This window comes from Vicia villosa, linkage group LG2 (assembly GCF_029867415.1).
Source record: "Vicia villosa cultivar HV-30 ecotype Madison, WI linkage group LG2, Vvil1.0, whole genome shotgun sequence".
Classification (NCBI taxonomy): Eukaryota; Viridiplantae; Streptophyta; class Magnoliopsida; order Fabales; family Fabaceae; genus Vicia; species Vicia villosa.
Genome location: NC_081181.1, coordinates 177,462,428 through 177,534,516, shown reverse-complemented (window position 1 = coordinate 177,534,516; position 72,089 = coordinate 177,462,428). Strand labels below are relative to the sequence as shown.

Here is a 72,089-nt window from a genome sequence, read left to right as displayed (position 1 = left end):
ATTTAAATCGCTTAGAATTTTAAATTCTTTAAAAATTCACAATTACCTCATCTAAACACACTCTAAAATTCTAAAATTATATGCAGGATAATTTTGAAAGTCCTTAAAATGAAATATTTTTTGTGGGGACGAAAAATAAAATTAATATAGATTAAAAATGTATTTAACTATTAAATAAAACCGTACTCTCTTCATTTTGCAATTAAGGCTATGTACAATGGGGGTGTTGAAAAACAAATTCAATAGTTGAATCCTTGCAATGAGGGTGTTGAATAGAGTGTTTAAAGTCAGGTGTATTAATTGGTGTTGAAAGTTTTCAACATGTTGAATGTGGAAAGAGTGGGGTCCACAAAATACTTTGTAAAATTTTATTGGTTGTTTTGAATGTTTACAATTTTTAGTGTGTTGTGAATGGTGGTGGAATAGGATGTTGAATTTTATCAAACAAAATCGTTGTAGTGAGTATAAATTGAATGTGTGTTGAATTATTAGGTGGAAGAAAGAGAAGATGACGTGTAGTATAAAAAATAAAAAAGAAGAGTGTTGAATAATAAAACCATTGTACATAGTCTAATACCACTATAGAAAAAAAATATTTTAAAATAAATGTTATTTTCATTTTTAATATATAATTTATTATTATTATTTTAAGGTTAAATATGCTAGTGGTCCTCTAAAATATTTCAAAAATAATTTTTTGTCCTTCAAAAAAATTCTTCAAACAATCGTCCTCCTAATGTTTTTCATCCACACTTTTGGTTCCTTTTATTAACATTCGTTAACATAAGTTGATGTGACACGTCATGTGGAAGAGTTTTGGTAATTGGGTATACAATTGACAATACTTTCATGACAAAGATGATGGCATGACATGCCACGAGGTTAAGATCAACATCATACTTGAACCTGAAAATGGTAACAAATTTTTTGGAGCCAGAAGATCGGACGCACGCAACAGACGTAAGGGGTCATTCAAAACACCAACACCTCCAACAAACCTTGAGGGGGAATGAGCATTGATCAGCCTTGAAGAATTTAAAGGGCCCACTACATTCGAAGTTGGTTGGATTCCCAGTCATAGTTGACAGATTGCTTCCTCATATATCCTTGAATCTGTAACTAATAATTACTAGGTGTGAGAGCATTACGGATAACCTATGAAACGACATTTGAAGCATGGGATGCATTAAAGATGCAAATTCCCCAAAACCATAATATTTCCCCTTGATTTCCATGTAAGCTAAAGGAATTACTTATATGGATGAGGCGAATATGACATTCCCTCGCAATATCCACAAAGAGACGAAAACTCAAGGGACAACTATTCTGGGCCGACCATAACAGCCATTGACCAAGGTCCAAGAGAAATAATGATTCACTCAAAACGCTTATAGCACAAGGGAACTACCATAGGGAAGTGCATAGGAGATCTAGAGCCAAGATGCATCCAACACCTCTCTGAATCACACGCCTCTAGGATAACTGGTTGAATAACCGCCTCACTATATAAAGGGCACACACACTAATTTCAAGTAGAACATTTTAAATTCAAACTTCATTTACTCATCTCTTTCACATACTGACTTGAGAATTGAAGTGTTAACCTTGCATGTCAACCCCTCCACCACCGTAGCAGAACTTTAGGTCTACCATTGCTTATCGCAACCACCATTCTCCCATTAATTATGGTTCCTCAACAGAAATATATATATATATATATATATATATATATATATATATATTCCAAGGGTATAAGAAATTTCATATGGAGTGGGGATGTGAATAACATAGAATTGGTGACAAATGCATGGCATAAAGTTTGTAAACCTACGGATGAAAGGGGCCTTGGTATTAGGTCTATAGATAGTCTTAACAATGATTTAACCTGAAACTTTGTTAGGATATAATCAATTCAACAAAGGACCGGACTTTTCTTCTCAAAAGTAGAGTCATAAGAAATAGAAAAGTGTTATAAAACTAACTAAAACAATAGAGATCAAAGAAAGGTAGAGAAGAGAAAATCAATACTATATTATCTTCTTCAAATTAGATCCCTTCACATTGCAAAGTGGTCTCTATTTATAGGAGGACATTAGGAAGGTGGAAAATCATAACCTTACTATACCACTTAATAGGGAATATGAAGATGAAAGAAAAGAATATATATGGACATCCACAATAATATTTATTCATAACACTCCCCCTTGGATGTCCATTGAGGATATGCCTCGTTAAAACCTTACTAGAGAAAACCCAGTGGGAAAAAATCTAGTGAAGGAAAAAGAGTACAATATCCTTTAAGTGTGAACTGCCTCGTTAAAAACCTTACCAGAAAAACCCAGTGGGACAAAACCATGGTGAAGGAAAAAAGAGTGCAGAAAATATTTATTTCTCCCCCTCATACATACATTTATATGTGAGCCGATATTATTTGTAGTAGTTACTTAAAATGTCTTCTTCGAAGTGACTTCATGTAGTGCTAATAGTTATGTGAGACTTTATGAAGTTGTTGTCATGATTTGTTTCATAGATCTCCATGAAACGGTTGTACCATCACATGTAAACAAATAACCTCTTCCTGATCTACCATTGTGAGAATCTGACAAGTAACCTGCATCTCTAAGATAACGAAGTATATGTTTGACTGCTTTCCAATTTTTTCGTGTAGGTGAATATTTCTATCTTACTTATAGATTGACCGCAAATGATATATCATGATGTGTATAATTAGCAAGTTGCATTAGTACTCCAATTGCACTAAGATATGGTACTTCAGGACCAGGCAATTTTCATCCTTTTCTCGAGGCCTAAAAAGATCTTTCTCCACATCTAATGATCTAACAACCATATTGGAGTAGGCAACATGTGACATTTGTCCATATAGAATCATTTCAACACTTTTCTATATAACATTTTTGATGTGCAAATATTTTTTTGTCCACATGCTCAATTTTCAAACCTAGACATATTTTATCTTTTCTAGGTCCTTCATCTCAAACTCTTTATTTAAGCAATTATAGCTTTTGGAAGCTCTTCAGGAGTTTTAATAATACTTATGTCATCCACATAGACAACTATTATTGAAAATACTTTTCCACATCATTTTATGAAAATACAAGTACAAATTGAGTTATTTGTATATTCATCATTTAATAAATATTCACTGAGGCGATTATATCACATGCATCCATATTCTTTTCAGCTCATACAGAGACTTGTTCAATTTGATGTAGTAGTTTTATCGAGATCCACAATTACGTGTCTCTACTATATTGAACCCTTCAGGGAGTTTCATGTAAATGTCACTATTAAGTGAACCATATAAATAAGATGTCATTACATCCATCATGTTCAAATTAAGCCCTTCATGTGTTACAAGGCTAATTAATTATCAAAAATCGATTGAATCCACTACAGGTGAATATGTTTTATCAAAATCAATATTAGGTATTTATGAAAATCATTGAGCAATAAATCAAACTTTATATCATTCTTATTTTTCTTTTTCACAAAAACTCATTTATATCCAATTAGTTTCACACCTTGAGGTGGTCGGACTACAGGTCCAAAAGTGAGTCACTTGTAAAGTGAGTTTAATTCTTCTTCAATTGAATATATTTATTTTGGCCAATTTTCACTTAGTGTACAATTTTTAATAGACTTTGACTCATGATCCTTGTTATCATTGATCACTTTTAGCGCTATATTGTATACAAAGACATTGTCAATATTGACTTTATTTTGTTATCTCAATTTCGATTCCATTCTATTTCATCCATGACATAATTTATCGAGATCTCTTTATTTCATATTTCAAGTACTTGATTTGTTCTTCTGGAACTGAAAATTAAATTAGATCAAAGTGCTCTTAGCATTTTCATATCCTCACTTGGGTCATCTTTAGTTTCTTTTCTTAGTAGAGGACTTTTAACATTGGAATCGACTTTCATACAACGCTTCAGGCGCAGCAACAACTCATTTGCAATATTATATTATCCAATAGGAGAATCCACTTTGAGTGGAGTATTATCAGCTGATAATTTATTTCATAAACTTTGCAAATGAATAATATTTTAAACTTTTGGTTCATATTGATTTGTACGAGGATCAAGATAACAATTTATTTTAACTTGTTCATTTGAACTTCTTGTTCATGATTTCAGCTGTTTATTTCCCTCCCCCTAATATTGGGAAAATTAATTTATCAAGTGATAATCAGCCTACTGGGCTGCAAATAAGTATTTGATTATTTTCTCAAATTATATCCTCAAAATTGAGAGTCATATTAATTATATTTTTCCAATATTCTTTCATGACTCATCTTAATGTATTATATTCGAGCAATTGGAATATACACAACACATCCAAATGTTCACTAAGATGAGAAGTATTATAATAAATTAGGGAGGACTAAAATATAGTATCTTGTTGGCTTAATGCGAATAAATATCTTAATATCATACTTTGGGTGTTTCAAATATATAATTTAGAATTGATGATCTCATAAGTATCAACCATATAATTAACTTTAGACGTCTAAAGAGTGGATCTTCGGGTCCATTTTCTTTTTAGGAACATTTATTACATGATATTCAATGTCAATTTTAATAATATATGTGATACTTATACAGGAATTTCTAAAAAATCCAGAAAACAAGATCTTAGTCTAATTAGTTGAGAAAATAATTTCACAAACTTCTGGTTATGAGTAGAGACATATGCATGATATTTTAGTAGATGCAACAATTTATGTCATAAAAACGCAATTTCTCAAATTTTTATTTTCCTTTAGAAACACACAACAATTGACTGGATTGAAGAAACTTCTGGTTCTTCAATACAAATTATTCGCATCATATTATATCCGAGATGACCCAACCGGCTTTACCAACGACACATTTAAGTATAATTTGTAAACTACTTGTTTACAATGACATGTGCTTCAATTGTACTAATATAAGTGTAGCACGAGCCCGAGAAAAAAAACGGTAGCTTTTCTATTACACATTTTCTGTCCAAATTATGTTGTGTAATACAACAATATTCGATACCTCCAATATAATTCAAAACCAGTATAATAGTATCTCATGATTAAACACTTTAATCATACATATGCATATGAACATATTATCATATAATTATCAAAAAAAATTATCCCTTATAAAATTAAACATATTTAGTCATACAAAATCATATTACTAAAATTATATCGTCATATAATTAATTTATTTTACTATCCTTCAGGGATGATTGACAAGTTCTTCATGAACTATATAAATAATTTGTTTTGCTATCCTTCAGGGATGCTTGAAAAGTTCTTCAAGAACTATATTAATAATTTGTTTTGCTATCCTTCAGGGATGTTTGATAAATTCTTCAGGAACTATATAAATAATTTGTTATAAACAATGATCTAAAAAATATAATCATCCTTCTGGGATGCATTAAAATTATGTGTGTCATTCTTCCGGAATGACAATCTTTTAATGAGCATATTACAAGTTATAAAATTTTAGATCGATAAATGAAAAAAATATTTATGAAATCTTTTGAGATATTTTAGTATTCTTCCTGCAATCCTTCTAGGATGTATGGAAATTACAATTTATATTATGCTAATCAAATAACATATAATAGCTTGAAACTAAATCAAACAAAGAAAAACATACCTGAGAACTTCGTGCTGATAACGTGTTATAAAACTAACTAAAACAATAGAGATCAAAGAAAGGTAGAGAAGAGAAAATCAATACTATATTATCTTCTTCAAATTAGATCCCTTCACATTGCAAAGTGGTCTCTATTTATAGGAGGACATTAGGAAGGTGGAAAATCATAACCTTACTATACCACTTAATAGGAAATATGAAGATGAAAGATAAGAATATATATGGACATCCACAATAATATTTATTCATAACAAAAAACAATTAATTACCATATATTTTATTCTTTTTGGAGCAATGTTAAAGAGGATATTCTAGATATCTTAGAGCACTCGTCATGGATATTGATTAAGGGTGATGAAATTATCTTTTTTATAAACGAGTTATGTGGTCAACCTCTCACTCCGCTTCTGCTTATCCATGCATATCTTCACTCACACTTAACTACTAAAGTGGAGCAATTTGTTAGGAATAGCAACTGGATAATTCTTGATTATGAGCATCAACTGTTCCCAAACCTGTAACGACTTCTATCTCAAGTTACTATTCAAATGGAGCAAGTAAATGACCCAATACTTTGGAAAAACACTGACTCGGGTATGATTTCTTTCAAGGATCCATATGCATTTCACTCTCTTGCGTGACAAAAATTAGCTTTGGCTAAGTTAATTTGGTGCAAGGAGATTTCTCCAATAAGATCACTCCTATCTTGGAGATTAGTTCACGATAGATTACCAGCCGATGACAATCTTAGAGATAGAGGCCTATCCTACCCTCCATGTGCACCTTTTACTTTTCTCAGCAAGAAACAACTCAACATCTTTTCTTTGATTAATTGTATGTTTGCTCAAAAACTCTAGAAATGATTGTAAGATATTTTAACCTTCCAGATTCCCTTCAATGGAATTGATGTTAGAAACATTTGCAATAGAGGTTGGTCCCCCCAATGTTAGATAGGTGTCTTGGAAGCAATCATCAATATTATTGATTTTATTTGGTATGCTAGAAATCAAGGAAGATTTAACAACTCAAAAGTGTCTTGACAAACTGCTCTTTTATTGGCATCCTCCAAAATATCGCTATCTGATAACTTAACCAAGAAGGTAGCCTCTTCTTCTATGAGGGAATTTCAAAATTTAAAGTACTTCAAGATTAACGCTAATGTTCAAAGACATGTTTTGAATAGAGAAGTTCTTTAGAATACCCAATAACAAGTTGAATAAAGTATAACATTGAAGGCACAGGCAATTGAGGTTGCAAAATCCCCCGAGGAATTAATATGGGCTTGTTTGTTTCAGCTTTAAAAAAATGGATTTTTTCTTTGTATTTTTGAAAATAGATTTTCCAAAACTGTTTTTCAAAAAATTACAAGTTTTTTTATATTCGTTTTTTTAAAAATGAAACACTAATTTTGACATCTTAGAACATAAACATAGATTATTGAAGACCAAAATTTAGTCAAAATCGCAATTTTTTTTAAAAGTTGTATTTCAAAAATGATTTTTATGAAAATCTATTTGAAATAGCTTCAAAATTAAGTGATTTTTTTAAATTTTGATATCCAAATTTTTTCCCCATAAATAGATGAAATACCTAAAATCACATTTTAAGAATAACTATTCGAACAAAATTTTCATTTGAAGCTTCTATAAAAAGTTTCTTTGTAAAAATTTTTTTCACAAAATTTTGTAACACTATAAAAATCATTTTTAAAAAAAGCCAAAACAAACGGACTCTATATTAGGGTGTTGTAGCTTCTCGACACCCTAATTTATTAAAAAAAAAATGTCAATAGAGTTACTCCAATTCTTATACTTTTATTTTATTTTAATTTAATGGTCTTAATTAATCATTTATTTAATAACATCACTATTTTTACATATTCTATTCTCGTCAAATTTCCTTTATACTCCCTCTGGTCCTTAATATAAGAAAAAATTTACTTTTTAGGTTCATTGAAGAATTAATGTATTTGGACTATATGTAGTCTAGATACATTAATTCTTCAATGAACCTAAAAAGTAAATTTCTTCTTATATTAAGGACCAGAGGTAGTAAAATAGACTGCATAAAACATTTTAATTCTTTTATTTTTTATATAAAAATATTTTTCTATATTTTTCTTTATGATGTGTGTAACACTGGTTTTCAATTTAAGTTATATATTAAATTTGTTATCACAAACTTAATTTCATTTTAAACATCTTCTCTTACAATTTTTTTTTATTTGACTAAGTTTTGATTTTACAGTGTCTTGGAGATATTCCGCATTTTTACTTAAGTTCAATTTTTTTCTGACATATAATGTATTATATTATACCTTAAATTGAAATTTGTGTTACATATAATAAAGAAAAATCTAAAAAAAAAAACTTTTGATATAAAAAATATTAAATGAATTGAAATGTTTTGTAAAATCTATTTTAAGAAGAGAATCTAACATAAATAAATAAGAGAATAAATCAATGTTCTTGACTAAATAATTAATTAATATTGTTATATTAAATCAAAATTAAAAGATAAGATTACTCTTAGAAGATATATATATATATATATATATATATATATATATATATATATATATATATATATATATATATATATATATATATATATATATATATATATATATATATATATATATATATATATATATATATATATATATATACGAAGAGGGATATATTTACTTCAAGAGTAAGTTATCATAATTTATTCCACATCTTGACTATGTATTCTTTTCAATCTAATGGTTAAAAATAATAAGTAATTAAATATGGAGAGAGAAAACTATTACTTATTATTTTTAACCATTAGATTAAAAAGAATTAATGGTCAAGATGTGGAGTAGGTTATAACAACTTACTTTTTGAGTAAATATATCCCTCATATATATATATATATATATATATATATATATATATATATATATATATATATATATATATATATATATATATATTGTTGGTGCACAATGAATAAAGATGGTGACAAAGAGAATAATCGAATAATGGCGCAAAAGAGATGAGAGAATAAATGTTGTATTCTACTTGCGTTGTTAATAAATGATAGCTACTACAAGGCTATTTATAAAAAGGAATCTTGCCACATAAGCCCTAAAACAGTAAACTTAGTGAACAAGTCTAAGGTACAAACAGTACTGCAGAATACTAAAGTACCCTTACTACTAAACAGCTAAGCTAATGGGACCCAGACAGCATCTTCTGGTCAACGACATCTTCTGAGTAACCATCAGAAGATCAGCCCACATCACAACTTCTGAATATTGAATTACTCTTCAATACCATCCCTTAATTCATATTCTTCACTCAGAAGTTGATAACGCCAATTCCATCCCTCAAGAGCAGAAATTGATCCGTCTTGATTGCCTTCGTCAGAACATCAGCCATCTGCTTCTGGGTGCTACAGTGCACAACTTCTAATGTTCCATTCTGGACTTGGCTTCTCAAGAAATGATACTTAGTCTCAATATGCTTGCTTCTTCCGTGTAACACCGGATTCTTGGCAAGATTGATTGCAGACTTATTATCAATCATCAGCTTCAGAGGCTTCTTCACCCTAATCTTCAGGTCTTCTAATAGATTCAGAAGCCACACAGCTTGACATGCAGCTACAGCGCCTGCGATGTACTCAGCTTCACAGGTTGATAGAGCAACAACAGGTTGCTTCCTGGAACTCCAAGAGATAGGGCCTCCCAGAAACATGAACAAATATCCAGAAGTACTCCTTCTATCAACTCTGTCTCCACACCAATCAGAATCAGAATAACTCAATAACTCTGATTCTTCCTTTCTCCCAGAAGGAAACAATATGCCATATTTCAGAGTTCCCTTGACATATCTCAAGACTCTGACAGCAGCTTGGTAATGGGACCACTTAGGTTTACTCATGAACCTACTAACCAATCCAACTGCATAGCATATATCAGGCCTGGTATTACACAAATACCTTAGAGAACCAACCAGCTGTTTGAATACTGTAGCATCAACATCTTCACCATCAGAATCAGAGTCCAACTTCTGATTCACTTCTGACGGTGTAACAACAGCTTTGCAATTCTCCAACTTGAATTTCTTCAAAAGTTCTAACTCATACTTCAACTGATGCAGAATGATACCATCTTCTGAGTACAGAATTTCCATCCCTAGAAAATATGACATTTTCCCAAGGTCTGTAATCTCAAACTCATTCATCAGCACCTTCTTGAACTTCATCAGATCTTCTGGACAACTCCCCGTAAGCAATATGTCATCAACATACAGACACAACAGAATCATATTGCTTCCAGAATGTTGCTCATAAACTCCATATTCCATCTCACACTTCTGAAACCCTTGCTTCTTGAAAAATGAATCAATCTTCAAATTCCAAGCTCTGGGCGCTTGCTTCAATCCATACAGAGCTTTGTGTAATTTGTACACCATCCCTTCCTTATTCTTTTTCACAAAGCCAGGGGGTTGTGACACGTATACCTCCTCTTGTAATGGACCATTCAGAAATGCAGACTTTACATCCAGATGCATCAAGGACCAACCTCTGTTCGCAGCTAACGCAATCACCAGTCTGATTGTTTCATGTCTAGCTACAGGAGCAAACACCTCAAAGTAATCTAGTCCAGGTTTCTGAAGAAAACCTCTAGCCACTAGCCTTGCTTTGTGTTTACCAACTGATCCATCTGGTTTCAGCTTTACTTTGAAAACCCATCTGACGCTGATGGCTTTCTTCTTCTTTGGAAGTTCTGTCAGCTTCCACGTTTTGTTTCTTTCTATAGCCTCAAGTTCTTCTTTCATGGCATTCAACCAGACCTTCTTCTTGAGCGCTTCTTCTATACTCACTGGTTCAGAATCTACTAACATGGCGCACTGAATGACCTCTCCTTCTGAGTCAACTTCTGTGTCTTGCAACATGTCAAAATCTGCAAACCTTCTTGGTATAGTTCTGACTCTTTGTGGTCGCTGAGCTACTTCAGAGTCAGCTACTCCTGAGTCAGCTACTCCTGAGTCACCACCTTCATGATCATCTCCAGAAGCTTGTCCTCCAGACCCTATGTCTTCAGAGTTTTCCCTTCCAGAATTATGACTACCACCAGAATCTGGATCATCATCAGAATCTGGATCAGAATCAGATTCTCCTTCTGACTCATCTTCAGAAGATACTTCATCTTCTGACTCGTCTTCAGAAGATACTTCATCTTCTGACTCGTCTTCAGAAGATACTTCATCTTCTGACTCTAACTTTTCTTCAAAAGTTATCTCTACATCAGAAGTTGGTTGAGACTTTCTCCAATCCCAAACTTCTGATTCCTTCACAATGACGTCTCTGCTGACTTCAACTTTGTTAGTCTCTGGACAATAGAGCTTGTATGCACCTGTACTGTGGTACCCCACCAATAACATCACTTTGCTTCTATCATCCAGCTTCTTCCTTCTAGCTTCTGGAACGTGTTTGTAACACACAGAACCAAAAACCTTCAGATGACTAACACTTTGCTTCTCTTTAGTCCACTTCTCTAAAGGAACAATTTCCTTCAGCCTCTTCGTTGGACACCTGTTGAGCACATATGCTGCAGTAGCAACAGCTTCTCCCCGTAGATTATGAGGAAGCTTCTTCTCTTTAAGCATACTTCTCGTCATATCAAGCAAAGTACGGTTTCTACGTTCAGCAAGACCATTGTGTTGAGGAGTATAAGGAGCAGTAACTTCATGCTCAATTCCATTATCATCACAGAACTTCTGGAATTCTGTAGAGTTATACTCGCCTCCACCATCCGTTCTGAGAATCTTTATCTTCTGACCACTCTGCTTCTCAGCCTTCACCTTGAACTTCTGGAATTCTGTAAACACCTCATTCTTAAACTTAATGAGAGTTACCCACGTCATTCTTGTGAACTCATCCACAAAAGACACAAAATACCTATTTCCTCCAAGTGAAGGTTCTGGAAATGGTCCACACACATCAGAGTGCACTACACCCAGAGCATGCTTTGCTCTTGGAGCAACTTCTGATACAAATGGCAATCTGGGTTGTTTGCCTTTCATGCATACCTCACATGACTTCTCAGGCTTTACAATCTTAGGAATGCCACGTACGAGCTTCTTAGAACTTAGATGCCCCAGACTTCTATAGTTCAAGTGCCCCAACCTCTTGTGCCACAGCTTACTATCACCTTCTGAGCCTTCAGCACTCAGACACTCTGTTTCAGCTGTTTCTACATTCACCTTGAATGTTCTGTTGCTTCCCTGTTCAGATTGCATAATCAACTTCTGATTGGAATCATACAACTTCAAGAGGTTGTTCTTCATAACAACTGAGAAACCTTTCTCAATGAGCTGACCCACACTCATCAGATTACTTCTGATTCCAGGAACATACCAAACATCCTTGATCAGAACAGTCTTTCCATTCTTCACTTTGACTTTGACATTTCCCATACCTTCTGCATATAGGTACTTATCATCAGCACATCTGATCTTTGTCCTCCTTTCAGAGTCAAAATCTATCAGCCATTGTTTGTTTCCAGTCAAGTGATTTGAACACCCAGTGTCCATATACCACCATTCTGACGAACATCTTTTGTCCGACTCTGAAGCCATCAATAGCACAGGTTCATCATCTGATCCTCCTCTGGCTATATTTGCTTCTTCTGATCTCCTTCCTTTGTTTGTCAAACAGTCTCTAGCAAAATGGCCAAACTGTTTGCAACAGTAACATTGAACTTTCTTCTTATCCTTTACCTTCTGATATCTCTTCTCATCAGAAGTTGAGGCTTCCTTCTGGAATCTATCACCACGTCTATGCTTCTGGTCCTTCTTGACAAAAGAAGCCTTCAGAGCTTGCTCAACTTCTCTCTCAGAAGTTCTCTCAGTCAGACGCAACTCTTGTGCTTCTAAACTGCTTTGCAACTCTTCTATTCTCATGGTTTCCAGATCTTTAGAATGTTCAATGGATACAACAATATAATCAAATTGAGGAGTAAGTGACCTTAATATCTTCTCTATGATTACTTGTTCAGAAAGAGTTTCTCCACAAGCCTTCATCTCATTAGTGATCACAATCACTCTAGAGATATACTCAGAGACTTTCTCATTGTTCTTCATGTTGAGATTCTCATATTGCTTTCTCAGGGATTGAAGCTTCACCTTCTTCACTGATACGTCACCACCGTAACATCTGACCAGTATATCCCACGCCTCCTTTGACGTCATAGAATCAGCAATCTTCTCAAACACATTCACATCCACACACTGATGGATGAAGAACAACGCCTTTTGGTCTCTCTTCTTCGTCTCTCTCTGCGCTTCTCTTTGTTCTTCCGTTGCATCCGCTGCAACCGGAATATATCCTCCAGTGACAAGATCTAGAACATCTTGAGCACCAAATAATACACGCATTTGAATCATCCATCTATTCCAGTTTTTACCATCAAGAACTGGAAGTTTGGTATTCAAGTTGCTACCACTCATCTTTAAACTTGTGCAGACAAAAAACAGATTTCACTCACACTCACACAGTGTTTCCCAACCCACAAACAATCAAGAAAAATGTGATTCAACACAACTTTGTTTCCCAGAAACAAAATCAATCACACAAACTCACGTTCACTCGTGTTTCCCTGTGTTTGGAACCGGAGCTCTAGATACCAATTGTTGGTGCACAATGAATAAAGATGGTGACAAAGAGAATAATCGAATAATGGCGCAAAAGAGATGAGAGAATAAATGTTGTATTCTACTTGCGTTGTTAATAAATGATAGCTACTACAAGGCTATTTATAAAAAGGAATCTTGCCACATAAGCCCTAAAACAGTAAACTTAGTGAACAAGTCTAAGGTACAAACAGTACTGCAGAATACTAAAGTACCCTTACTACTAAACAGCTAAGCTAATGGGACCCAGACAGCATCTTCTGGTCAACGACATCTTCTGAGTAACCATCAGAAGATCAGCCCACATCACAACTTCTGAATATTGAATTACTCTTCAATATATATATGATATGCCATTCTTTATATTAGAATGTGAGAATGAATCTGAACCATTAGATTTTAAAATAAATGGTGGAGATTATGTGTGAATATTTTTTTATCTCTCTTCAATCTTTTATTTATATATATATATATATATATATATATATATATATATATATATATATATATATATATATATATATATATTGGTCTAACCATTTGAACTAGTATAGTCTATAATTGGTATATCCCCACAATCTTATCAGTGTCCTCTAATTTATTCTGAAAATAGTTATTGTGAAGTGACACTTTTCTAGTTCTATGTTATCATGAATTTATTTAATGTGTCTTAAAAAACAAATTAATTTCATGAAATCAATCCTCTAGTCTTAATGACTCAACTACTCCAACATCTTCCAAATTATATATAATTAAGTTGTTGTATTTTATCAGTCAGTGATCAAAATATTCTTGGAGATTTCAACATATATTGCATTGTTACCCTCTTGTCCTTTACACCAAAAGACTTACTAATAATATTATTAATTGTTCTTTTGTTTATTTTGATTTAACTCACCCTATTGGTGGATAATACTATATGATTGTTATTTTGGAAGTTACTAATAAGCAAATATATCCTTTATAATAAAGGAATGATAGTGCGATTAGTTGCTCCTTAAGTAAATGATCTAGTGGTGAGTGTGAAACATGTGACTATATAGTTTAATTTTTTTTAATTTTCAATTAAGAGTGAGATATTATTTGAAAAGTTGTTTACTTTGTTTCAACATTTTGTTCCAATCCCCAACATATTTTTGGTTTTTATATCTAAAGAGTTGCAATGTCTTTGTTGGTAAGAAATGTAGAAAAATAAGATTGAAGTAGGCCTAGAATGAATGTCAACCAGACAACCACTATGGTTTTAAGCAAATATTGGCTTTGATTAGTTAGGTGCAAACTTTCACCAATATTAAAAGCACATGACTTAATCTCACAAAACAAAGAATCATGTTGAATCTTGAGGTAAAGTTTGATGTACTTGTTACTGGTTCCTTTTAAGTACAATTTATGTATAGTTTTCTCTTCAAATTATGACTAGTTTTCAAATATAATATTGTCTACTTTTTATTTTAATTTTTAATGGACAAATTATTAGTAATATAATTGTTTATATTATTTCTTTCTTTCTTAAGGTAGGGTGTGTTTGTTTCAAGGTTAAAAAAAATTATTTTTTGGAATGATATTTTTAGGATTAGTATTCTTTGTAATAATATTCTAACTTATGTGTTTGGTAAGAATTTAATTTCTTAAGAATAATGATAAATTTTGTTTAATTTAAAATTATAAAAAAAAAATAGTAAATATGAATGATAGTGGAAAGTTAGAGTTGGATAAATTTATTTCTATAGAAATATTATATTCTCATCCTTTAAGTCTTGAAATAAGAATAGAAAAATCATGTGTAAATAAGAATCTTGAGAATAAAAAATACTTTGGAATAATTTTTTAAAATTTGAATCAAACATGTTGCATTCTCATAGCCATATTTATGAAAATATTTTTTATAATCTTTAAACAAACACATCCTAAAAAAAATGGCGCGTCCAAGAATTTTATTTTATTTTTATATGTAAGGTGAAATCGTTTTCATAAAAAATAATTTTTCTAATAATGAACATGACACAAAATCCATGAAAATTCTATAGTGAAAACTCAAAAGACTCTTTTCCTTATCTATCACTATGGAAACTCTCTTTAGATTATCTAAAATTTAAAAAAAAAAAGTCTTTTTATCTCAGCCTCTAAAAAAATAATATTTCTTAAATTGTCAAGACATTTTTTCTCAGCCTCTACAAAAATCCTTTTCAAATTGTCTAAAATTAAAAGACTAATGCTATTTACTATTTAGTACGAAGGAATTTGGAGAAGAAATACAAGAATGAACACATGTCACTATATTATAGGGAAATTTTTAATTTATTTTTAATTTAATTTCCTTTTTAATAGGAATTATGGGATGATGGTGATAATGAATGGTTGGGATTTATTCTTGCCTTTCTTGTTTTTATGTTTTCTTAACCATTAGCATTTTCCAAATTAAAAAAATTTGTATAATCATGGTCATGAGAACGGTATAAGATAACTCAAATTATCATATAAATTTTCATTTTAAAAAAAAGTAAAAATATCAAATTTTAAGTTTTAAGTTTTGACCATCCGATTTCAATCAAATGATCAAAATTGTTACGTGAATGCATTGAAAATATGACAACAAAACAAAAGGATAGTTTAATTGACTTGAAACAGTTGAATTAAGAGTTAAAAAGAATTAAAGATCTAGAATTCAAGTATATAATTATATACTAACAATTAATCACTAAAAAAAATGTCTTTAAGAAACTTTCCTTTTTCTCCATTTCTTTCAACATTTTTTTCACACTGGTCTGTCATTTTTCTAGCTTAAAGTCAACCAAAAGTAAAAAATCAAAATCCAAAAATATGATGGGAATTGAAATCCAAATATATGATGGGCATCGGTTAAGCCACTAGCTAGTTATATACCTTTACACGTATGTATATACCGACATGCCTCAAAATCCACTACATATATCATCATTGGTAGAGAAATATTGCACCTCCTCCACTATCTTATACAACAGTCAAGAAACTTTACTTACAATTTCACAATTTCAATTCTACTAAGATAACAAGAGACTCACAATTTCAATTGTACTAAGATAACAAGAGGCTAAGGACAAAAATGGAGACCACAAATTAAGAGCCTATCTATCTATGGAAGAAGAAAATTGTGCACCCATTTTTAAGAAACAAGTTAGTAATTTGGAGGAAGCACACCAACAAAAGGATAATCTCAAAAAAGGTATGATTTTATTTCTCTTTTTTTTCTTCATCATCATTGGTAATATATATAAATTAAATCATCTCTATTGTTTAATTTACATGTTTTAGAATATTTTCTCATTATTGAAAGTAACTAAGTGCTTGCATTTTTCACTAAATAATTTCTTCTTAGTGTTTCAATGTCTTATGTGGTGTTAAATATTATATTTAATTAGAGGTTCCTTTTTCAAATCTTTTATGATTTGAGTAGAGTCTAACTTAAATAGTTTAAATTAAAAAAATGTTAATTGTTGAAACACTGTTATAATAGGCTATGAATAATAGTAGTACATTCAGTTTTTTTTATAAAAAAAACTAATATTTTTAGAATAAAGTATCTATCATTTAGAATAAATATAAAACATTTAAACCACCGTCATTATAATTAAGCCACCCACGGCCAGAAAGAAGAAAATATATTAATGATAAGCCACCGCCATAATTAATTGGGATTAATCCATCACACACCAAACAAGGACTATACATAATTTGAATTAATTGCACCTCCTAGAAGTTGAGTCTTTATCAATTGTGGTCCTTAACAATGATGTCTTGTATACTATGTTTGTTATCAATCTTCTTTTATACTACCCTTTATTCTTCATTAAATATCATATTTAAAAAGTAAGAATTTAAGGAATTGATTAGTTAAATGAATTTTAATAATAACCAAGCTTTTTATGCACTTTTTTAGCCATGCATTTTTTAATTAAGATTTTGGAAGAATATTATCAATTGATTATTTTCCAAAGCATCCTTTTACAGAAAGGGAAAAGTAGAAAATAAAGTAGATTCTTAATAGACTGTAAAGGAACTATATACACATATCCTAAAAGATATTTATTTTTATTAAGTGTTTTTTTAACTAATCAAATGGCCTAAAGAGATTTTATATTGAAAAAGATATTTGTAATTTAATTAACATAAAGCTAATTAAGAATAAATTCCATTCATTTAAGTATAATTAAGCTTAAATTATTAAAATAGTTTTAATCAGTTTTATTTTCTTTTCATTTTGCATAGTTATTATCTGAAATTCTTATGATTTTTTATTTATTGATTAAATTTAATATATTAGTTTTTTTCTAATTTGTGTTCATAATATATATTTAGATATGACGCTATTTTTTAAACATATTAATTTATAAATATTAATAACTTATTTAGTTAAAACGTAAAAATAAATAAATATTAGTAGTAAATAGGCTACGATTTGTCCTCAATTCACAAAATTAATTTTCTTATTTTAAATTCAAACAATTTAAAATCTTCTCTGTCATTTTTTTCATAGAAAATCGAATAGATATTTATTTTTTAATTTATATTTTATATATAAAATTCTATAAAAATGTTTATATACGATAATTTCATTAAAAAGTTATTTAAAAAAAAAACATAATTAATTTTAAGTGTAAAAATATGAGAGAAAAATCAAAATTGTTTAAATTTAAAATAAAAGATCAGTTTCACGAATTAGTGAAAATTAGATAAAATATAAGGACTAAAATTAATATATATATATATATATATATATATATATATATATATATATATATATATATATATATTTATACATATTAATAAAAATAAAAATATAATACACACTTTCAATATAATTGGATAAATATAGAGGTGAAAAATATGTATATATATAATGTCAAAGCTTCTATTTGAAAGCATATTGTGTGACCATGCTTATGAGTTGTTTGCTTGTTTGTTAGCCACAAAATTGGGCCCATATCATGTGGTATACATTTTAATTCCCTCAAATAATCAACATAAGAATCTAAGGAATCTATGGTAAAATAATGTTTACATGTTAAATAGAGGCCACTAGACTAGATCTAGTATGAATATAAATTTTAATCCATGTCTCTATAGAACTATCAATTACTAAAAATCAGCGTTCGTGACAAATATTAGTGTAACATATAACATCACATGCATGCATTATTTGCCACCTAGTTATGATGTATGATTTGAATTCCAATTCATATGCTTTGTATTTCAAAAAAAAATAATACTAATAATAATAATAAGCATAGTGCTATGTTGGAAATTAATTATAAGTCACATTCATAATTCATTAGACATGAAGCATCACCGTATATAGACTTATTTTATATATATTATTGACCGACTTTAAATATACTATCTACGAGAAATTATCTATTTTATATGTAAACATTATTCTTTTATAATTTTTTCCAAAAAAAAAAAAAAACAAATTGTTAAATCAATAGAGTATGAACGTTATTATTTATAAATTACTATTATTGTTGTTTATCAAGAGAATTTTTTGGTATGCCAGAATAATTATCATCAAACTTTTTTGATATTATATATTGCTAATATGCACCATCAAGATATTAAATGTTATAAGAACCTAATATCTTTTTTAGTTAGACAAAATATTCAAAGTTTCTTTCTTAAATAAGACGTATGATTGTATAATGCATATTTAATTTAATTAATAGAAAAAACAAAACTCCAAACAATTTTTGTTTCATTTAGTTTTTTGTCAACAAATTATAGATGTTTCTAAGCTAAAGGCCAAAGGAGTCATCTACCTCCAACCAGCCTCTTCACTCAATTTTTTTTGTCTTTCCTCCCAACCAAGTCTTCCAACTAGGTCCCTGCTCATAATAGCTTATGGCTGTATATATAAAATCTAAATTTTAGAATAATATTTGAGATCATTTAAATTTTGGTATCACACTATTCAAGTCACATTTCAGATATTTTGTATATTTTGTTATGAATGTGAAAAACATATTAAAATTCTTACATTAAATATGATAAATTTAAAGATATAAAGCAATTTAGTAATTCTATGATGAAATCAAATTAAAACACCAATAAAATTTATTTTAAATTAATATATTAAACTTAATCATAAGAAATAAGAAAAAAATCAAGATAGTTTTGACATATATAAAATAAATCAACTACAAAATAAAAATCGAGAATAACTATTAAATATATTTTAAATTATCTCATCTAAAGTGAAATATAAATTAATAAAATATTTAAAAGTTAATGTATCTACTTAACTTTTTATTTCTGTATATGCTCATAATTTTGCTTTCTTCTACAATAAGCTTGTTTTTATTTTTGGAATTTTTTTATCAATTTGTCGTACACTCATAATTAATAAATAGTACTGAATTAAATTACATTAATAGTTTGATTTAATTTTTAATAATCACTTCAATGAAAATAGTTAATAGTTAAAAATGGTTTAAGTTCAGTTTAAAATTAGTTTGTACTATTTATAATTCTATTTATATTTTGAATTGTTTTAGATCTAATTTTAGAAATTAAATTTTTTCAAGAAAAACAATATTTAACTTCTTTTAAAAGAAATCCTTTTCATTTTCGGAAAATAAAAAAATTATTTTTTTTAAAGAAATATTTTTACACATTCCTAATATTAATTTTATGTAACTATTTTTTTTAGACAAAAATAAATAAATATAAGACTTGCAACTAACTTTCTCGTCTTTCATATTTTTCCTTTAAAATATTATTTCCTTAATTTAAGGTTTTTGCTTGTGACTGTGTTTCCACTTGACCTTTGTATACATTTAATTTTAACTAGCAAAGGACCCGTGCGTTCGCACGGGTCACGTAAAGTCGATATAAATATTAAATAAATATTATATTGTTATGGTTAAAAAATGTATACTAATTTATACGAAATAACATAAAAAAATTTCAATGTTATTCTCATACAAAGATTAGTTTATATACATATGTTTTGTAAATTGTAATTGTTATTAAACTAAATATATGGTGAAAAAACAGGACTGACTCGTCGGATATGCCTATAATTTTTATAATTGTTTATAATTTTAATTTTATAATTTCTATTAAAAATTATTATAAAATAAACATATTATACACCAAAAAAATATATTGGTTTAATAATTTGCTTAGATTTAATGATTTGAATAATATTATGTTTGTTAACTTTAAGTAGTAATTTAGAAGTTATATGCTATAGTAATTCAGAAGTACATATGATCTCTAATATCTGTTCAATTTAAGTAAGTATTTTGTCGGCCCGTCAGAAAAATAGGTTCGGATCGTCGGGCATGCTTATAATTTTTAAATGGCTCGGATCGTTGGGCATGCCCATCGGACATGCCTATAATTTTTAAATTCTTCTGTATTGTATAATGTCGAATCTTAGTATACATTATAATTATTTGATTTGAGAAACAATTAAATACGTATATTAATTTATACGAATTAACAGAAAAAAATTCAATGTCGATTGTCATACAAATATAATTTAATTTATGAAATTGTAGTAGTTGTCAGGATATACATAGATTTCATAATTGCTATTAAATCAAATATATGGAGTATATGATCTTTAAGACATGTGATAAGAAAATTGTGTAGTAATTTTGTGTAGTAATTTAAAAAATTATATGCTATAGTATATGTTAAATTTGTGTAGTAATTTAGAAATTATATACTATAGTATATGATCTTTAAGAAATGTGATAAGAAAATTGTAAAAAGTATCATATGAATATAAAATTCATATATTATGAATTTACATATGCAAAAATATAGTATGAATTTATCTTTCTTTTTTATAAATATTAAATAATAATAATAATATAAATTAAATAAAAAAATGACAAATTTGAGTTTTTCATAAGAAAATTGTATTTTCCATACATCATAATTTTCCAACTAATGAAATTATGATGCATGGAAAACACAGTTTTCTCGAGAATATTATGGATTTTTTAATTTAATAGCCATTTTTTTAAACTATAGTATTCATCTTTATTATCCATCCAAATTAATTGATCTTCAAACTCGTCTTGTATATAAGGATGCTATTTGACTCATTCCTAATGGGCACATGTAATCGGTACGTGTTATAATTGGTATGAATGAATAATTGGTAAAAAACCAAATATTTATATCATTAATTAAATCATAATTGACATTAATTTTCATTATTCACTCGAAATCAAATTTATTCATAATATCAATAATCAAATAATTTGTATTAATTTTTAAAAAATATGGATTATAATGCATTACATTTTCATTATATTGACTAATCTAATTTAATAATTATATAATTTAATGATTCAAACTTATTAATTATTTCACATCCTTTAATATAAGTTTTTACTAATATTGATCATATAAATTTAATGGAATTTTTATCCAGAATATATTTAATGTGATGAGTAGTAATAAATTGAATCATTGTAGAGACCTTACACCTTTTTAGGCAAATGATAATGAGAAGGAAGCATTGGAAGTAATGAAGTGACAAAATATTTTAATTCTTAATGTCGATTATATAAATTTAATAGAGTTTTTATGATAGAATAAGTTTAATGTGATGAGTAGTATAATAAATTGAATTGTAGAGACCTTACATTTTCCTAGGCAAATGATAATGAGAAGGAAGCATTGGAACTAATAAAGTTACAAAATTTTTTGATTCATGCTTGAATCATTGTAGGGAAAAAAACCAATGGTTCAATTATAATTAAATAAAATCTGAAAAAATTATGAGTATTATTTGCATTGGAGAAGTCAACAGCCATGACTTTAGGAAAATATAGAAAATTGTGTTTTTTATAAATGATAATTTTTCAATTTTTTTTGCTAAGTACCTATAAAGAGTTTTGAAAAAAAAAGTCTTAAATTAGAATAAATCATTTATACAAAAGAGGAAACAAACTCTTAACAAAAAAAATAGAATATTATAAATTTCATCTCATTTTCTACTTTAATATTTAATTTCATTTTCAATTATAATTCAACTTATTTAAATGCCAAAGATTAATATTAGTTATTTTCAAACATATATTAGAATTCGTTTAAATTTCTGTCAATAATATCAATATACTCATATAATTTATATAATATAAAATTTTGTGAAATCTATTTTTATTTTTATAAGTTATTTTCAAATTAAAGGGTAAAAAATAATACTAAAATCCTCTCATAAACAAAAAATATTAATAATTTTAATTAATAATTTTATAATAATAAATAAGTAAATTTTAATATATATATATATATATATATTAATTTGAATTCATTTTAATTTATTTCAATAATATCAATATACTCATATAATTTATTTAATATAAAAATTTGGGAAATCTATTTTTATTTTTTAGTATATGTAAATTATATAACTATGAAATTATTAAGTATTATTTTTTAGCGTCTTTTCATAAAAATTAAAAGATAAGAATAAAATTTAATTTTTAAAGTAAATTTCAAAATTTAAATTAACAGCATAATTATATGTCAAAGAATAATAAAAATAAATATTATTTTTGTTCCTGATTCAAAAAAAAATACTGAAACATAATAACAAAAAAGAATATCAATTTTAGGACAAATTGCTTAAAAACGTGTTTGATATAGAGATATTTAAAATTAAACGGAAGTTATATCGAATCAAAAATATAATAAAGGTATTTTTTAAAAGAATTAATGATGAGAAAGTACACTTTATTTATGTACAATGAAATCAAATCCTTCTATTTTTTCAATTTAATATAATAAATGTATTATTTAAAATAATTAATGATGATGATATATACTTTATTTTTGGTAGAATTGTACAATGAAATCAAATCCTTCCATTTTTTTAATAAATATAATAAAGGTATTATTTAAAATAATTAATGATGAGGATATATATTTTATTTTTGGTGGAAATTCTACGTTAGAAAATCCTCACCGGACACCTACTTTACGCTATTATGTTGATATTTAATTAAGGATTCAAATTTCAGCTAGTGACTAAATTAAATGACATTTATTTCAAAATCTTAGAATGCAGAGAGGTATACATTGGGTATATGTAAAGATGATATATATTCTATATATCTCAAATTTCTATGCTAAATGATAGTTAATCATTAAAATATTTAAAATTTCTATACTGAATGGTATTATTAAACGGTATTTTAAATTTTCAAGAATAAATACAAATTTTATTAGTGGTCAAAGTTAATGATAAAAGTTAAATATAATAGAAGTTAAATATTTTAAAAAGCTTAGGAAAAAAAAATTATTACTCTTTGTTTTCCTCTTATAAATGGAAATAATGAAACAGTGTATTAAAAGCACGTATTCTTTTCACATTCTCCAACCTATGAGTTAAATGTGGTAACCATTTTAACTCATATGTTATACTTAATAAAATATTATTAATACAATCTAACAATTTTGAACTATCTATTTTCTTAATTGCTTCTTTCGTTACATTCCTTATGCTTAATTCCATGTACTTATTTTATCTGCACCAAATCAAAACAAAAACTATTTTAACATTTTTCATTATAATTCAAATTTCCAAATCTAACAATTATTTTATCTGCACCAAATCAAAACAAAAACTATTTTAACATTTTTCACTATAATTCAAATTTTCAAATCTAACAATTAATACATGTAGATCATGAATTGCCAAATTACATGCAAAAGCAAAATTTAGCATCCCAAAATTTATATTCTCTTAAACATTACTGCTGCCAGAATGAATCTTCTGAGAACATTCATCATCTTCAAGTTGTAAGCATGTCAAACACATTGAAAACAAAAAAAAAAATTTAGATCCATCTAATAATTGTGACAAACAGAAATATAAATTATATCCTATATTGGAAAATAATATTTCATTTACCACAACCTTCATACTCCTCATTGTCTTCTTTATTTTGACACCAAAGCTCATAAGCAACCCATATAATTTTAAGAGTAACTTCTTACATCAATGAACTTTTTACTGTAAAATCACACCAATGAACCTGCCATAACAATTAACTCTAAAATCTTAAAAGCAATGAGTTTGGATTATGGACATATAAATCAGATAGAGCTTCTTACAAATGAGTTACAATGAATGTGTAATTTCTTAATTCCTTTTCAAAAGTGAACTTCTTCACCTACACATTAACTCATAACATAATTACTAACCTAACCTAAACTACTAAGCTAAAAATCACTTTTTATGGTAAGAAATTTCAAAAAAGCAGAAACCCAACTGAATTTTTAAGCTTTTAAATCTAAATCACAAAATTCATACACAAATAACAGTCTTAAGAAGAAAAATGAAAACTTCATAGTCCCAACAATTGTTAATACTTTTTTCTACCTTCAAGTCTGTTAAGATGACATTTGCCTCCAATAATTTCAGAAAACTCTTTGAAATAATAATTCATAGAAGGAATATTTTGAACATCCATATGTTTCAAGGTCGTACCACCAAGAAACACAATTTTTTTCGAAAGGTCACACAGCTTCCACTGAAAATCGTTATCGAACACAGTACCGTTGTTGATTATGCAAGTCATATTTTCTTGAATTCTTGATTTCCACTTATCTGTATGATCAGCCCGAATCAAAACTTGAATTCGATCACCCTAACAACAAAAGTAAAACATGGTTAATACCCAATAAATTATTTTTAATAATGAAAAATCAAAGATTAAAGAAAAATGAAAAATATATATCGCAACATCCATGATAACCATCTCCAGATGTTCAAGCTCCATGAATCAATAATTCGAACAACCAATCTCCATGTTTCCTTCTTGTCGCTAATGTCTTTTATACACTCAAATTTTCGACTCATATTCTGCAGAAGATGAAAAAAAGAAAACTTAAAACAACAGTCGTTTAAAAGAAAATACAATGAAACATGGAGGTGGAATCGCATAAGTAGCTTTAAAAAAAACCTAAAATTGATGGGGGGTAATAGAAGAGGAAGATGAGCCAAATGTAATGGTTTGAAATTTAGAGTTTGCTGGTTGAAATCAAAAGCCATAATATATATAGATTAATGAGAGAAAATTGAAGGGTTTTTCAGAAACCAAAGAGAAGAAGCGTGGTTTAGGATTTTGCTGTATTCCAAGAAGATTTGCACATTCCAATACAAAGGACTCACGTTAGTATTAATGATGGAAAATAAAATGGACAATTGAAAGGTTATGCAATGATTAAGGAATATATATTTTTAATTAAAATATTAAAGGATATGCAATTACCGTTATGTCCCCGATTATCACCCTCAAATTGGTGATTAGAGGGATAATGATAGGATTTCATATGTATTCTACTTTATTATATTAAAAGTAGACTAGTGAGGTTCTAAAATATTTGTTTAATTATAAAAAAAAAAAACAAAAGACTTTAGGAGATTAGTATAAGTTTGCAATCTTTGTTCTTTACACCAACAGACTTAATAATATTATTAATTGATCTTGTGCTTCTTTTGATTTAACTCATATCATTGGTGGATTATACTATGATTGTTACTCATCTTATTGGTAGATTATACTATTAACTGTGCGTATGCTTATTTTGATTTAAGTCATCTTATTGGTGGATTATACTATGATTGTTATTTTAGAAGTTAATATAAAAAAATGATAGTGCGATTAGTTGCTTCTTACGTACAAAATCACAATTTTGAATTTTTATTCTTTATTATATCATCTTGGTGGTATGGTAAAGTGTTGTGGAACATGTGGTGTTATTTATATATTATATTTTGTTTTTAACATGTAGAGTAAATAAATGGAATAAAAAAGTTAGAATGTTTTGTTGGCAAGAGAGGTAGAAGTGGTCCTAGAATGAATTATTGTCAACAACTAGGGTTTAAACAAGTAGCTTAGGTCAATTAGGAGGTGCAAACTTTCTTCAATATGAAAAAGGTAAGATTGATGTGTAGAATGTTGAAGACAAACAGGTCAAGTTTGATGTGTACTTGCTTATCCTTCCGTCACTTTTTTCTTTCTTTAAAGTACAATTTATACAAACACAAGAATCGTCGACTTATTGCAAAAGTAACTGTTTAATAATGTACTCCCTCTGTCCCAAAATAAGTGTCACATTTACTTTTTAGATTCATTGAATATTTAATGTATCTGGTCTCTATACAGACTAGATACATTAAATATTCAATGAACCTAAAAAGTAAATGTGACACTTATTTTGGGACGGAGGGAGTATTACTAGTAACTATTTTGTTAATTTAACTTTTTAAACTAAAGGTTTTTACTGAATACCATAATTCTACTATTTGTATTATTGAACGAAATATTTCAATGCAGAATTATTTCTGAAACAAGTTGATATCTTCTTTTATATATATTTATATATATATATATATATATATATATATATATATATATATATATATATATATATATATATATATATATATATATATATATATATATGTGTGTGTGTGAACTAGGTATCTCCATTTCATAAATCTATAGTAGAAATTCAATCAAAGTTTTCAAAGAATATTCCCCACCTAAAAAAACTAAGAGTAAGAGTTGAATATATACAACCGTGTACGAAGCACTTCAAAAAAGGTGAAGTTGGACCGCACCTTTATTTCTAATTTTCTAAGCTAACATAACTAACAATTTCTTTTTCAAAGAAACATAAAAAATCTCCAGCCATAAATAATGTAACTATATCATTTTATATAGATTAACATTATATTTTTATTAAATTATAATTATCATAACCAATCGTTAGTTGGTTCAGTGATGATTGGCGTTGGACTTGGTAGGGAGAACCACGGTTCGATCTCCCGCAACCCCGATCGGGAGGAGGATGAAAATTCGATTAAGTTAATTCAGTTGTCGAGTGTACCAACATATGTTTGAAAATAGAAATTTTGAATTAAAATACGACATCTCAAATATTCATTAAAAATAGAAATTGATTATGCAATCGACAAAAGACCGCATTCATGCAATCACGATGTTATTAATTATTGGATTTTGATTGAACGGTTTCGTAAAAACACTTTTTTATTTTATAGTTTTAAAATATTATCACTTTTAAATCAAAATATTCTGATCTTAATCGAACTACTATCAACGTTTGAATGCATGACCGCAAAACAAGGTGATTGCAGTGAATGTTAGTTCTAGAAGTAGGGGTGGCAAAATAAGTTTGACTGGACATATCTGTTTTGCCCGCACTTTAATGCGCGACAAATTAAAGATTTAGGCTCATACCTTCTAATGTGTCTGCTCTGCACTGTTCTTTTTTTTTTTTGCTGGCTTTGCAGGCACATGCATTTATATGAATCTATGTATTTTTATGTCTAAAAAGAACAATACTCGCGAGCCTGTCCCGCTCTCACCCTCACTTTTAGTGAGGGGCGGGATAAAGTTTTAGGCCCCACATCCTTCACCCATGACTGACCCTCATTCCCCCGTTTTTTTACGGGCTTTTGCAGAACAGACTTAAACGGGGCGGACATACCCGTTTGTCACTCCTATCCAAAAGTGATTTCTAGGTTTTGAATTTTAAATGATTTTTTGCTTTATTTTTTTAATTTTTTGAAAACTCGAAATTCGATCGAGAATCGTTTAATCTAAAAAATCAATCGTATTGTTCACTAACAAAGTCTAATTAAAGACTAAACAATATTTTTTATAAATCAATCCATGAATATTAATTTGTAACGGAATTTGAACTTGAGACGTTAGGAGCATTTGCATCATTTAAGGCTCTGTTTGGTAAGATAATTTTTGAGTTTATAGCTTATGCCTTATAGCTTATAGCTTATTTTATTTTACCGACTTATAGTTTATTTTTCATACACTATTTCAAACAGCGTTTTAGCTTATCATTTTTTCTTCTTATTTTATCCCTATTATTTTAACTAAAACTCACTACCATCCTTTATAATTTAATTTAATTTAAAATAAAATAATTATATATTAAATATTTTTTAGGTATTTTAATTTATCAACTAATAAAACCGTTAATTTTTCCAAACTGTTCAATCAGTTTATCAGCTATAAGTCATCTGTCTATAAATTATAAATTATCAGTCATCAGTCATAAGCTATAAGATAACTTATCAACCGACTGCTATTTTTACCAAACAGAGCCCTCTTTTATTTAAAAAATAAATAATTTTATTAAAAACTAAAAAAAAATCGATTATAACAAGATAAGTATTTTATTTTCAATAAATAGATAGTTTTGGGACCGACCACTACCGAATTTCTTTATCAATCCCATCTTCTTTAAATAATTAATTAATTAAATATATAAAATCCATTATCATAAAAAGTTGAATAAACTCATCTTATTTTTCTTTTTCTTCCAGAATCTCTATAAAAACCGAATTAAATTCCTCAGTCAAAACCTCAATCTTCAACTACCCATTGTTGTTGCTCTTGTTCTTGTCGTTGTTGTTTTCTCCCAAATTCTCAATCAATATACTTTGTTCACTTTTCATGCCAAATTTTCAGCAGTTATGAAGAAAAGGTCACATCATCATCAACAGGTGCACTTTTTTTTTTCTTCTTTGTTGTTGTTCCTTTTTTGTGCATTGTTGTTGTGGTTTTTGGGGTTTGTTGATATTGGGAAAGTGAAGAAAATTGCAGAGAACATGGGCTGAATTGTGTTGTTTGGGTTGCTCCTCCATACAGCTTTTTTGGGCAAGAGTGGTTATGCGTAAATGGCTTAATATTGGTAGCAATCAGTCTGATTATAGTGCTGATCCTGAAGATGAAGATGATGCTGATTATGAGGAAGATGATCCTGATAATGATTTACAAAATGAAGGTTAGTAATCACTCAGTTATCATTTTTTTTTTTTTCATTTTGATGATTTGGGAAATTAGTTTAGTTTTTGAGTTTTGTTAATTTGATTAAATTTGGAAAGTTTTATTTTTAGTAAATTTTTCAAGTTGGTTCTTGAAATTGTAGTGTTGTATCAGTATCAACCTTAATCAATCAATACTCCAAAATTATCTATGGAGTTGTGAAATGTTAATCATGTTCACCCCTTTGTTCGGATCTGTTATCAAATACATCATGACATTATTTACTTAGTTTCAAATTCATACTGATGTCTTAAGTTTTTAGAGATTCTATGTAGGCTATATCCACAGTTCAACCTTGAAAAAGTAATAGGGGCAGTGACAAATATTTTGTGAGGCCATATTTAGGCATGGTTCAACCGTGTAAATTTTGGGTTCTGTGTGGTAGCCCGCCTCGCACGCCTTCGAAGAGTGCCCTGTTGATATTATGAACTTAATGTCATTCTTATTACTACAAATATCAATGGAGAGGCGAATTTGATAAGCTTTTGGCCATTTCCGGGATCATTTTTTTAATATCGATAATGTGAGGGAGTAGATTGATACAATTTCAAGGACCAATTTGGCTTTTTACTCTTTTATTTTTTTTCACTTCAAGAATCTCGGGGAATGAGACCATTTCCCCTGAACTAATTGTTCTATCAATAAGTTCGAACTTGAGTGATAGTTTAGAAAGTTTAGAATCAGGGTGTATATGCAGTTGTCAAATGATTTAAGAACTGAGATTGTTTATAGCTCTTTTGTCATTTGGAATTGGTTCTCGTAATCTCATTTTGAGTTTGGTGTGTTATGCAGTATGGGGAAGACAGTCGCGATTTATGGACGGGACAGGTATTGATGCTCCCCCTGAATCAAAAGGTAATATTTTCCATACATTAAGCTCTAATTTATTCTCTGATGTACGTGATTTTACACATTTAACTCGAGATGCAAAATTCGGTCTCTGCGTTAAATTAAATTGTAGGAGTATTGAATTGTAATTAAGTACTGACTCAAATATAAGCAAAATATGACCTTAGCATGTTGGACTTACTTATAAGCAACTTTTATTGAATTACAGACTTTGTTCCAAAGTTAAGGAAACAGAAGTCATCAACTTATAGATCTCAGTATATTAACTCAAAGGAACTGAGGTAAGACACTACTCCCATGTTTATTTAGCAATTGCGAGCTGATTATGGCGATATTTTGAAAGTGTGAAGAACACAGTTTATATTGTAGTATAGTCAAAGCCTCTCATATCTTGATTATGGTGTTTATGTGACTCGTAGGGTATGTGCTGCGACATGGAATGTTGGAGGAAGACTTCCACCTGATGACCTAGATATTGATGAGTGGCTAGGTGTCGATGAACCAGCTGACATCTATGTCCTCGGGTAAGTTCTTCACCGGTTGTTGCTAAACATAGTTATCAATGTGCATAATGATAAGATGATATGTGCTATGAAGCACTGACACACACTTGTCGGTGTCGAACACCAGATGTACCTTTAATGTGAAGTGTCGTTGCTACATATGTGTCACATCAAATACAGTTACTTATTCATCATTGATGAACCGAACCAATTTTTTTTTCTCCACTTAAGATTGCACGGAAACTGATTAATCTGATGCCATTCTATAATAACTTCTATTTCGTGCCTATCTAGACTTTTCGATTTGTTTGATTGATTGAATACCTTACACTTGCAGTCTTCAAGAGATTGTACCCTTAAACCCCGGCAATATTTTTGGTGCTGAAGATACTCGCCCTGTTCCAAAATGGGAGAATATTATTCGTGAAGCACTTAATAGAGTCGAACCTTCAGTAACGAAGACCAAATGCTTTAGTGACCCACCATCTCCATCAAAATTTCAGCCAACAGATGATGGCCCAGATATAGAAGAAGAAATACTATTTGAAAGTGACAGTGACATCGGCGAGGAAGTCCATCCTTTGGATGAAGCGCAAAATATTTCTGATGGTAGTAATACGAACGAAATCATGAATACCAATTTACTGGCTTCCGACAATGCTGATAGTGCCAACTCCAGTGCCCCGAATGTCTTTGATTATAAAAGACAGTATACTTTTCCAAAGAAGTTCGATTGGCCACAATGTCCGTCAGAAAACTGGGATGCATCAATTACCCAAAAGACCAAAAAACTAACCAGAATGCTTAGTGGATCTGAAAGGATTGGTTTGAGTTGGCCGGAGCCTCCGCTACATCTAGTGTCTCAAAGAGTTTTGGAGAGACCAACTTCTTTTAAATCATTGAAATCCTTTAAGTCGTTAAAATCATTCAAAACATATAATGCTTTCAAGTCAATTATGGATGAAATGCCAGGAATGGGGTTGCTTCCTGAAATTGACCTTGAAGCTTTAATAAAACGGAAAAGAAGATCACCATATGTAAGGATTGTTAGCAAGCAAATGGTCGGAGTTTTCATCACCGTATGGGTTCGTCGGAGATTACGGAAACATATTCACAATTTAAAGGTCTCAACCGTAGGTGTTGGCATTATGGGATATATTGGTAACAAAGTATTTTCCCTTTCTTCAAACTATTCCTTTTTTCCTATCTGTTTGGCTTAGTGTTCTATATCATATTATTGCACGAGCTTATAACAATTTTTTCAACTTTTCAGGGATCAGTATCTGTCAGCATGTCCATATATCAGACACTTTTCTGTTTTATATGTACGCACCTTACGTCTGGGGAAAAGGAAGGAGACGAGCTAAAACGAAATTATGATGTTCATGAAATACTGCGCAGAACACATTTTCATTCACCTTCTATTGTTGGACTTCCAAAAGGAATCCTCGATCACGAGTCAGTGCAAGCTTCAATAACCTTACCAAATTGACTTGTATTTGTGTCTTTAAATGTTTTTTTATACAATTTCTTAAGGAATTATAATTTATTTGCAGAAGAATAATCTGGTTGGGTGATTTGAATTACCGTCTCAACTTATCAGATGCGGAAACAAAAGCTCTTATCAAGAAAAAACAGTGGTCAAAATTGGCTGAAAAGGATCAGGTAATACAGAAATTATTTTGTGTACTGCTCAATAACATTCATCTATAGCACAATTTTGTTTGAGTAGCTAGTTCATCAAGCTGATTAGTAAATTGAAATCTTACTGTGACAGCTCATGCGAGAAATCAAGAACGGTGCATTTGGAGGATGGTCAGAAGGGGCATTAAATTTCCCACCGACTTATAAATACGAGGTTAATTCAGACAAGTATTACGGAGGCGATCCAAAGGCTCCAAAGCGTACACCGGCATGGTATGCTTCCACTTAGCATGAGACTCTTACATGTTTTAACTTCATTATGTCCTTAAATCTAACTACTAGATGCAAGTGTTAGAGGTGTTGATGAATTTTCGTTTCAGGTGTGATCGTGTTCTTTCATACGGAAAAGGAATGAAATTACTGAATTACAGAAGGACTGAACTTAAGTTATCAGATCACAGACCTGTGACTGCTACATATATCGTTGAAGTTGAGTCGTTTTCGCCTAGGAAGCTACAGCGAGCCCTAACATTCACAAATGCAGAGATTGAAAATGAAGAAGCCATTAAACATTTAGTTAGTTGGAAATAACTGCTTAATTTGAACAGGTGAGTTATTCCATATATCATCATATAACACTAGCATGTATTTCTGCATTCGAGTTGTGTATTTTACTCTTCAACATATGGATCCCTACAACCATGACTTGGTTAAGTAATCACTTATAAAAAAAAGTACTTTTTATGCAGGGTGTTGTAAAGGACATTGATTATTTCCAGAATTTCATTTTCAAGGAGCATCAGTCATAGCTGCTGCAACTTCTAACACACAGAATGTCAACCACTAAATATAGATTTTTTTTTTTTGGTTTTCTACTTTCAACATTTAATGAGAAATGGTTTCATTTTTGTCTTTCAGAATCTTTCCAATAGGATTTAGAATTAGATGTTTGAATGGCTGTATGCCTGTATCCTATATATGTAATTGTGTGATTGAGGTGTGTATTATATATATAAGAAATTTAAATAAGAGTTCTACATATTTATAGAAATGAAGACTTATTTTCATTTAACAATGTTGTTAAGATTGAGATCTTGCTTAAAATTGGAGAGGGGTGACAAGATTGTAAAATGTTACATCATAACAAGAATCATGAGATCCTACCAAAACAATTACTCAGTATTAGAATTGAGTAGGATGATCATAAATATAAGATTGTAACATGAAATATATATGGTGCTTGATAAACATGACATAAAAACTTATAAATGACTACATTCAACAAAATTGAAAATATAAAGTTAATACAAACCAATCAAATCTACAAAAGGAAATATTTAAAGTTCGCAAGAGTACATTACTTTGAAAATGTGGAAGCTAACTTCCTATTTTACTAGATCTTTTCGAATTTTGAAACATACTGATAGTGTTACTTTTAGTGTTACCTCGGGCATTTTTCAATTTTCATTGAACTTCTTAGGTATTTTCACAATCTCTCACATGTTAAGTTGGACAATTTTTTAATGAGAATTTGACTTTTGAGACCTTTCCTTATATAATTGAGATTGAAAGATCAAGAAACTACTTGAAAAGGGGTGAGTCCCTCAGCCAAAAGGGGATGAATCCCTTAATTAAAGGTATCCCCCTTTTAATGAGGGTGAGCCTCTCAGCTAAATGAGCGAGTATTAACATTTTTCTAGATGTTTCCTAGGTAGTCAAGGAGACGCCGCATCAATAAAGTATGAGAGCTTGATGCATATTGAAGATAGAGTGTGGGTAGCATTTAATGCAATTCATGATGGCTTTCTTGGAAAAACCAATCTAACCTCTTTTTTACATGCGTCCTCCATGTGTAAGAACTTTTCCACTCCACGTGGCAGAGATTGTGTAAATATGAGAAATTTCGAGAGAATTTTTCCATCAATAATGCCTTCAAAGCTAAATTGGATGCCTTATTCGCGGTTCATATAGTTTATAAACCCATCTTCTTCTGCAAGGATCCCTTTAAGTCGTTGATGTATCGAGGAACCTTCTGACTCTCTGATTTTCCTAAACACACTTATACATCTTATAAGGAATATGCTCATAATCCTCTGGTAAAAACCGCTGCAGCCTTAATTGTTATATTTTTCGGTAAGTTATGACTGACCCATTCATTTGCCTTTGTCTCTGAACAACAAGCTTATCCCACCAGACAACATCAATACTTTTCATCCTAATCGCCACCATCTTAACTTGCTTTTTCTCAAGGATGCCCATTACGTCGAAGAATCCATCAACGCCGATTTGCCAATATAGATACTCCTTCACTTTTATCGTTTTGTAGAGCATTGGACTATCAACCTTCATTCGATAGTCATGATTACATTGTTGATTCCCATGATCAATCACCTTTTCATTGCCGGGTTCTACTTCATCTTCTTCTTCAGAACTCAAATTTTCAGCAATAACAACTTGATTGTTTCCTCCCTACGAAAACCCTAATTTGTTCTCCTATTCCGTCTATTCGTTGGTTCCTGTTGTTGTTATTGCTATTTTTCACCTAATTTGTAAGAGTAGCCATCTGTTTAGTCAAAGTAGTTAGGGTTGTAGTAAAAGCCACAATAATTCCCTCAATGTCTGTCTTGGTTAATGGTTGATCTCCGATGGCTGATCAAGCTACAAAAGAAACAGGAAAAGCCTAGTCTGATGCCACCCGACGTAGTCAGAATCACAAAGGATTAGCAAACACTAAACCTAGAGCGAAACATAAGTTTGCAAGCGGAAAACTTGTCAAGTAAAATTGTAGAATCCACCAGAAAGAGAAAAATATTGAATTTTATTATGATAAATAACCTTGACGGCCACACCTAAAAGTGTTTAATTACAAAAAAAAGAAACCCTAATGGGGTTTTAATCCAAAATAAAAATAAAACTGAAAAATTTGTAAAAAAATATTAAAATGTTATTTTCGGGATTGAAATAAACATGAATGGCTTAAAAATCCCATATATCACAAAGAAGCAACATGTTAGACTCGTGAGCCGATTTCCTATCCGGAAAGGTATAATAATAGTCATTCTGGCATTGGACGTTAAACTTACACAATTTCTGTCAAACCTTTCTGACGCATGACTTCTTTGATACACGCAACTAGCTTTCCTACATCAGACATTCAACCTCTGACCAGATAAGCATGCCAATTCTAGTTGATAAACAAAAGTGGCTAACACCAAGGAAAGTAGGTGACACTAGCCCTGTAACAAGCAATCAGTGGCAAGATCGATTATGTTAAATTTTGTATTTCCTTTATTGGAGAAGAAAAAGCATGGCATGTATAATATACTACCACCATTGTAGTACTAAATTGTCTTTTCCCTTTTATCATGAAAGATAGAAATGAGTCTGGGGTACGACCAAAAGGGTTGAAGCCCCATTACACAAACTTGGGGAGTTGTCATAAACTATAATGACGATGAATAGAGCAATCAAAACCCTTCAAACGTCGACACACAAGCACATCAATAATGCATCTAAAAAAGGCAAATAACTGGCCTACCCCCTCATGGTAGCTAGCCACTCCAGAGTTTGTGGTAGGATTACTAAGACATCAACCTCAAACCAGGTTTATACTTAAGGGCATGGGAAGGGGTATCAAACCTTGTTTGGACACAACCCCTAAAGACGTCCAATAAATTTCGAGCACAATACTTAGAAAAAGAGCCAACCTTATAGATGAAAGTACATGACATAACGACACCATAAAATAGGAATAAGTTAAACAAGAAATAAGATAAAATAAAATACATATACAAGTGTATTGCAAGTTAAGGACATAAAGACTACATAAATGGCAGAATTAAACACGCTGACATCATAAAAAATGAACTTGCTAGCCATCCGGAGGAACTACTTACCCGCATTTAATCACTTGGCCAAGACGTACCTGAGATCGAAATATGAGACCAATTGAATATAAGTATTCAACTTGTTGAAGTGCATTCTCAAAAGCGACCCTAGCCACACAAAAATCATTTTGTAGGGATTCGGCCAACTCCTTACAAAGAGAAAGGTTCTCCTTGCACATGTTATTAGGCCAAACTCAATTTTCCTTTGATTCTATTGGGACACTTTGAAAACCTTTTCCATCTCCTTGTTTATTTTCCGAGCAACCTCCAAAAATCGGGTTCCCTCTGCCAAAGCCCCATCCTTCTCGGCCCCCCATAAAATAGTCACTTCAACTTTTTAATTTAAGAATCAGGATACCGAAAGGGTCCTAAAGCAATTTTAATGGCGAGAAATGAGTCAAGCATCCTGGATTTCTTCCAAGCATTTATCCATCTTAACGCTAAGACCGCCAACTCATTTTTTCAACCTTCCCATCTCTTCATGAATACGATCAGACAAGATAACCTCTTCCTAACTATAAGCACCAAAATTCAGAAAAGGAGATGTCTGACGTGCATGGTAAGCCAACTCCCTTTGAAGAGCTTTGTCAGAAAGTTCTAAAAAGTATGAGTAATCTTTGTTAGATACTGAAGCATAAAATCAATCACATGTACTCAAATTCGAATGAAATAGAAACATGAGATTCATATCCATATCTGTGGAAGAGGATCCACCCACGTATCTAGTTTGTTGAAGGTGCTTACGAAGATAACCATCATCTCGGATCTCTCCCATCTCAGAAATTATGGATAATCTTTCCTCCTTTTCCCGACGAGGAAATGGAGAAATTCCCTCCACTAAGGCACAACAGGAGAATCTGAGGTAGCATCTATGATGCAAGGATAAATTATTTGTCCAATTTATCCGATAATCGGGCCAGAAGGGCTCCCAACAGGTGTACACGTTGCAAAAACCATCTTTGTTGAGGGCATGTTTAGAATCCCAATTGAAATAGTAGTGGCCACAATTTCTTTCCTCAACCGCCTCATGGCATGTTCACTCTTCATGGCATTTGTAAAAGACATAAGACATTAGGAAAGATCAAGGAAAGGAAATAAGAAGGACAAAATTCTAAAGTCTCTTACCAAAAATTTTCTTCTTCTCATTATGTATTTGGCATCCACAATCTAACGAGTTTGAATGCACCTTTTTAGCTGAGTCTTGGAGGCCGTGTCAGACAGAATCACCACACATACATAGCCAAGTTCATGACAAAAGGACACTAGATGACCCTTCAAATACATCTCCTCTTTGGACAAGTCTTCATCCCAATAGAGGTGCATCCCGATTTTAATTAGAAAGTGACTCCGAGTCCAGTATTTACCAAAGAGATATGTACATTGTAACACCCCTCTAATACCCTGCGGAAATTAAACAAATATTAATCAGAGTAACATGTAAAGAGGTGCCACAATTCATAAATAAAAGAAAACACACGTTCGGCATATGTCATGCATTCACTGAAAACATCTGAATTATAACTCATTAGATAAAAATCATGTTTACACAGCGGAATCGAATCATCAAGTCAACATTACATCATCAATGTATCAGATTTCAAACAAAATAAACAAACAGAGTTATAATCGAAACTCAAAACATCGCGTTCCCAGTGTTACATCTATCAGAGCATGACACCGACACAACAACTAAACCGACTTATGAGCTAATCCTCACCAAGTCGCGCCGCTATCCTCAATCTGAAAATGACAACAGGTAAGGGTGAGTCTCATCACAGTTAACCAATGTTATTGCATCATAAATAACAATATATCATAGTTATATCATTCACCCAATCGTTTCATATTCAGACACATCATCGTCACACATCCATAAACATCAAGTCATCACATAACATATATAAATCATGCTATAAAAGTCATGCATATGTATTAAACTGACACTACGCATGTGGTGCCAACATCATCAATGGGAAAACCCACCGACCGATCTATCATCATCCAGATACGGCCCTGCCAGCACAAATTCCACACAATGGGAATCTTGCCCTTCACTGCATCCTCTCATCATTAGGATATAACCCTCATCAAATGATTATGAATACATGCAAACATATATACAACATACTATCATCATCATCATACTATGAGTAGCATCATCTTATACTCATTCATCATCATCATTCATCATCATTATTAACCAGTATGTTCATATATATACATTAGCATCATTCCATAAATCAGACAGCAATAATTCATACAAATTCATCAGTTTAAAAGTTACATGTCATCAAACTTTCAAAATCACAAAACAGCAAAATCTGTAATTCACGCTGACCATACGCGTACCAACAGGGCCAAAAATCCACACAACCCACACCATACGCGTATCATACGCGTATGAACAGATCCATTTCTCCACACAAAATGCACACATACGCGTACCAGCTAGGCATACACGTACCAACCAAGTGCCATACGCGTACCATGCGCGTACGAGCAGGAAGTGCATTCTGATGCACATTTGGGGAGCGTATCATACTCGTATCACCCCCTCCCTACGCGTACCATACGCGTATCATACGCAAATGGGCAGCAGTTTACCAAACCTGCAACTTACCCATTCGTCTTCCTCGCGAATTCATCTGTACAGCCTGCGATTTGGGTCTCAAAACCAGAAATTTCACATTCTAAGATTATAAAAATCACCCATCAATTAACAGTTTATGATTCTACAATCGATTTTACTCATCATAACCTAATCTATTCAGTCATTAGGGATTAGCAGTCAAAATTCCAATCCAAATGATGAACACAAACAGAAAATCCAGAATATAGAATCAATTAATCCAAACAATACTCCTAATCCATACTATTATTCATAATACGATAATAGAGATTAAATGGAGAGTCCTCCCTTACCTTAGCCAAGAGTTCTTGATTGGTCTCTCCCTCTTCAGTTCTCCTTCACGTTCTTCGTGTTCCCAAACCCTTCAGTCTTTCACGTTCTTTCTCTGTTTCCCCAATTCCAATTGTTTTATGAAAATAATAATAAATTTTAGTAAAGAGCCTTACTACACCACATCTCCCCTTTTACTATTTTCTTACAATGGCCCAAATGCCATAAACAATTATTTTCATTATTTTTCACATAATCCTTAATAATTCTAATTATTAATTCAATATTCCAATTAAATTAATATTAAAATTATACGGGTGTTACATACATGTAGAAGGAACACCGTGATCCAGTTGACAAGTCTTCCAATGGCCCTCCTTATTGAAAGAAACTATTAGGAAGAAGCGTTCATTAAAATGTTTTACACTATTAGAATAAGTCTCGCAGTATTTAGTACTTTTCCTCAGAAATACCAAACCAGAGCCATTCACAGATTTGGAATCACTTTTCATTTTAAAGAGATGGAAGAACAATGTCACTATCGCCTTACTAGCTTTATATTCACACAAGTGTTGAAAAACCTTGACGAACGCCAAACTCACAGGGTGGAACTGCGAGGGGGGAATGATTAAATGGTTCAGAACACTAATTTTGAACTCGTTGAAGGAAGACAATAGCCAATGAGGCAGAGCAAACACTCATGAATTAGGATAACAAATCCATCATACTGACCATATACCCTTTGATTCTCATATGGAGGAAGAACACCCCAATCTTCTGACGAACTCATAAATCATAGCTTAGGAAAGGCGTCACCACAAGAGAAAGCGAAAAAAACATTTTATATCTCTGAATTTACCCAAACATATCTTTACCAACCTTCTTAGTTGAGACATGCGTGATAACCATGAGCAAAAAGGTCAAATAACGAATGCAGAAACAATGGGAAAGGCGAACAAGTTCAAAGCACTAGAAAACCTAAAATGGTGAAACAAAGAAGAAGACTGGAAACTCGAACAGTGGAACCCATGTGTTCAAGCAGAAAACCGAACACGTGAAACTAAACTGATGAGCGAAATTTTTTGGGAACAAATCAACACTCATCCCAAAGAGTCTCGAGAAAAAAGGTAGAAAAAGGAAGAGATTTCTTGAGCAAAGTCAATAAACAATTAGTAATGAAAAAAATGGCTCCTCGAGAACCCTATATATTCCTTTAGAAAGCTAAAGGCCATATGATCATTCCCCGTTATCAACAGTTGATATCTCCCTAAGACTATTCGAAAGACACTATAGTATCCTCAATATAGGAAAATCATGATGGTCAGCTAGAATGGGATACATGTCAATCGTTCCTCGCACCATGTAATATTAGAACACTATACCACTACAACACTGCATAGGTTCAACTTTTTCGATTATCATTTCATTCTAAATAAGAACACTTTTAATTTATGGAAGAATTACCATAAATAATAAATTTCTACCTTAAATTAAATTTAAGGTAGAAATTTAATTTAAGACCTATATTAAACGGAAAGAAACACATTACTATTTGATTCAAATATATATTTTTTCAAATAAAAATCAAATATTATCTGCGCGTAAATTAAACTTGTGATACAATTATTTTTAAAATATTTTTTATTAATTTTTAAAATAATAATATCACAGATTTAGGACAACCTCAACATAAACCTCGCAGAACAAAAAAACCTAAAACCTCACTAACCCTCGCTGCCTTTTGCGACATCTCCCACCCGAGCAACTCTCCCGCGCCTCCCCATACCTCTTCTCCCTCTTGTGCGCCGCCGTCTCCGTCTCCCCTAACAACAGTAAGTCCTCCTCCACTCCGACTCTGCCATGTCGTTTTGTTTCCCCATTTCAATTTTTCTTTATTTTCCTTAACTTTAATTGAATTAAATTGATTCTCTGCATAATAATTTTTTGTGTTTGTTGCAAATAATTATTTTTTTTTGGATACAAAAAATGATTACATATTGGTTCATGCTCTGTAGTTTAATTTTGCATCTCAAAAAAGCGTAAAGATGGTGTATTCCGAGGAAGAGATACCCAAACTACACAGGGTTCACAGAACAGTTTTGCAAATGTTAAGAGACAGAAACTACCTCGTCCTAGATTCGGAGATAAATATGTCGAGACAAGAGTTCAAAGAAAAGCTTGACATTAACCTGAAGGGAGGAGCCCCCACTTATTTCAAAACTAACAAAGACGATCCTTCTGACAAAATCTTTGTTTACTTTGTCCGTGTAGCCAAACTCGGTCTCAGTGTTCTTACGAAGATCCGTGAGCGTATGGAGAGCGAGGGAGTCGAGAGATCTATCCTTGTTAGTCGAAGTAAACCATCTGAAGCTCTTAAGGACTTGGCCCCCAAACATCGTATTGAACTGTTTCAGGTAATCATTTATTCCTTGATGTAGAGTCTAAATTGATTAACGGTTTTCAATTTAAAGGAGAAATTTGAAATATTGTAAATTTCAAATGTTGATCCTTGTAATATTAACTATCAAAGTTGTTATTCATTCTAACTAAATTCTAAGAGGGTGACATTTTGTGTTAGAATAGGTTAGATGGAAGATAGGCAGACAAATAGATAGATTAGATTTCTTCATGTGTGTGTAGGTGATTGTTAACGGTAAATGTAACCGCTGGTTGTGCAGGAGGATGAACTGCTGGTGAACGTAACAGAACACGAGCTTGTGCCGGAACATCAGGTGCTCACCGAGGCTGAGAAGGAAAACTTGCTTGAGACATACACCGTCAAAGAAACTCAGGTCAGTATTCTATTGATGAGAACTTCTGATATGCTTGTTAGTTAAGATACTAATTCTGCATTGTAATGCAATGATACAAAAATTGCAAAATAACCTCTGTAAAGTAAGAAGAAAATCTTTCTATTCAGAAGTTCAAATCACATGAAACTCGTTGAAATTCTATTACATGCATCATGGACTGAACAATGCATGTAACTGAATGGCAAAAAAAGTGATGGTAAACAATGTCATCATTTACAGAAAAGCCTGATCCATTTTTAGATAAACAATGTATCTACTAAGTTTGGACTGTATTCATTCATTCAAGCATAGTGAAAGTTTAGCTTTGCAATTATTAGTGTTAGCTCCTTCATTCTTTATCTTACAGATGTATTGGTCTTGTAGTCATATATTTAGGGGTGACAAAACGAGTCCGACCCGCTGAGCATATCCGTTTTGTCTGCATTTTTTTGTGGGACGGGACAAGGGTTTAGGTCTGCACCGTCTAATATGCCTGTCCTGCTGTGCCCCGTTTTTCGTGGGCTTTTGCTGGTGCCGGCATTAACAAGATTTTCTTGCAATTTTTAGCCTTTAGGGGAGCAAAGCCCGCATGCCCGCCCCGCCTTTCGCTCATTTTTTTCGCGGCGCAACCATAGTTTTAGGCTCGCACACTCAACTATGTCCGCCTACACCCTGTATTTTTGCTGGACAGGCTGCCTATTTGTCTCCCTCTACATATATTGTCTCTGATTTGCATTTACAGTATTCTTCTACAAACTTCTTTTACAGTTCATTAGATCTAATATTTTTGGGCTGCTTCTCAGCTACCTAGAATGTTCGTGACGGATCCTGTTGCGAGATATTATGGACTCAAGCGTGGACAAGTTGTTCGGATAATCCGGCCAAGCGAGACTGCAGGCACATATGTTACATACCGAATTGTTGTATAAGGATTTCCTTGAGCTCATCTGCTATACTTACTTTTGTAATGTTACCTACTAATATTTATGCAAAGCTTGCTTGCACTCAGTGATTCAATAACCTGTATTTTTGGTGGATTCGGTTAAACAGTTTGGTTATGTTATTGGTGTTATTTAAACAATTCTCATACTTGATTTGGTTTCGTTTTAGTTTTTTTTTTTTTTTTTTTTTAATTTTAATTTTAAAACAGTCCTAATTAATAGTAGTTTGGTTCTCAAAGAATCAGTTCGATTTAAAAGCACATAACCGTCGTGCGAAAATTTCACTAAGGTTTAAGGGAAATTAAACATCACAACTTCCTTTATTTTATAAAAACACAACTCTAATCTAAGCATGTCTTCCAAAATTTGAGTGGTTATCGAACATCTCTTTTCTTCTCTTCTTTCCGTTCTTTTGAGAATTTATCTCTTTGGAGATTTTTTTCTTTGACAATTAAGAGTAGTCATTACCATAGCCCTTTTGTTTGTCAATTCAGAAGTCATTGAGATTATTGAGTGGTCTAAGTATAATATAAACAGTATTTCTATATCATAGCTTAAATTACAGTAGGATTCCAATACAATTGTGATTGTATTGTTTTATCTCAAGAGTTCAATACAATATTGATAGTCTGCTTGCCATGATGCATATACGTCAATACAAAAATAAGAGCTTTCTGTGAAATGTATGAATAGAGAACTAAACTGTTAGGTTCATAACTCCTATTAATCTCTCTCCCCCTCCCTCCCAAATTCTCTTTTGCTCTTTAATTACAACTCCCTCCCAAATTCTCTTTTGCTCTTTAATTACAAACAAAATAATAGTTGACTGAGAGGTAAGAATTGTATGGGATTAACTATTACTACTATGATTTTGTGAATAGTAACTGCTAGCCACGATGGAACTATATTCTCCACTGCATATAAAGAATTTGGTTTCTTTTATTAAGTTAGTAGTGCAAAAATATGTGTAATATATATATATATATATATATATATATATATATATATATATATATATATATATATATATATATATAGGGAGCATATCAAGTGAGAGCATTTTTAAATGAGAGATGAGAGGAATAAATATCAACCTTTAGATTCATCCAGAGAGAGAATGTTAATATATTAATAAGGCTATTAATTTCTCTCTCATGATGAATCTAAAGGTTGATATTTATTCCTCTCATCCTCTCATTTAAAATTGCTCTCACTTGATATGCTCCCTATATATATATATATATATATATATATATATATATATATATATATATATATATATATATAGGTTTAAAATTTTGATGATTCAATAAATTTTAGTTAAATTGTTAAAATATTCAAAATTTAATTTAGTAGTGCTCAAATATGTGTAATATATATTGATTTAAAATTTTGATGATTCAATAAATTTTAGTTAAATTATTGTAATATTGAAAATTTTCATTGTACTAGTGGAATGGGTCTTGTGTCTATGGTTTTATCGAAGACCCGACGACTTCTGGAGTTCTTTTTAGTGTTTTTCCTCCTGAATTGGTATCGATTTACGGATGACGGCTTGGGTCCTTCGTTAGGTCACTTCTTGCAGGGTCCTCAATATTATTTCCGCTAAGGCCTAAGAACTCTACTATTGCACCATGTTGTAAACACGGTTCACCAAATCATCTGCTCCCTGCACGTTGAGGTTAACGTGTAACAATTGAAAGCTGGGAAGCATCTCCTTTCCAAGAATCATAGGCACTAGTGGAGGTCTGAACGAAGGTTCGCCCTAGTGAAATTTTTGCTCATATATGAGAAACAATAGAGGTTGGTATGCTCCTTGATCTGCTTTAGGTTTAATGGGTGTCGATAAGTAACAAATGAAGATGTTATCAGGATTGGATTATCTACTCTTTGAAGAAGTGATGGTGGATCTTTGACCGCTTCAGCAACAACGACAATGGTTTGTCGTTTGACGGAAGAGCTAGTGGCTTTGGATCAGTTTTATAACCAGTTCGCATTTATAAATCAGTTTTATATTTTGAACTCTTTTAGAGCCAATTTTTTTGTTTTAAAATAAAATTGAATATGAATTTATTATTTTCCGGAAAAACTTATTTTATAAATTTTCAATTTTTTTTTTATTTTCATAATCTTTTTATTATAAAATGTAATTTTAAATAATAATTTTTAAAACAATTAATTAAACTTTTTAAATGATTCAAATATTTTTAATTAATACAAGAGAAAAGGGGTGATGCACTGACAGTGTAAAATAGTTTTACACTGTCAATCAATCACAACCATGTATCCAATTAACTCCTTCTTTTAATTTAATTTTTTTTTAATGACATGACAATCTGCTTCTTTTTTATTGGATGACAGTGTAAAATTATTTTACACTATCAGTGCATACCTATTAAACTCTTAATACAATTCACTTTGAATATATAATTCAATTAATTATATTATTGCACATTCCTAAAATAACAATGAATTTATTGCGAAGTTAAGTGGAGAACAAATTACACTCCTCTCCTCTAAACTTTTATCTCTTATCATTCTTTTATCATAGGGATGGTTTTTGGTCATTTTTTTGCTAGAAATTACCCCTCAATATCGTTTTTCTTTCTCTTTATTTAAATAAGTGGTTATCCATATAAATTTGTTTCTTCTCTTGCGTGTTTTTAAGTTTTCATCGTTTTGTGCGATGTTTGTTGGTTTTCCCGTCTTAGTACGATGCTTGTTAATTTTCTCGTCTTAATACGGTGTTTGTTGGTTCAGATTGACACATTTACTTCAAATCATTGTAGATCTAAGGAAGACTTGGACGTCAATGTTGCAGATCCAGAAGTATGAATATTCCGGTAACTTTTATTTTGTCATTTTTGTAGGCACTTTTATATTGTCGTTGTATGCTATTAACTTAGGTGCTGCAAGATTGTTTGCAGATTCACTTTTTTCAGTTTTTAGCGATCTTGAATGTGTATTGATCGATGTATTTTTTAATTTGAATGAATATCTTTTTAGTAAAAAAAAAAGTGGAGAACAAATTATTTGTCTTAATATATAAAGATTTTATTTTTAAAGAGGAAGATAATAAGAATTTTTGTGTGAAAGGAGAAGGAAGACAATATCATCCACTTAAAAAAAGAGTATAGCTTCAATAGAAAAGAAATCATAAGACAAAAAATAGACATAGATATTTTACATGTTGAGATTTTTTATTCCACTCCCAAACAAAACCAATGTGAAGAACAAACCCAAAGAAAAAAACACAACAATAACATACTTATAGATTAGTTTAAAGTTTAGGAAAAACAGTCTTAATTTCATAACAAATATTTGCTTCACTTTTTGTGTTTTTATTTTACCTATATCCAATGTTGCACTCTTATTTACACTATAATCACAAGTTTCTCTTCCCAAATCTACCTGTTTCTCTCACCACACACCATTTTTCTTCACCATCACCCCTTGTTCATGATTTTGTCCATAGACCAACATGTAATTCTCACACTGTTTCCGCCATTAATCCTCTTCATGTTGAACTTTCACCGTGGCTAACCAAATTAACTACATCAACCGTGGAATTAGGCACCGTTTTTGATGCTATAGATGAGTCTTCTTTGAATCAAGTAACTTTCAGCGTTATTCTCAGTGTAGCCATTGCTGTGTTGTTCTTTCCTACAATCCAGCGTCGCATCAAAACAGCAAAACAATTGGTATACTCTCTTTTTTTCCCCATTAATTCAAGCAATTTATGGCAAATTTAAATACTTTTTAGGCTAAGCTTTTAAGAAACTTTAGTTTAACATTAACTAGTATTTGAAATTTTTGAAGATTAAAATAATAATTTTCATTTCTAAGAGACTAATCAATGAAATAAATTGGTGATTTTAGAAATATAGGTCTTCTGGAGTAAAGAAGTCATCATTGAATAGATCAAAAAGTTCTAAGAAGTCCAATATACGACCTTCACCAGATCTTTTCTTCTCTCCATTTTCTTTTCTCTTAATATTGAATTTAATAGATTATCATCAATGTCTTATTCAGGTTCGCCAGATAACAATCACCATAAGGTAGTCATCCCTATAGAGAAGTTAATATTTTTGTTTTATAAAGTTATGTCTAATAATAATGTGATATAATTGTGTCACAGGACAGTGATAAATGGATTGTGTTACCTTGCTACATTTGTGTATGGCATAAACTCTTTTGGTTTATTGCTTTATTCTGGACAACTTGCCATCAACACCTATGTGAAAGAGTCATCAAGTGGGAAAAAAAGTAGTGAAAGCAAAATTATGGAGCAGTCAGTTTTATCAAATTCATCGGATGAAGATCAAAGTTCAAATAATTCACAGTAATCAAAGTTCAGTTTTTGGTACATTTTGGATATTTAGTAAGTGTTTAGGGTACTGTGTGTTATATACATGTGCATAATATTTGTAAATAGAGATACTAGCATTTACACTCGTTTCCACAATTTTACATAGATGCAATATATATCCGTAGATAGAGATACTAGCATTTACACTCGTTTCCACAATTTTACATAGATGCAATATATATCCGTAGTTGTAGTTTTGATGTAATTAGTTTCTATATGCTATGTGTACTTAGATGCTTGTTTCTATATATCCTTGTATAACAGTTTCCATTGAGTTTTGGATTCTATAATTTATTTGAAACTAGTTCCACACACAAAGTTAATAGAGCTGCATTCATTTGAAACTAGTTCCGCACACCAAGTAACTCTACTCATGTCGGCACTCGGCCTATCAAGATTTTCCAACCCAGAACTTGGTACTTTGATGGTTCCTTTAATTTCCATAATTGTTTCAACGCTTTCATTTTATCCTCCGATGGATTCTTAAAGTGAGCAGATTCAATTAGTGAAGAATATCCATACTTAACCCAATGTCCGGTTTTCACTGCCATGAATCTGGTTTTTTGTTAAGTTGAAAGTTTGATATAATCTCTCTCAACTCACTTGCTTCTTCCATCAAATTTATATCCAATTATGTGATCCACTGGGAATTCCAAATACCTCTCTGACCTGCTTCTAGTATATGCTAGCTATATCACAATTTTTGTGCAAGACACACTAGTGCAAAAAGAACAAAATAATTTTAAAATTTACACATGATATACTAAAAACGGGTGTAAATGAGAAATTCGGTGGCAACTTTGTAAATAAAATGTTATTTGAAATATTATTAAGTGACAATATACACCCTATTTTCTAAAAACGGGTTTAAATTACACTACTAGAAATTTGGCCTACGGCCACGCTAAAATTTTCCACAACTCAGAAAGTGTGGCCACATATATGATTTGGCCATGGTTTTCAAATCGTAGACTTATGTTATAAAATATTGGATCTGGAATGTGAAACTGTGGCCTTTCCTTCAATTGCCACGGTTAGACAACTGCAGATATTTTTAGTCGCAAAAGGAAAACCGTGGCCTTATAATTTTGACTATAAATTGTGGCTCAAGCCCAAAAAATTTTACCCCGCCAAAATTTCCCCCTATTTTTTTAAGTTTCCCTCTAATTATTTTCTTTTCTAATTTTTTTAATTGAAACCTGAAAAAAACATTGAAAATGTAACTAAAATAATTTTTCCTCTCCAATTCCTCACAAAATATTTTCCATTCTTTCTCTCCCAAGACCTTCGTCCATTCTCTCTCACCAAAAACCCTAGTTCATTCTCACCTTCATTCCATAATAACCATTAATCCTTGTTCAAATTTCTCACAAACTTCATCACTTTTGACCAACACCCAACAAATTGTACAAACCAACAGGTTGGGCCATAAAGTCATTTACGAGAACAGGCTCTCCACCATCACAGGTTCAAATTCCTCTTTCCAGGTACTACCTAAACCACCGCCGCCACCACCACCGTCACTTCATTCTCCACCTTCAACCCCAAACACTAAACACCCATTTTCCACCACCAGTCCCACCACAGATCCCACAGACAACAACCCAAACCAAAACCAAATTGACACCGTTCCTCTTTGCGGTGGCGCTTCGGTGTCTCGAAAACTTGAGTCGCCGGAGCTCCGTCCTCTCCCGCCGTTAGTGCGACTGCCGGAACCTCCACTACCACCGCATCGTGACAACACTTATTCAGATGAAGAAGACGAAGAGTTTTACTCGCCGAGAGGCTCCTCTCTCCGCACAAAGTGAGTCTCTTTCATGTCATATTCCCATCTAATCACTCTTTTGCATTAGCCCTTTCTTTGTAATGTGTGTACCACTACTGTTGATTGTGGCTTGTTAATCTGTTGATTATGCTAATGTTTGTGTATTGTTGTTTTTGTTTATGCAGGACATGGGATTCAACTTATTTGTTTAAGATGTTTGCTTGTTAGACATTTGTGGTTCTAGCTATAGATTTAGTTTACTCACAAGATTTTGTTATTTTATTTCAATTGAGACAATGTAATGACATCGAACATTGACAGGTGAGGGTGCTGAAACAGATTGGAGTTTACTATTGTGAGGTCCTTTAATTGGATTGGATCTATAATGGACTCCATTCACGGCATCACCGGTCCAAGTGAGGGTGTTCCACGGTTGTAAAAATTGCGTGGTCTATACCAAAAAACCGTGGATTTTACTTTTGGCCACGGCCGTATACTCCACCGTTGGATTTCCGTGGCCGAACCGTGGCCTCAGCGTTACGCCACGGTTATTTTGCATAAAGCCTCGGTTTTCTAGGCGTGGTAGGAGGCCTTTTTTCCTGTAGTGTTAAAAATGTTATTATAATAAAATTTCAATTACTCTCTTTAAATTAAAAAACGAGTTTAAATTTATATAAACTAAAAAAATTATTTAATTTTATGATTCAAAATATTTAATCTATATGAGGGTGAAGTCTAGGGTGAGGGTTTAATTAAGTCCTCACCGGTGAACCTTCTAAAAAATAGCGTTAGATTTGATCAACGCTTCAAAACTATTATAATTAATTAAAAATAATTGTGCAATCCCACACACAATTTTTTTTAATAAAACTAAACCTGTAACTTCTGTTTTTATCTTTAATCTCTTGAAATAAAATACAATAATTAAAAACATTTTAAAACTCTGATACAATGAACATCAATGAACATTAAATGTGTGACTTTCATAATAAATTTGTGAATTCTTGTTGATCACCATATCTGATAATAGAAAAAAAAATAAACTCGACACTTATAATATCTTTTCTTCTCACTCCTCCCAAATTATCTATGCTTCTTGAATGAAAAAAAATTACGTGCAATTACGATTAGAATTATTGCTTTGTTTTTACATGAAGATTTTACATAGCAGCATGTGGGTATCAGTTAAAGAGAAGAAGAAAACATATCCATTTTTTTTTATTTCAAAAACAAAACAAAAATTGACTATTGTTTTAAAAAAATCGTTTGTTTTGCTGGAAAAAACTTCGGATCAATTATGAAGATTAGTGTATTTTGTTTTCAAGGGGAGGTTAATTAATGATTATAAAGGATAAAAAGAGAAATTACATGTTTAGTCATAGTGGGAGATAGTAATTGTGTGTGGGATTGTGTTAATATTTTTATTTCTAATTATAATAATTTTGAACCGTTGATCAAATCTAGCGGTATATTTTAGGTGTGTCACCGGTGAGGGACTTAATTAAACCCTCACCTTAGACTTCACCCTATATGACATATTAAATAATAAATAATTTAAACATTATTAACAAATTAATAAATTATTGGACCCATACTAATGATCTAAATTTATTTGATGAAAAAATAATCTAAACATGTTAATGACATAGTAATAAATAAATAAATAATTCATATTCATTGCATTTCATCCAGATTCATCGCACAAAGTTATAAACTCAGATTCATCGCATTTCACCGATCATCATCATCCTTCAGGAAAATCCCTAAATCACAAAAAAAACCCTTCTTTCATCTATCGTCATGTTTATGATATGTATATAAGCTGTTTTTAGCTTATATACATATCATAAACTCTTGTGAGACTATTTGACGGGAGCATACGGAAGAAGCTTATGATATGTATATAAGCTGTTTTTAGCTTATTTTTCTAAGCTCTCTACGATAACTTATGAAAACAACTTATAATTTATTTGAAAACAGTTTGATATTTATCTTTTCTTAATCTTTTTCCCACCCCTTGATTTTAAATATGCAGGGTTACCTTGATCCGAAGTACTTCTTAACTCACAAGTTGACCGACAAGAGTGATGTTTACAGTCTCGGTGTTGTGTTTCTTGAACTTTTGACCCGAATGCATCCTATCTCACATGGCAAAAATATTGTTAGAGAGGTATTTGCTTGACTTCGTTTATATCCGGAGCATTATCAAAATAACTGAATGCTTGATGCAAATGCTTATGAATACCTTTTTTCAGGTCATTCTTTCATACCAAGCTGGCGTAATATTTTCAATCATCGACGAGCGAATGGGGTCAGTAACAATACTGATGTGGGATGTTGATGCAATTATGTGCATTTCTTGGAGCAGTTGTCCCGAATTGGCTTAATAGTAACTTAAAATTCTTTGCTGTGTTATCCTTCCAGCGTGTTTAGAATTTCTTCTACCGTCATTCACTCTCAGCCAGTTGACATTTTTTTTGTGCTCCAGTCATGTTTCATTGTGATTCAACCAGCTGCAGCTTCTCTGGTGATGGTGAAACTCATTCATCCCTGCAAGTCCTTATACATGCTAGCTGTTATAAGCTTGTTATTAAGTGAATTATTTCAATTGGTACCATTAAGAAGTTTGACTAACATTGTGTTTTGTTTCTGTTTGAGATCATTTCTATAGAGAATATTCAACAAATAATCATTGTTATTAAGTGAATTATTTCAATTGGTACCGGTTTCTATCACTAACCTTTAGATGTGGCATGGTTTGTATGATGCAAATGGTTGAAAATCAAAAGGTTGAGGAGGAAAATCTACAAGATCAAATACAAATGGTTGAAGAGGATAAGGACATAGAAATGTTGCCAAAATGAAAGCCAAAGAAGAAGAAGAAGAAAACTTATATATGAAGAAAGTGTTATGACTTAGTTAAAATATAATTTTTATGTGTATGATTTTATAGTACTTGAAATATTATGACTGTATATGATTTTCTATACTTTTTGGTTAATATTAAAAATATTTTGACTTAGTTAAAATATGATTTTTATGTGTATGATTTTATAGTATTTGCAATATTATGACTGAAAATGAAATATAACTAAATAGTGTATATGAAATAGGGTGTAAATAGATATAATTGTTCATTCATAAATGGTGTATTTACACCAAATTTTTATTAAAATAGGGTGTAATTAAGAACATATCTACACCTGATTTTTATTAAAATAGGGTGTAATTAAAATGTAATTATGCCCAATTACACCCGATTTTTATTAAAATAGGGTGTAATTAAAACGTAAGTACGCCCAATTACACCTGATTTTTATTAAAACAGGGTGTAATTAAAACGTAATTACGCTCAATTACACCTAATTTTTATTAAAACAGGGTGTAATTAAAAACGTAATTACGCCCAATTACACCCGATTTTTGTTAAAACAGGGTGTAATTAAAAACGTAATTACGCTCAATTACACCCGATTTTTATTAAAATAGGGTGTAATTAAAAATGTAATTACGCCCAATTACACCCGATTTTTGTTAAAATAGGGTATAACGTAGAACGTATTTACACCCGATATTTTTAAAATAGGGAGTAATTACGAACGTATTTACACCCGTTTTAAAAACGGGTGTAAATTCGTTAGACATTTCTCACCCTGTGGATATACACCCGATTTTTATTAAAAATAATGGGTGTAAATTTAATAAAAAACGGGTGTAAATTAACATTTTTGTACTAGTGACAATCTGGAAAAGATTCATAATTTTATTTTGTAACAGTTCAGTCTATTGGGAAAATCTCTCCCACACTGGTTAGAAATTGAGCTTTGAAAGAGTTTATAAAGATAGACTTCCCTCGCCTTACAAGTTAGTTTTGTAAGGATGAGTTAGGCCTCTAATATATCCCCTATCCAATTGTCATGCCAAAAACTGATGTTATCTCCATTTCCAATCTTGCAACATATCTTATTTGCAAACCATCTCTCATTGCCATAATTACCAACAACTATATTATTGCTTAAGATTATGTCTTTCCACCAGAATCTTTGAGGTCTACACTGACTTTAGATTTATTTGTTATTTTGGATTTGATTGGCACATAATATCTCTCTCTGCAAATTCCTTCATCTTCATCTTCAATCTTGTACATCAATGAAGTTGTAACTCCAACAATTGGTATTAGATTCTGGTTCGATTCACAGGGAAATATGAGTGTACGTGAGGTGCGTAATCTATTTCGTTCCTTAAATTCACACTGAATTGAAGATCGAAATCGAAGAGAATCATATTTCTTGATTCTCAAGGTTTGGGAAACACGAGCGTTGGTCAGAATTGAGTGATTTGCACGAGAAAGAAGATGAACGGCGGAAACAGTAGCTTGAATACAGAGCTTATAGTATTCGACAGAAAGAATTAGAATCAGTGGTCAATTCAGATGCGTGTGTTGTTTGGCGCTCACGATGTTATTGATCTCGTCAATGACAGTTACATGTCGGTTGTAGAGAATGCAACTCAAGCGCGAAGAAATGTGCAACATGAAATGAGGAAGAAAGATCATAAGACATTATTCTATATTCATCACTGTGTGGATACGACAGTGTTTTTGAAGATTATCAACTCGACTACGACAAAGGCGGCGTGAGACACATTTGTGCGGTGCTATGGTGGCGACGCATCAATGAAGTAAGTAAATTTGCAGTCCCTACGCAAGCAATACGAAAGTCTCAGCATTAAGAACAATGAGAAGGTGTTGGACTACATCTCCAGGGTGATTATGGTCACGAATGAGATGATGGCTTACGGAGAAACACTCTCTTAACAAGTAATCATTGAAAAGGTACTAAGATCACTTTTTTTTTTTTGAATAAACGGTACTAAGATCACTTACTCCTCAATTTATTTACATAGTTGTAGCTATAGAACACTCTAAAGACACCACCACCATGAGAATTGAAGTGCTTCAGAGTATTTTAGAGGCACAAGAGTTGCGTCTGACATAAAGAAACTCTATAAGAGAAAAAGAATAAGCTCAGAAAGCTTCTTTTGTCAATAAGAACAAGAAGCAAGCATGGTTAGAGAATAAGAAAAAAATGTGGGTGATGCTCCGAAGTCAAAATCCTCCAATACAGATTAGAAGAAACATAAAAATGTTTATAAAGGAAAGGAGAAGTTTGATTAGATAAAGGTTCACTAATACCACTATATCAGGTTTGGCCATTTTGAGGATGAATATGTGCTATTGATGGCATTTGAGAAGGAAGGTGGAAAAATGGCGGGCTTGTGGTATATGGACATCGGCTTCTCAAATCACCTAAGTGGAAATAAGTATGGCTGATTGATTTTAACTCTGGTAGAAAGACCAAGATCTGATATGCTAATGATGAGTATCTGAATGCCGAAGGAATATGAAATGTCAAAGTAAAGTTTAAGAATGGCAAAACTGTACAAATTAAGGATGTATGGTACGTTCCTGGCATGGAGAGTAATTTGATGAGTGTATGTTAGCTGCTTGAAAATGGGTTTTCAATAACCATGAAAGACGATCTCTCAAAGTTGTATGACTTTAATCAAAAGTTGATAAGGCAGTCTGAAATAGGAAGTAACAAGACATTCAAGGTGAATGATGAGACAACAAACACTCGAGCAATGCCTTAATGCAACAAGTGTTAAAAGGGATAGTGAATTGTGGCACAAGAGATTTGGACATTTGAACTTCATAAGTTTAGGGCATCTAAGTTCAAAGCATCTGGTACATGGAATTCCAAAGATTGTGGCACCAGATAAGTCATGCGATATATGCATGAAAGGAAAGCAACCAAGATTGTAATTCTCACCAGAAATTCCTCCTAGAGGAACTCATGCTTTGGGTGTGGTGAATTCTCATGTATGTGGCCCATTTCCAGTACCTTCACTTGGAGGAAACAAGTATTTCATGTCATTTGTGGATGAGTTTACAAGAATCACACGAGTAGAACTCATAAAGTTCAAACATGAGGTGTTTGCTGAGTTTAAGAAGTTTAAAGTGAATGCTAAAAATCACAGTGGATGAAGGTTGAAGATCCTTAGAATCGATGGTGTAGGTGAGTTCAAGAAGTTGTGTGAGGAGAATGGTATTGAGCATGAGGTGATTGCTCCATACTCTCCATAGTACAATGGTCTTGCTGGGAGAAGGAATAGAACTCTACTTGACATGACAAGAAGCATGTTAAAAGAAAAGAATCCGTCTCACACATTTTTTGGTGAAGCTATTGCCACGTCAACATATATGCTTAACAGATGTCCAACAAAGAAGTTAAAGGAAGTAGTTCCTCTGAAGAAGTGAACTGGTAGAAAGAAAAATGTGAGTCACTTTAAGGTGTTTGGTTTTGTATGTTACAAACACGTACCAGATGCTACAAGAAGGAAATTGGATGACATAAGCAAATACATTTATCTTATAGGTTACCACTATACAGGTGCTTATAAGCTATATTGCCCAGTCACCAACATAATCGTTGTCAGAAAAGATGTCATAGTGCAAGAATCGGAAACATGAGAATGGAATAAGTCTCAGTCTGCCTTTGAAGGTCCTGCCTTTGAAGGTCCTCCCTCTAAAGTTGAGTCTGACTCTAAAGTAGATTCTGCCTCTATAGGAGAATCTTCCTTTGAAGGAGATTCTGACTCAGAAAGAGAATCCGACTCTAAAGGAGATTCTGATTCTGAAGGTGAGTCTGAGTCTGAAGGTGATCCAGCCTTTAAAGGTGAAGCTTCTGAAGATGAACCTAGCTCTGAAGGTGAAATTGCACAGTTTCAGAGACCATAGAGAATCAGATAGATACCAATGAGACTTGCAGACTTTGAGTTGTTACATGATACTGAGATTGAATCTAAAGGTGAATTCATACAATGTGCTATGATGGTAGACTCTAAACTTGTCACTATTAATGAGGCGCTCAAGAAGAAGGTGTGGATGAAGGCCATGAAGGAAGAACTTGAGGCAATTGAAAGAAACAAGACATAGAAGTTGATTGTGTTGCCTAAGAACAAGAAAGCCATCAATGTGAGATGGATTTTCAAGAAAAATATGAAGCCAGGTGGGTCAATTTCCAAGCATAAAACAAGGTTAGTAGCTAGAGGATTTCTACAAAAATCTAGTTTAGACTATTTTGAAATATTTGCATATGTAGCTAGACATGAAACAATCAGACTGGTGATTACTACCACTACAAGAAAAGTTGAAATTACTCACCAATTTTTATCCACAATCTTTTTTCCATCAGTAAAATTTTATTTACAGACGACTAAGTTGTCAATGTTATGTGAGTAAAAGTTATGTTAACATGTAAAAGTTATGAGATGTAGATGAATTTCATTAGACATTATATGATATGTTTCATCAAATTTGAATCTTATAAATGAATATAACTGTATCGAATTTTGTTAAATTTTTTTAAAATTGAAAAAAATTATCAAATACTAACATATTATTTATTTGAAACAGAACCCGCAAATCCAACCCATGTTAAATGCCACCCTAATTAGTACTATTTTACTTCATATGTAATTTTGCCATAGGATTTTTCCTAGTGAAACTCAATTCTCAAATTGAAATTAAAAAGATAATGAAAATGGTGGTATCATTGACTTATTTAATGATAATGAATTAAATACATCATAAATGTAATTCCAGAATACATTACCTTTCCCATTTTGATTGGGTAAGTGTGAGTTAATTGGTATACTTCAATATTATTTTGAATACTTTTCATATAGGTTGCACTTGAAATTTGGTTCAAAGTACATGCTGATTTATTTTGTTTACGTTCTTAGCAACTACACCACAAATAACTTGTTTTGTAAGTCAAAGATGGATATGCTAAATTTGGAAATGTTTTTAATTTACCCACCTCCAATGTTGCATTCTCACCTCCACCATAATAATCACAAGTTTCTCTTCCCAAATCTACCTGTTTCTCTCACCATACACCATTTTCCTTCACCATCTCCTCTTGTTCATGATTTTGTCCATAGACCAGTAATTCTCATACTGTTTCAGTCATTAATCCTCTTTATGTTGAACTTTCTGTTAAAATTAATGTGTTGTAACCACCACTGGCTTTAGTAAGAATTATGAGAGAATTGCAAACATCAAATTCTAATTATTGTCTTGATTTAGAGCTATGTTAGAGTTGTAACATTAAGATTGAGAGAACCAAGAGTCCTCATCTTAATTATCATCTTATTGTATTCTATGTCAGTTTTGAGTCAAGCCTATATAAAGGCTTTGTAATGCTAAGTAAGATATTGCAGTTGGTGGTGAATTCAATAAAATCAACAGTTTTAAAGCATATCTTCCACCAGTAGAAGTATAGTGCAAAAAGTTACTAAAACCAGTTTTCCTCTGCAGAATCCTGCAACACCATAATTTATCTTATATCACCTCTAGAATACCACCAACAGAGTGGTATCTGAGCTGCAGATCCTTGCAGCTGCAGCAAAAACAACAAAAGTTATGGCTTTTACAAACAACCCTTCTGCAACTTACAGCAATGTCAAAGTGAAAGGGAAAGGAAGCATTGAAGTCACCACGAAGGAGAGAACTATGATTTTTGGGCTGTTAAAATGGAGACTCTATTCACATCTTTGGATGTTCTAGAGTATGTCATAAACGGATATGAAGAACCGGCACCAACGGAGGCTGAAAAATCAAAAGAAAAAGCTGAAGAATCAAGCCAACGGCTTGAAGTGTTGAAGAAGAAGAAGATCAGAAATGCTGGAGTTCTCGGAATGATTCAAAGAGGAGTCTCTCTATCCATTTTTCCAAGGATTATGAGAGCTAAAACATCGAAAGAAGCCTGGAGTATCCTACAACAAGAGTTCGAAGGAGACTCAAAGGTGCGAACTGTGAAGCTTCAATCTCTTAAGAGAGATTATGAAAATGAAAGGATGAAGGAGAACGAAAGCCTGAACGAATACTTCAACAGAATCTCTGAGTTGGTGAATCAGATGAAGTCGCATGGTGATACGATAGAAGATCGCAGAATTATTGACAAAATTCTGATTAGTTTGACTGCAAGATTTGACCCAATGGTGGGTGTGATAGAAGAAACCAAGGATCTATCAACCTTGACTGTTCAAGGGTTGATGGGGTCTTTGAGATCCTACGAGCAAAGGATGTTACGACATTCTGAAAATCAATTGAGAGTGCCTTTCAATCTAAACACAACATTCAGCCCAACGATGGTGAAAATAAGCCCCAAACACAAACTAGAGGTGAGTCTTCTAGAGGTGGCAGATTTGGAAGAGGCAGAGGCAGATGACGAAACTCATGTGGCAGATCTGGAAAAGGCGCAAATGGCGGAAGATGGAATGAAGCATCAAACAAATGGTGCAAAATTTGTAACACCGACACTCATGACGAGAAGGACTGTTGGAACAAAGGCAAACCGCAATGCCACAATTGCAAGAGATTCGGGCACCTTCAAAAGGATTGTCGTCTTGCAAATCAGCATCATGCTTCGTACGCAGAAGGAGAATCTGATGAAGGAAATTTGTTTTTTGCTTGTCAAAAAGCATTGCATGAAGAAGGTAAAAATGTTTGGTATTTGGACAACGGTTGTAGCAACCATATGACCGGACAAAAGGAAGCATTTATAAAGATTGATTCTTCATTCGGCTCGAAAGTTAAATTGGGCAATGGAGAACATGTCGAAGTGAAAGGGAAAGGAAGCATTGAAGTCACCACAAAGCAAGGAAGCAAAGTCATACATGACACGCTTTATGTGCCAGAATTAGACGAAAATTTGCTTAGCATTGGATAACTTCTGGAGCACGGCTATTCTCTAAACTTTGAGAATAGAGAGTGCAGAATTTGACTCTGAAAGAAGAAGTGTTGCCGTTGTGAAGATGACTAGCAACAGGAGCTTTCCACTATCTTTCAACTATGAGAAAAATGTAAGCATGATGGCCAGAGAAGAGAATGACTCGTGTTTATGGCACAGGAGACTTGGGCATTTGAATTACGAAAGTCTCAAGTCACTCTATCAAAAGAAGATGGTGTATGGGCTGCCAAGAATCGAAGAAAAATCTGGTGTGTGTGTGTGAAGGATGTGTCCTTGGCAAACACCACCGACAACCATTTCCAAAGGAAGGTGCATGGAGAGCCAAACAAGTGTTGGAACTTGTACACACAGATGTGTGTGGCTCTATGAATACTTTGTCTCATGGAAAAAAAAGGTACTTTATTTTGTTTATTGACGACTTTACCCGCATGACTTGGGTATATTTCATGAGACAAAAATCTGAAGCGTTTGTAATCTTTAAGAAGTTTAAAGCATTAGTTGAAAAACGAAGTGGCAGATTTATAAAGATGCTGAGAAGTGATCGAGGGAAGGAGTACACCTCAAATGAATTTCACAAATTTTGTGAAGATGAAGGTGTTGAAAGACTGCTCACTGTTGGCTATACACCTCAGCAAAATGGTGTATCTGAAAGAAAGAACCAAACTGTGATAGAGATGGCGAAATCTATGCTACTTGAGAAAGGTTTACCTAAAACCTTTTGGCCCGAGGCCGTTAACACTGCTGTGTATTTGATGAACAGGTGTCCAACAAAGGCCGTGTGGAAAAAGACTCCATTTGAAGCCTGGAGTGGAAGAACACCGTCGGTGAACCTTTTTAAAATTTTTGGATGTGTTTGCTATGCTCAAATTCCAAGACAAAAGAGGACAAAGCTGGAAGAAACAAGTGAAAGATATGCCTTTATTGGCTATAGTTCCACGTCAAAGGGCTATAGACTTTACAACTAGAAGACAAACAAGGTGATCATTAGTCGGGATGTTGTATTTGATGAGAATGCTTCTTGGAATTGGGAAGAAGACAAAATGAAGGAGAAAACAGTCCCTGCAATCATATTACAACAACAAAATTCAGCAGCTGAGAATGAGCAACCAGCTCCATGTACACCAAGTACCTCATCCTCTCCAAGTTCACCAAGTTCAAGTTCATCATCTCCCAGCTCAACTCCAATAAAAAATTGAAGGATTTGAGTGATATTTATGCAAGATGCAACTATTGTGTTGTGGAACCAGAAAATTTTGATGAAACAATCAAAGAAGATGTTTGGAGGAATGCGATGCAAGAAAAGATAAATGCCATTGAGAAAAACAAAACATGGCAGCTAGTTGAAAAGCCAAATGACAAAGAAGCAATTGGAGTAAAGTGGGTGTACAAATTAAAGCATAATCCAGATGCGTCAATTCAAAGATCCAAGGTTAGATTGGTAGTAAAAGGCTATGCACAACAGCCTGGAATTGACTATAGTGAAACTTTTGCCCCAGTTGCAAGATTGGATACTGTACAAACAGTTATTGCATTAGCAACTCAGAAAGGGTGAAACCTGTACCAACTTGATGTGAAATCAGATTTCCTAAATGGATAATTAAAAGAAGAGGTATATGTGCAACAACCTCAAGACTTTGTGACTAAAGGCCAAGAAGAAAAAGTTTACAAGTTGAAGAAAGCTCTCTATGGGTTGAAACAAGCCCCTAGAGCATGGTATAGTGAAATTGACAGCTACTTCATTCAACAAGGCTTTCAAAGAAGTCAGAGTGAGCATACCTTGTATGTGAAGCATCAAGGTAAAGATGATATCCTTCTTGTTGCCCTTTATGTTGATGATTTGGTGTATACGGGTAACAACAAGAAAATGGTTGAAAATTTTAAAATAGAAATGATGAAAATATATGAGATGAGTGATCTTGGCTTGCTGCATCATTTTCTTGGTATTGAGGTTTACCAAGATGAATATGGAGTTTTTATTTGTCAAAGGAGATATGTTGAAAATATTTTGAAAAAGTTTGGCATGAAAGACTGCAAACCTGTTGACATTCCTTTAGTGGTGAATGAAAAATTAAAGAAGGAAGGTGGTGGAAGATTAGTAGATGCAAGCATGTATAGAAGTTTGGTTGGAAGCTTGATTTATCTAACAGCTACACGACCCGACTTAATGTTCGCTGCTAGTTTACTCTCAAGGTTCATGAGTAAACCAAGTCATTTACATCTTGGAGCAGCAAAACGAGTTCTAAGGTATGTCATGGGAACCATGGAGCATGGAATCAGGTTTGAAAAGAATTCTAAACTTGAAGCTAAAGGCTACTGTGACAGTGATTGGGCTGGAAGTGTTGATGACATGAAAAGCACTTCTGGTTGTGTGTTCAGCCTAGGTTCAGGAGTAATTTCTTGGTGTTCAAAGAAACAAGACACTGTAGCGCAATCTTCAGTTGAAGCAAAATATTCGGTTTGGCTACACAACAATCGTTGTGGTTGAGAAGAATACTTGAAGATATCGGAGAAAAGCAAGAAGAAAGTCTGTTGCTTCACTGTGACAATAAATCAGCAATAGCCATGGCGAAGAATCTTGTTTTCCACAGTCGAACAAGACATATTAATATAAAGCACCATTTCATTCGAAGTGTGATCGAAGATGGCGATGTGCAGTTAGTATTCTGCAGTTCACAAGAGCACCTTGCAGACATTTTTACTAAAGCACTACCAAGAGGAAGATTTCAACAACTTAGAGAAGCAATGGGAGTTAAAGAGCAACACATTAAGGGGGAGTGTTAAAATTAATGTGTTGTAACCACCACTGGCTTTAGTAAGAATTATGAGAGAATTGCAACCATCAAATTCTAATTATTGTCTTTATTTAGAGTTATGTTAGAGTTGTAATATTAAGATTGAGAGAACCAATAGTCCTCATCTTAATTATCATCTTATTGTATTCTATGTCAGTTTTGATTCAAGCCTATATAAAGGCTTAATAAAATCAGCAGTTTTAAAACATATCTTCCACCAGTAGAAGTATAGTACAAAAAGTGACTAAAATCAGTTTTCCTCTGCAGAATCCTGCAACACCATAATTTATCTTATATCACCTCTAGAATACCACCAACATTTTCACTGTGGCTAACCAAATTAACTACATCAACACTGGAATTAGGCACCGTTTTTGATACTATAGATGAGTCTTCTTTGAATCAAGTTACTTTCAGTGTTATTCTCAGTGCAGCCATTGCTGTGTTGTTCTTTCCTACAATCCAGCGTCGCATCAAAACAGCAAAACAACTGGTATACTCTCTTTTTTTCCCATTAATTCATGCAATTTATGGCAAATTTAAATATTTTTATGCTAAGTTTTTAAGAAACTAGTTCAACCTTAACTAGTATTTGAAATTTTTAAAAATTAAAATAATAATTTTCATTCCTAAAAGACTAATCAATGAAAATGAATTGGTGATTTTAGAAATATAGGTCTTCTGGAATAAAGAAGTCATCATTGAATAGATCAAAAAGTTCTAAGAAATCTAAGAAACGACCTTCACCAGATCAAGCATTGTTGGGAGCAATTATAGCTGGTGTTATTGCTGTTCTTCTCTATAGATTCACAACTACTATTGAAGCATCACTATATCGCCAATCAATTTCAGATAATTTTTCAGTTAGTACAACATATCTTTGCTTCTGTCAATTTTCTTTCATGTTAATATTGAATTTAACACATTATAGTCAATGTCTTTTTCAGGTTCGCCGGATAACAATCACCATAAGGTACTCATCCTTATAGAGAACTTAATATTTTTGTTTTATAAAGTTATGTCTAATAATAATGTGATATAATTGTGTCACAGGACAGTGATAAATGGATTGTGTTACCTTGCTACATTTGTGTATGGCATAAACTCTTTTGGTTTATTGCTTTATTCTGGACAACTTGCGATCAACACCTATGTCAAAGAGCCATCAAGTGAGAAAAAAAGTAGTGAAAGCAAAATTATGGAGCAGTCAGTTTTATCAAATTCATCGGATGAAGATCAAAGTTCAAATAACTCACAGTAATCAAAGCTCATTTTTTTAGGTAGATTTTGGTTTTCTAATAAGTGTTTAGCTAGGGTAATGTTTTATATATGTGCATAATGTTTGTGAATAAAGACACTGGCATTTACACTCGTTTCCACAATTTTACATAGATGCAATATATATTTGTAATTGTATGGGGTGATTACCTTATAATTTGTAATGCAGTTATCTCGTCTATTTAAAAAGCCCACAATGATGTAATTTTTAATAAAGTTACAATAACAGCGAAGGAAGTAGAGGAGCAGAACATTTGTTAGGATTATAAACGGTTATTGGATAGGGTTAAGGCGGTGCGATCTGAGCGGTTTTGTAAAAGGTCATTCGAACCGCAAGAACACAAAGTGTGCGGTTCAGTTTTCTTCGGTTGACTTTTTGAAATAAAATCGAACCAAATCAATGCAGTTTGAGTTGGTTCGACTTTTTTAAAAAAATATTGAGTCATACATACACATATAGATGACAATGCAGCTTTGTATATAGTTATTTATGAGTTATCAAATAACAACAAATTTCATCATATTTGAACAACAACTTTCCATTTAATATAAAAAAATAAGATTAGACAAAAGTGGAATAAAAAACATAAAATAGTAGTATAAAATAATATAAAAAATATTATGATAAAACAGAAAAGACGGAGAAGAAACATTAGAGAAGATGCAAAAGAAAGAGCATAAGAGATGAGAGATTAGAGAAGAAGATTTGCATTAAAATGTAATTATGAGAGAGAACAGTAGAATAAAATTAATAAGATAAAAAAGAAAGAACATAAGAGATGAGATATTAGAGAAGAAGATGCGAGATGTACTTGGAAAAGAAGATGAGAATAATGCGCGATACTGTTAGGAGATATTTGAGAAGACTTAAATTGAAACCTTAAGCGTGAGTAAGAAAAAATCAGTCGTAATCGTAAGGTTAAAGCATAATAGATTTGAGTTTGGGTTGGATCGGTTAAGTGAAGTTTGGGTTGTAACATGATGTGGTTTGGTTCGGTTTGTAAAATACAAATCACAAATCACAAACCTAACCGAACCACACGGTTTTGTTTGGTTTGGTTTGGTTTTGCAGTTTTCTATTGGGCCGATTTAGTTTTGAACATCCTTAGATAGAGCAAGGAGAACTCTTATACATTCACAGATTAACTTTAGAATCTTATCCTTTACCTGTACCTATAGCAGAATGAAGATTTGTCCTTTTTTAGAGTGTGGTGGTGGTGAACCTTCAGTTCCTCATTTGTTGGGATCTAATTTCTTTTGAAAATGATTCTGATTAGTTCCAGTTTTAACCTACGAATACAAAGATGGTTCATTAGGAGTTAAGATTCTCTCATTTTCACAAAAGAAATTGAGAGTTCTATTACTAAATATTTTGGTATATAGATATATTTATTGTTGAAATTTGTGACACATATTTGTATAATTAAACTTTTATATAATGCAAACATTAGTAATGGACAATACAATTATAGCTTTTCATGTTTGTGCTTTTATATATGGTTGTGCTTTTATTTTATCTCTTCTTTTTAGTTTTTCATGTTTTTTCTGACTTGTAGCTTGTTTTTTAGACACTTATGCTTTGTGTTGTAGCTATTAGTGTATATCGACTTCTTTTTTTAATATATTTATATTTGTTATTAAGAAAAATTGTAGTTTTGGCTCACTAAGTATTGTCTTGAAAAATGTGGTATTTCTTAAAAAAAAAGATATTTTTCCAGTAATTTTGTTCTGGGACAAACCAAACTTTTCTTGTAGTGAAATGAGCTATGCACTCTAATTTTGTTCTTGGTAATGTTTTTATATCTATATTATACTTCTTTTTTATTTATTGAAGTTTTTCTTCATTAGATATTTCTCTTAAAGTTTTAATGAGATGTTTTTTATTATAAGAAAATTAAATTAAAGGAACTATAAGAGGTAATTCAACTCATTACAATTGAGATAGTCTAAGTTCAATATTAATGAGAGAAATCGCAACATACTTTTTATTAAGGATAGTAGAGGACTCACACGATCATTTGCTCGCAAACTAGATTAAAGTAAGACACCATCTAAGTACACATCCACCAAATACAACATGTTGGTGGTATTCTAGAGGTGATATGTGATAAATTATAGTGTTGTAGGATTCTGCAGAGAAAAACTAATTTTCGTCACTTTTTGCACTATACTTCTACTGGTGGATGACCATTGAAAAACTCTGCTTTTATTGAATTCACCACACACTTCTTACTATCAACTTAGCATTACAAAGCCTTTATATAGGCTTGAAGGAAACTGATAGAAAATACAAATGGGTTGATAATCAAGATGAGGACTATTTGGTTCTCTCAATCTTAATGATACAACTCTACCATAAATCTAAATAAAGACAATAATTATATTATGATGGTTACAACTCTCACATAATGCTTACTAAAGATAGTGGTGGTTACAACAAATTAATTTTAACACTCCCCCTTAATGTGTTGCTCTTTAACTCCAATTGCTTTTCTAAGTTGTTGAAATCTTCCTCTTGGTAGTGCTTTAGTAAAAATGTCTGCAAGCTGCTCTTGTGAACTGCAGAACACTAACTGCACATCGCCATATTCGATCACACTTCAAATGAAGTGGTGCTTTATATTAATATGTCTTGTTCGACTGTGGAAAACGGGATTCTTCGCTATGGCTATTGCTGATTTATTGTCACAGTGAAGCAATAAACTTTCTTCTTGCTTTTCTCCGATATCTTCAAGTATTCTTCTCAATCACAATGATTATTGTGTAGCCAAACCAGCTGCCAAATATTCTGCTTCAACTGAAGATTGCGCTACAGTGTCTTGTTTCTTCGAACACCAACAAATTACTCCTGAACCTAGGCTGAACACTTAACCAGAAGTGCTTTTCATGTCATCAACACTTATGTCCCAATCACTGTCACAGTAGCCATTAGCTTCAAGTTTAGAATTCTTTTCAAATCTGATTCCATGCCCCATAGTTCCCATGACATACCTTAGAACTCTTTTTGCTGCTCCAAGGTGTAAGTGACTCGGTTTACTCATGAACCTTGTGAGCAAACTAGCAGCAAACATTAAATCGGATTGTGTAGCTGTTAGATAAAACAAGCTTCCAACCACACTTCTATACATGTATGCATCTACTAATCTTCCGCCATCTTACTTCTTTAATTTTTCATTCACCACTAAAGGAATATCAATAGGTTTGCAGTCATTCATGCCAAACTTTTTCAAAATATTTTCAGCATATCTCTTTTGACAAATAAAAACTCCATATTCATCTTGGTAAACCTCAATACCAAGAAAATGATGTAGCAAGCCAAGATCACTCATCTCATATTTTTTCATCATTTCTATTTTAAAGTTTTCAACCATTTTCTTGTTGTTACCCGTATACATCAAATCATCAACATAAAGGGCAACAAGAAGGATATCATCTTTACCTTGATGCTTCACATACAAAGTATGCTCACTCTAACTTCTTTGAAATCCTTGTTGAATGAAATAGCTGTCAATTTCACTATACCACGCTCTAGGGGCTTGTTTCAACCCATAGAGAGCTTTCTTCAACTTGTAAACTTTTTCTTCTTGGCCTTTAGTCACAAAGCCTTGAGGTTGCTGCACATATACCTCTTCTTTTAATTCTCCATTCAGGAAAGCTGACTTCACATCAAGTTGGTACAGGTTCCACGCTTTCTGAGCTGCTAATGCAATAACTGTTCATACAGTGTCCAATCTTGCAACTAGGGAAAAGGTTTCACTATAGTCAATTCCAGGCTGTTGTGCATAGCCTTTTACTACCAATCTAGCCATGGCTCTTTGAATTGACTCATCTGGATTATGCTTCAATTTGTACACCCACTTTACTCCAATAGCTTCTTTGTCATTTGGCTTTTCAACTAGCTGCCATGTTTTGTTTTTCTCAATGGCATTTATTTCTTCTTGCATCGCATTCCTCCAAACATCTTCTTTGATTGATTCGTCAAAAGTTTCTGGTACCACAACATAATAGTTGCATCTTGCATAAATATCACTCAAATCCTTCAATTTTATTGGAGTTGAGCTGGGAGATGATGAACTTGAAATTGGTTAACTTGGAGAGGATGAGGAACTTGGTGTACATGAGGCTGGTTGCTCATTCTCAACTGCTGAATTTTGTTGTTGTAATATGATTGCAGGGCCTGTTTTCTCCTTCATTTTGTCTTCTTCCCAATTCCAAGAAGCGTTCTCATCAAAAACAATATCCCGGCTAATGATCACCTTGTTTGTCTTCAAGTTGTAAAGTCTATAGCCCTTTGACATGGAGCTATAGCCAATAAAGACACATCTTTCACTTGTTTCTTCCAGCTTTGTCCTCTTTTGTTTAGGAATTTGAGCATAACAAACACATCCAAAAAATTTAAGATGGTTCATCGACGGTGTTCTTCCACTCCAAGCTTCAAATGAAGTCTTTTTACACACGGCCTTTGTTGGACACCTGTTCATCAAATACACAGCAGTGTTAATGGCCTCGGTCCAAAAGGTTTTAGGCAAACCTTTCTCAAGTAGCATAGATTTCACCATCTCCATCACAGTTTGATTCTTTCTTTCAGATACACCATTTTGCTGAGGTGTATAGCCAACAATGAGCTCTCTTTCAACACCTTCATCTTCACAAAATTTGTGAAATTCATTTGAGGTGTACTCCTTCCCTCAATCACTTCTCAGCATCTTTATAAATCTTCCAATTTGTTTTTCAAATAATGCTTTAAATTTCTTAAAGATTAAAAACGCTTCAGATTTTTGTGTCATGAAATATACCATAGTCATGCGGGTAAAGTCGTCAATAAACAAGATAAAGTACCTGTGTGTACAAGTTCCAACACTTGTTTGGCTCTCCATGCACCTTCCTTTGGAAATGGTTGTCGGTGGTGTTTGCCAAGGACACATCCTTCACACACACCAGATTTTTCTTCGATTCTTGGCAGCCCATACACCATCTTCTTTTGATAGAGTAACTTGAGACTTTCGTAATTCAAATGCCCAAGTCTCCTATGCCATAAACACGAGTCATTCTCTTCTCTGGATATCATGCTTACATTTTTCTCATAGTTGAAAGATAGTGGAAAGCTCTTGTTGCTAGTCATCTTCACAACGTCAACACTTCTCTTTTTGATTCAAAAATTACGCACTCTCTATTTTCAAAGTTTAGAGAATAGCCGTGCTCTAGAAGTTGTTCAATGCTAAGCAAATTTTCGTCTAATTCTGGCACATAAAGCGTATCATGTATGACTTTTCTTCCTTGCTTCGTGGTCACTCCAATGCTTCCTTTCCCTTTCACTTAAAAATGTTCTCCATTGCCCAATTTAACTTTTGAGTTGAATGAAGAATCAATGTTTATAAATGCTTCCTTCTGTGCGGTCATATGCTTGCTAGAGCCGTTGTCCAAATACCAAACATTTTTACCTTCTTCATGCAATGCTTTTTGACAAGAAAAAAACAAATTTCCTTCATCAGATTCTCCTTCTGCGTACGAAGCATGTATCTGATTTGCAAGACGACAATCCTTTTTAAGGTGCCCGAATCTCTTGCAATTGTGGCATTGCCGTTTGCCTTTGTTCCAACTGCCTTCTCGTCATGAGTGCCCCTGTTACAAATTTTGCACCATTTGTTTGACGCTTCATTCCATCTTCTGCCATCTGCGCCTCTTCCAGATCTGCCACGTGATTTTCGACCTCTGCCCCTGCCTCTTCCAAATCTGCCACCTCTAGAAGACTCACCTCTAGTTTATATTTGGGGCTTATTTTCACCATTGTTGGGCTGAATGTTAAATTTAGATTGAAAGGCACTCTCAATTGATTTTTTAGAAGGTCGTAACATCCTTTGCTCGTAGGATCTCAAAGATCCCATCAACCCTTGAACTGACAAGGTTGCTAGATCCTTGGTTTCTTCTATCACACCCACCATTGGGTCAAATCTTGCTGTCAAACTAATCAGAAATTTTCAACAATTATGCGATCTTCTATCGTATCACCATGCAACTTCATCTGATTCACCAAATCGGAGAGTCTGTTGAAGTATTCGTTCAAGCTCTTGTTCTCCTTCATCCTTTCATTTTCATAATCTCGAGAGATTGAAGCTTCACCGTTCGCACCTTTGAGTCTCCTTCGAACTCTTGTTGTAGGATACTCTAGGCTTTTTTCGATGTTTTAGCTCTTATAATCCTTGAGAAGATAGATAGAGAGACTCCTCTTTGAATCATTCCTAGAACTCCAGCATCTGTGATCTTCTTCTTCTTCTTCAACTCTTCAAGCCGTTGGCTTGATTCTTCAGCCTTTTCTTTTGATTTTTCGGCCTTTATTGGTGCCGCTTCTGTTGAAAGAGTATACTGGAGTACTTTTCGTTTATATCGTATCCACAGGGATTATTGCGATATCACCGCCGTTCTATAGCCTATTTTGTCTTGAGTTAATGTTACTTTGGTTTTGAGTTTGCAAAAGTTCATTCAATACTTGTAGTAGCAAGGAGTAAATTAATGAAAGTTCTAAGTTAAAGAAAATGTATCAAGATTCGATTGCATTGACCTAACTTTGTATGTCTCCTTATAAATATATGTATATGAACTTGTTAACGATCAATATAATTACATATCGACGTCTATACCGTCCGTTACCATGAAAGTACACTTCTCCCAGTTGAGAACCAAATTTGTTTCAATACATCGCTCCATCACCACATCAAGATTCTTCAAGCACAAGTCAAAAGACGACCCGTACACAGAAAAATCATCCATGAATACCTCGATGCTCTTCTCGATCAAATCTGAGAAGATAGCTTGCATGCACCTTTGAAATGTTGCAGGAGCATTACATAGTCCAAATGACATTCTTCGGTAAGCAAAAATGCCAAAGGGACATGTAAAAGCAGTTTTCTCGTGGTCCGCCGGATTCACTGTTATTTGATTGTATCCTGAATAACCATCCAGGAAGCAATAGAAATTTCTTCCGGCTAACCTCTCTAACATTTGATCCATAAATGGTAATGGAAAGTGGTCTTTTCTTGTAGCTTGGTTCAACCTCCGGTAATCAATACACATACGCCAACCGGTCACCGTTCTCGAAGGGATCAATTCATTCTTTTCATTTCTCACAACTGTCAATCCACCCTTCTTCGGAACTACATGCACCGGACTCACCCATTCGCTATCGGAGATAGGATAAATCAACCCTGCCTCTAATAACTTCACAACCACTTTTCTAATAACTTCTTTCATGGTTGGATTCAATCGCCTTTGAGGTTGTGCCACGGGCCGAAAATCATCTTCTAACATAATCTTATGCATACAATAGGGCGGACTAATACCCTTCAAGTCGGATAAAAACCATCCTATTGCTTCTTGGTTCTTTATCAATACTTCCTTCAATCGATGCTCTTCCTTGCTAGACAAACCGCTATTAATGATAACCGGCTTAGTAGAATTGTCACCGAGAAACACATATTTCAAGTGAGACGGTAACACATTCAACTCCACCTTTGGCTCTTCAACTTTAGGCTCATCTCTCAATTCTTCAATTTGAGTTTCAAATGGATTCATCTCATCACAAGCCTCAAGATTTCTCAAGCAATCTTCAATTTCTTTCTCTTGGTCTTTGGTGAGCACTTCAAGAGCTTCCATCAAAGTTTTCTCAAGAGGATTCGACAAGTGCATTTGATTCTCCACTTTTATTATAGCATTTTCTGTAGCATCGATTCTAAAACAATCATCATCATCACTCGGATGCTTGATGGCTTCAAAGAGATCAAGACATAATTCTTCATCTTGGTACCTTAATTTCATTAAGCCATCATCAATATCTATCATCATTCGGGCCGTCTTCATAAAAGGCCTTCCTAAAATTAAAGGTATATCAGGATCTTCTTCCATGTCTATGACGACAAAATCAACAGGAAACCAAAATTTGTCAACCTTGACAAGCAAGTCTTCCGCAACTCCATGAGGATGAGCTATGGACTTATCTGCTAATGATAATGTCATTCGAGTCGGCTTCAAGTCATTAATTCCTAACCTTCTCACCTTAGACAATGGGATCAAATTAATGCTAGAACCGGTATCCACCAAACCTTTGCCTATGTGAACATTTCCAATAGACACCGGCAAGGTTACCCATCCAGGATCATTTGATTTAATCGGTGTAGTGCGTTGAATTAACGCATTACAACAAGAGCTCACCGTTACTACCTCCGGATCCAAGAATCTTCTCTTTTTGGTGATGATGTCTTTGATAAATTTAGAGTACATCGGCATTTTCTCTAATGCCTCGGAAAAAGGAACATTGATTTGCAACTTACTAAAAATGTCCAAGAACCGAGCATAGTGCTTTGCATCTTCTTTCTTTGACGGACCGGGAGGGTAAGGTAATTTTTTCACATGAGTTGAGTTCTCTTTCATCTTCCCCTTTTCACTCACACTCAATTTTTTTCTCCCTTTTTCCACTTCTTTCTCAAGAGTTTCTTTTTCTACTAATTCTTTCTCTTTCTCATTTTCAACTAAATCACCCTCAACATTTTTTTCTACTTCAATCACTCTATCTTTTTCACTTTCAACAATTTCTTCCTCAACTATCTCTCCTACACCCATATCAATATTTCTACCGCTACGAGTTAGAATGGACTTACAATGCATTACGAGGATTTTCTTGTGTAGTAGCTGGAAAAGGACCTTTGTTTTGATCGGCAAGTTGCTTTGACAATTGCCCGACTTGAGTTTCAAGGTTCTTTATGGCTGCATCCGTACTCTTTTGGCTTGCAATTTGCAATTGCATGAATTGGCTAAGAGTATCCTCTATTGAAAGCTTTGTTTGTTGAGGTTGTTGATTGTAACCACCTTGATAAGGATTTTGACGATTCGATGGACCCGCATCCGGCCTCCATCCTTGTTGATAACCTTGATTACCTCTTTGTTGGTAACCCTGGTTATTGTTGTAAGGTTATTGTTGTTGTCTCCCACCATAACCTTGATTAGGATTAGACACATAATTCACCTCTTTACCCGGTGGAGGACAAAAACCAGTTTGATGGTCACCCCTACATAATTCACAACACATCACTTGTTGATTTTTAGTAGGGATCCCATTGATCTCTTTGATTTGTTGAGGAAGTTTTGACATTTGTTGAGTGAGCAATTCTACTTGTTGTGTCAATAACTTGTTTTGAGCAAGTATTGCATCACTAGTATTCAATTCAAGAACTCCCAGCTTTCTTTGCGATGCACTACGATTGTGTTGCCCTTGATGATCATTCAAAGCCATCCTATCAATGATAGCAATTGCTTCTGCAGCAGTTTTTGACATCAACGAACCACCCGCG

At 32.5% G+C, this 72,089-nt stretch overlaps 5 protein-coding genes across 11 annotated transcripts; all 5 read left to right on the top strand.

The window, feature by feature from the left end:
• Nucleotides 1-16,309: 16,309 nt before the first annotated feature.
• Nucleotides 16,310-33,236, top strand: LOC131653083 (type IV inositol polyphosphate 5-phosphatase 3-like). Of its 6 annotated transcripts, none has more exons than XM_058923128.1 (12): nt 16,310-16,535; nt 28,858-28,889; nt 29,035-29,170; nt 30,004-30,066; nt 30,269-30,341; nt 30,480-30,584; nt 30,901-31,732; nt 31,837-32,021; nt 32,120-32,228; nt 32,341-32,480; nt 32,588-32,815; nt 32,957-33,236. In XM_058923128.1, the coding sequence occupies exons 1-11, from the start codon at nt 16,448-16,450 to the stop codon at nt 32,796-32,798; spliced, it is 1,974 nt and encodes a 657-aa protein (XP_058779111.1). In that variant the 5' UTR covers nt 16,310-16,447; the 3' UTR covers nt 32,799-32,815; nt 32,957-33,236. The 6 variants fall into 6 exon arrangements, with proteins under 6 accessions (XP_058779111.1, XP_058779109.1, XP_058779110.1 ...); XM_058923126.1 differs by having other exon boundaries at nt 28,990-29,170; XM_058923127.1 differs by having other exon boundaries at nt 28,855-28,889.
• A 7,440-nt stretch (nt 33,237-40,676) lies between these two features.
• On the top strand, nt 40,677-42,874 carry LOC131647525 (DNA-directed RNA polymerases II and IV subunit 5A-like). The gene is made up of 4 exons (XM_058917418.1): nt 40,677-40,825; nt 41,009-41,407; nt 41,672-41,785; nt 42,589-42,874. Exons 2-4 carry the CDS (start codon nt 41,039-41,041, stop codon nt 42,712-42,714), a joined length of 609 nt encoding a protein of 202 aa, XP_058773401.1. The 5' UTR covers nt 40,677-40,825; nt 41,009-41,038; the 3' UTR covers nt 42,715-42,874.
• A 3,053-nt stretch (nt 42,875-45,927) lies between these two features.
• LOC131647524 (uncharacterized) lies at nt 45,928-47,317 on the top strand. Of its 2 annotated transcripts, none has more exons than XM_058917416.1 (3): nt 45,928-46,427; nt 46,606-46,784; nt 46,865-47,317. In XM_058917416.1, the coding sequence occupies exons 1-3, from the start codon at nt 46,086-46,088 to the stop codon at nt 47,070-47,072; spliced, it is 729 nt and encodes a 242-aa protein (XP_058773399.1). In that variant the 5' UTR covers nt 45,928-46,085; the 3' UTR covers nt 47,073-47,317. The 2 variants fall into 2 exon arrangements, with proteins under 2 accessions (XP_058773399.1, XP_058773400.1); XM_058917417.1 differs by having other exon boundaries at nt 45,929-46,427; nt 46,759-46,784; nt 46,865-47,313.
• A 13,381-nt stretch (nt 47,318-60,698) lies between these two features.
• Nucleotides 60,699-61,163, top strand: LOC131650734 (uncharacterized mitochondrial protein AtMg00810-like). The gene has a single exon (XM_058920434.1). The coding sequence runs from the start codon at nt 60,699-60,701 to the stop codon at nt 61,161-61,163; it is 465 nt and encodes a 154-aa protein (XP_058776417.1).
• A 77-nt stretch (nt 61,164-61,240) lies between these two features.
• Nucleotides 61,241-62,886, top strand: LOC131650733 (uncharacterized). Its single transcript, XM_058920433.1, has 5 exons — nt 61,241-61,332; nt 61,738-61,963; nt 62,139-62,333; nt 62,418-62,443; nt 62,524-62,886. The coding sequence occupies exons 1-5, from the start codon at nt 61,241-61,243 to the stop codon at nt 62,729-62,731; spliced, it is 747 nt and encodes a 248-aa protein (XP_058776416.1). The 3' UTR covers nt 62,732-62,886.
• Nucleotides 62,887-72,089: the final 9,203 nt, after the last annotated feature.

What these genes read in the sequence shown, in the direction of transcription:
- LOC131653083 (XM_058923125.1), top strand. Translation starts at nt 16,448, where the DNA reads ATGGAAGAAGAAAATTGTGCACCCATTTTTAAGAAACAAGTTAGTAAT. An exon ending in ATTAACTCAAAGGAACTGAG is followed by an intron (nt 30,342 to 30,479) that starts GTAAGACACTAC and finishes TGTGACTCGTAG; the next exon opens with GGTATGTGCTGCGACATGGA. An exon ending in AAAGGAATCCTCGATCACGA is followed by an intron (nt 32,022 to 32,119) that starts GTCAGTGCAAGC and finishes ATTTATTTGCAG; the next exon opens with AAGAATAATCTGGTTGGGTG.
- LOC131647525 (XM_058917418.1), top strand. Translation starts at nt 41,039, where the DNA reads ATGGTGTATTCCGAGGAAGAGATACCCAAACTACACAGGGTTCACAGA. An exon ending in ATCGTATTGAACTGTTTCAG is followed by an intron (nt 41,408 to 41,671) that starts GTAATCATTTAT and finishes CTGGTTGTGCAG; the next exon opens with GAGGATGAACTGCTGGTGAA. An exon ending in ACACCGTCAAAGAAACTCAG is followed by an intron (nt 41,786 to 42,588) that starts GTCAGTATTCTA and finishes GCTGCTTCTCAG; the next exon opens with CTACCTAGAATGTTCGTGAC.
- LOC131647524 (XM_058917416.1), top strand. Translation starts at nt 46,086, where the DNA reads ATGTTGCACTCTTATTTACACTATAATCACAAGTTTCTCTTCCCAAAT. An exon ending in TCAAAACAGCAAAACAATTG is followed by an intron (nt 46,428 to 46,605) that starts GTATACTCTCTT and finishes TGGTGATTTTAG; the next exon opens with AAATATAGGTCTTCTGGAGT. An exon ending in CAGATAACAATCACCATAAG is followed by an intron (nt 46,785 to 46,864) that starts GTAGTCATCCCT and finishes ATTGTGTCACAG; the next exon opens with GACAGTGATAAATGGATTGT.
- LOC131650734 (XM_058920434.1), top strand. Translation starts at nt 60,699, where the DNA reads ATGAAAGACTGCAAACCTGTTGACATTCCTTTAGTGGTGAATGAAAAA.
- LOC131650733 (XM_058920433.1), top strand. Translation starts at nt 61,241, where the DNA reads ATGGCGAAGAATCTTGTTTTCCACAGTCGAACAAGACATATTAATATA. An exon ending in ATCGAAGATGGCGATGTGCA is followed by an intron (nt 61,333 to 61,737) that starts GTTAGTATTCTG and finishes TTTCCTCTGCAG; the next exon opens with AATCCTGCAACACCATAATT. An exon ending in CAATTTCAGATAATTTTTCA is followed by an intron (nt 62,334 to 62,417) that starts GTTAGTACAACA and finishes TGTCTTTTTCAG; the next exon opens with GTTCGCCGGATAACAATCAC.